The sequence below is a fragment of the Hemiscyllium ocellatum genome, unplaced genomic scaffold, assembly GCF_020745735.1.
Source record: "Hemiscyllium ocellatum isolate sHemOce1 unplaced genomic scaffold, sHemOce1.pat.X.cur. scaffold_789_pat_ctg1, whole genome shotgun sequence".
Lineage (NCBI taxonomy): Eukaryota > Metazoa > Chordata > Chondrichthyes > Orectolobiformes > Hemiscylliidae > Hemiscyllium > Hemiscyllium ocellatum.
This window is the reverse complement of record NW_026869235.1, coordinates 130709-202797: the sequence shown is the minus strand read 5'-3', so window position 1 is coordinate 202797 and position 72089 is coordinate 130709. Positions and strand designations below refer to the sequence as shown.

The 72089-nt window shown below is 44.6% G+C and overlaps 5 non-coding genes across 5 annotated transcripts; all 5 read right to left on the bottom strand.

Moving 5' to 3' along the window:
* Nucleotides 1-36927: 36927 nt before the first annotated feature.
* Nucleotides 36928-37001, bottom strand: trnai-aau (transfer RNA isoleucine (anticodon AAU)). Its single transcript has one exon. It is a non-coding gene; the product is annotated as a tRNA-Ile (tRNA).
* A 2217-nt stretch (nt 37002-39218) lies between these two features.
* trnai-aau (transfer RNA isoleucine (anticodon AAU)) lies at nt 39219-39292 on the bottom strand. The gene has a single exon. It is a non-coding gene; the product is annotated as a tRNA-Ile (tRNA).
* Nucleotides 39293-41509: 2217 nt separating this feature from the next.
* On the bottom strand, nt 41510-41583 carry trnai-aau (transfer RNA isoleucine (anticodon AAU)). Its single transcript has one exon. It is a non-coding gene; the product is annotated as a tRNA-Ile (tRNA).
* A 2217-nt stretch (nt 41584-43800) lies between these two features.
* Nucleotides 43801-43874, bottom strand: trnai-aau (transfer RNA isoleucine (anticodon AAU)). Its single transcript has one exon. It is a non-coding gene; the product is annotated as a tRNA-Ile (tRNA).
* A 2217-nt stretch (nt 43875-46091) lies between these two features.
* On the bottom strand, nt 46092-46165 carry trnai-aau (transfer RNA isoleucine (anticodon AAU)). Its single transcript has one exon. It is a non-coding gene; the product is annotated as a tRNA-Ile (tRNA).
* Nucleotides 46166-72089: the final 25924 nt, after the last annotated feature.

The following is a 72089-nucleotide window of genomic DNA, read 5'->3' as shown; positions in this document are numbered from 1 at the left end:
AACAGAATATTCCAATGTGGTCCTCACCAGAATGCTATAAAGATGCAGTAAAACCTCACTGTTCTTCAAATAAATCCCCTTGCTAAGGAAAGCCAACACAACGTATGCATTTTTAACAACCCTATCACCGTGCGTGGCAACTTTGAGGAATCGATGAACAGGACCCCTTAATCTCTCTGATCCTCCATACGGCCAAGCATTCTGCCTTTCACCCTGCTTCTGTAACTCAAATTCCACCTTCCAGAATGAAACTCCACCAAATTGGAAAGCTTACTAACCCACGCTCCTTCCAACATCCACATCCAAGTCCTTTCATAAAAATCACAGAGAGCAGAACAGAGTCCCAAAGCCGACTGTTACAGAACACCACTGTCTCTGACTCCAGGCTCAATACTGCCTCTGCTGCCACCCTCTGTCTTCTCTGGCCATCCAATCATGTATCCAGACAGACAGACCTCCCTGTATCCCATGCCTCCTTATTTCTGTATGAGCTCACATATTCTGTCATATCTTTCAAGAATTCAATAAGGTTTGTGAGGCATGACCTGCCACTCTCACAAACCCGTGCTGACTGTCTAAAATTTAACTATGGTTTTCCAAATAGTCATAAATCCTGTCTGTCAGAGTCCTCTCCAATAATCTGCACACCACAGACATTAACCAAATCTGTAATCCTAGGATTCTCCCCTCCGTAACATGGCCCGGACTCTACAAATCTTCCCTCCTCTGCACGTTCCCCAAAATGCACTGGATGGTGGGGGTTATAGAGACAGGAAGGGATATCAGGACAGAGGATTTTGCAGACATTCGAGGCTTGCAGTGCCAAAAGGAGATTCCAGTAATTAGGAGGGTACATGATAATGAACGCATTTGAGGAGGGAGGGAGGGAGGATTGTTGCGAATGAAAGGTTTCACACGTTTAGGTGTTTTGCAACAGGTTTCTGAGTTGAGGAAGGTTTAAACACTGTTTGATTTTACACAAACATGATTTTGAATGCAATGGCAGAAGAGGATTCAGGAAGCTGGAAGTATGGGTCGACCGTGTTTACACAAATGGGAAGATTTGTCAGGAGTGGAGGTGTTCACAAGAACAGCAATATCTGATCTGGAGCAAGAGCCAGATTGGAGGGATATGGGGACTGCAGGTGGTTTGACAGGGAGGGAGGACCATAGCCCACAGGAGGTTACAGAAATGTGGAGAGCTGTAGGACCTGCAGGAGTTCATGGAGATGGGGAGGTTGGACGGATGGAGCAGTTTACAGGATAAGATAGTGGTAGGACAGTGCTGGTTTTATACTGACAGGGACTATTTAGGGAATGGATCAGATTACAGAGATGAATAGTTGTAAAGACCTCATGTCATGTGTACTGATGTGCACAATTTACCACTGGTTAATTGCCCTCCCTCTGGGGAAAAGGGCAAAATCCGACCTCCCCTTGGAAACAAGGTAGGAAAGGGACTGAAGTGTTAGTTGGGGAGCACTTTGACAAAGTGACCACAACTATATTAGTTTGAAAACAGTTATGGAAAAGGACAGGCCTGGTCCATAAGTGAAACATCAACATGGCCTGCCCAAATCCAGAAGGTATTGGTCAAGAGCTTTTAACAGTTGATTGTGGAGATTATTTGCAGGTAAATGGACCTCAGGCAGGTGGGAAGCTTTCAAAAGAAAGATAAAATGAGAGTTCAGGTGAGGATATTTCTGTTAGTATGAAGGACAAGGCTGATTACAAGTAGAAAATTCTGGATGACTGGGATTATTAAGGTTCTGGTCAAGAAAAAAGGCGGTCATGTCATATATGCCAGCTGGATTCCTCAAAGAACATTGTGGGTACAGTAATACACTGAAGTGGGAGAGCAGGAGGGCAAAAAGGAGACCTGAGAAAACTTTGGCTGGTAATGCTGAGGAAAATTCAAAGGATTCTACATGAATATTAACGACAGAAGATAAACTAGGCACAGAATTGTGTCCCCTTGAAGATCAATGGGATAATCCATTTGTGGAACCCAAGAAATGAGTGAGATCCTTGACGAAAATTTCACATCAGAACTTAAAAACTGGGGAAGTCAGGGAAATAAAGTCTTCAAAAGACTCTGTATATCAGAACAAGAGTTGTTGGAGATTTTAAAATGCGTAAAAAATAGACAAATCCCTGGAGCTAATCATGTATATCTGAGGACATTGGGGATAAATCAGGAAGAAGTGCCCCTTAAAAGAGTATTCTTATCAGTGACAGCCACGGGAATGAGCTGGAAGCCTGCACAAGTAGTGTCTCACAAATTTGGCTGAGTTTGTTGAAGAGCTGAAAATGTGTTGCTGGAAAAGCGCATCCGTCAGGCAGCATCCAAGGAACAGGAGATTCGAGCTTCTGCCGAAACGTCGAATCTTCTGTTCCTTGGATGCTGCCTACCTGCTGCGCTTTTCCAACAACACATTTTCAGTTCTGATCTCCAGCATCTGCAGACCTCACTTTCTCCTCGATGAGTTTGTTGAAGAGGTGACTAAGAATATACATGGTGACAGAACAGGAGTCGTTTCTATACTGACCACACAGCAAAGCCTGGACAGGGTTTAGCGTGGAACACTGGTTAGTAAGGTTAGATCACAGGAGAGCTATCCAACTGGATACAAAATTGGCTTGACAGTAGGAGACAGAGGGTGTTGGGAGAGGCTTGTTGTGCAGACAACGGACCTATCGCTAGCGGTGTGCAATAAAGAACATTACTAGATTCACTGTTATGCATCATTTACAGAAATTATTTCGGTAAGAGCATAGGTGTTATTGTTAAAAAGTTTGTTGATGAAAGTCCGGATAGAACACGGTTATAGTGCGCAGGAATACAGTTATCGAGGGGGATCGAGGCCACATTTGTTCAGGTCATCCAGGATCGATGTGCAAGCTTTGGAAATGATTTAGAGGACATTTACTAGGAAGTTAGCTGGTATGAAGGGAAGGTCTTATGAGGAAAGGCTGAGAGACTTTAAGCTGTTTTGTTCAAGAGAATGTGTTTGAGGCCAATTAATTGAGATATATAAGATAATCAGCAGGAGAGATGGGTTGGACAGTGAGAGTTTTTCCTCTTGGATGGCGATGCCTAGCACGAGGAGAGATAGCTTTAAATTGAGGTAGATATTAATATGAATAAATAGATATGGGAGAGATGCCAGAGGTAGGTTCTTTACTCAGAATAGTCGGGCTCAACTCTAAAGGCATTTAAACGGTCTTTGAGTAGGCATATGGACAAGAATTGGAATGGTGTTGGTTTGATTGGCTTCAGATTGGGTCTACAGGTTGGCACAAAATCGAAGAGAGAAGGGGCTGTATTGCGCTGTCATGTTCTGTGTTCTAATGGGCATAAATATGAGATGGAAGAGGAAATACTTAAAAGAGATTTTAGGAGAAAACTTTCTACACAGAGGATGGTGCAGTTATGGAATGAGCTTCCAGGGGAAATGATAGAAAACAGTACAATTATATCATGTAAAAGTTGGGCAGGTACATGGGGGGGAGAAGATTTGAAGGGATACGGGTCAAATACAGGGAAACGCAACTCGTTCATGGACTCCGGTCAGCATGGACTAGTTGGGCTGAAGGAACAGTTTCCGTGCTGCATGCCACTGTCTCCATTTATTGGAGGAGGAGACTACCGAGATAAGGAATGTTGTAAACACTGAAGCACGTTTACAGCGATAGGGATGGTAGTCCGAAATGCAGTACATTTCAAATATGTGGAGGAACTATTGGGCTAGGAGGAGGTTACAGAGAAAGGAACTGTTATAGAAGTTACAAATTATTGAAGACATAGAGATGTGGAAAATCTGGAGACCAAGAAGAGAGACAGAGAGACAGAAAGAAAGCGAGAGCAAGAGCAAGAGTGAGATACAAAGTGATATCACCAGAGTCCTGGAAGATATCAGGAACACATCATTGTGTTGGAAGAACAGGTTTTTCTTCATGATGCACTGGTATAACCGGTCAGGAATGAGCAACCTGTGAGCAGGTGAAGTGATGGCCTTGTGGTATTATTGCTAGAGCATGCATCCCAAACTTCAGCTAATGTTCAAGGGATGCAGGCTGGAATCCCACCATCAGAAATGGTGGAATTTGAAATCAATAATTTTAAAAATAGTAATTAACAATCCACAAATAAATGTTAGACCAAAAAACCCAAACACTTGTCCTTTCGTGACGGACATCTGCCCATCCTCACGTGGTCTGCATGACATACTCACAGCAAAGTGTTTGCCTCTCAATGACCCTCTGAAATGACCGAGCAAGTTACTCAGTTTAAGGGCAGCTCGGGCTGGGCAAGAAAGGCTGATCAACCAGAGATACCTACATCCCATACCTGATTTTTAAAAAATAATCTGTTTGGATGGTCCCACTGGAACCGTGCTGGGATCAGTGTCCTGGCCAATCATGTTGGTAGGTTTATGGACAGAGCTTTCAACTGACAGAGAGGATGCAGGGAAAGGGTTCAGGTGAAAGGAGCTTCCCAAATCCAAAGAGAAAAGGTGTAGCATCGGAACAGCATGGAATGTGTCTGAAGACAAGCAGTAAAGAACAGGATGGGACAGAGTTTAACTAAAATTGTACATCAGTGATAGATTCATGACGGAAAATTGTGGGAAAGAGTAAGTTATGTTTTTATTTTGAATAGACAACGTTGCTGCAATAAGATCGATGTAGTTAAGACTCAGATAAAAGAGATGTAGACAGCAGGGAGACATGGATACAGGGTGAACAAAAATATTCAATTGTTTCACAATCTTGTGCAAACTCAGGCAAAATGGGTAACACTAACAATAATGGATAACAAAGGCGAAAGCATTTCACCACAGATCATGAAGTAGAGTCAATCTGAATGTAAATACTGGCTACTACGTGCCAAGGACACAAGCAACAGAGCAGTTTTAGCCAACGAACAGTATTCCATTGCTCATCACTGCATTAAACAGGAATTCATTGAAATTGTTAACAAAGGCTTGGGGATAATTCAGTGAATCTTCAATTTTCGTATAATCTTGTCAATCACACTGACAACAGTGGTATTGGAAGTGGGGTTGGGAGATTTTTTTCAATGTTTCTTTGATAACAGATTGTGCAACTGGCTAGGGATGTAACTATGTCAGACCGACCATTGTGTGATGGAACTTAGTGACTGTGTAATGTCACCTGGTGAGATCCTCTGGGAAATTGTGATAAAGTTCTGTTTAAAGGAATTTAAACTTTTAAAGTGAATCACAGAAAGGACAAATTAAAACTAAAAACAAAAATAGCCAGTTACATGAGGTTGAGAGGAGAACTGACCAAGACAAACAAGCTAAACAAACTGAATAATGGAAAACATTTGACGGACAGTGAAACATACTCAACAGAAGGACATTCCATTGAAACAGATAAAACCTCAGCAAGAAATTCCCACCCATCCCTCATTCAGGACAAAATGGATCATATTAGACTATGAGGCTAAGACGATCACCAAAAACGACTTAACATCCTGAAGTAAGAGAATATTTGCGGAGTAAGTGTTAAAGGGATTGTAAAGGGTCTGCTAGCAGGAGGAGGGCAGTTTGAATGGGAATCATGATCAGGGTTTAATGATACGACAGGAAGAGGGAGAAGTGATGGTGCTGGAGGTGGTGAGAGTGTTACAGAGAGTGGTTCGGGTCTGAACGGTGTTACAAAGCCATTACAGATTGCTGAAGATGGAGGGGTTTGCAGAGATAGGGAGGGACACGTGTATTTTAATTTATTCATTAATGGGATGTGGGTGTCACTGATTGGACCAGCACCCTTTGTCCCAATGCGAATTGCCCAGAGATAGCACAGGATCAACCAGATTGCTGTGGGTCTGGAGTCACATGTTAGCCAGACCAGGTTAGAATGTCAGATATTCTTCATTAAAGGAGGTAAGTGAACCTGATGAGTTCTTCCTACATATCAGCAATGCTTTTACGGTGACCTCACCAGTGTCTTGTACAGATGTAACATGGTAAAAACAAGGGCAGCAGATGCTGGAAACCAGAGTCTAGATAATCGTGGTACTGGAAAAGCACAGCAGGTCAGGCAGCATCTTGACATCCCAGCCCTTACTCTCAATGCTCTGCCATGGGTCTCTGACTGACAACACTATCCAAGACCCGAACATTAACTTTACAAGTCCCACTCTGGGTTATTTTACCAAAATGGAACATTTTGCATTTATCTAATTAAACTCCATCTGCTGTTCTTCAGCCCACTATCCCAGCAGTACTGTTCATCTTGTTGAACCACAGACAGCCTTCTTCACTGTCCATTTTACCACCAATTGCAGTATCACCCAAAACACTTACTTACCAGGAAACCAATATTCCCATCCAAACTATGTATCCAAATGACAAACAATATTGGACCCACTACACCGCTGGTCACATGCCTCCAGTCAGAAAAACGACACGTCTCCCATCACCCTCTGTCGCCTACCATCAAGCCAATTTGTATCCAGTTGACTAGCTCCTCCTGAATGCCATATCCTTTTACACTGATCTGAGCTTATTAGGAGAAAGTGAGGACTGCAGATGCTGGAGATCAAAGCTTAAAATGTGTTGCTGGAAAAGCGCAGCATCCAAGGAGCAGGAGAGTCGATGTTTCGGGCATGAGCCGTTCTTCAGGAATTTAGTACCCAGCTTATTACCCAGTTTGCCATACGGAACATAGAACACAGAACAGTACAGCACAAGACCCTTCGGCCATGATGCCATGCCAACCTTTTACTCGACTGTAAGATCAAACTAACCTACATACCCTTCATTTTACTATCATCCATGTGCCTAACCAAGATTCTATCAAATGCACCATTGCACCCATCGACCACTCTCTGTGTAAAGAACCTCGATCTGAAATCTCCCCATACACATCCTCCAATCACCTTAAAATTATGCCCTCTTGTACCATGCATGCCATGGGATAAAGTGGTTTCTCACTATTCACTCTACCTTTGCCTCACACTCTCTTATTCACCTATACCAATTCGCCCCTCAACCCTTCTTTACTCCAATGAGAACAGCCTAAGCTCACTCAACCTTTCTTCATAAAGCATGCTCTCCAGTCCAGGCAACATCCTGGTAAATCTCCTCTTCACCTTCTCTGAAGCTTCCACATCCTTCCTGTAATGAGGAGATCATACTGAACATAATATTCTCAGTAGCGTCTAAAGAGGGCTCTCTAGAACCGCAGCATAACCTCATGGCTTTAAAACTCAGTCCCCCAGCTAATGAAAGCCAATAAAACATATTCCTTCTTAACAACGTTATCAGCTTAGGTGGCAAATTTGACAGATCTGGTCATGAAATCCAAGATCGATCTGTTCCTCCACACTGTCCAATATTCTGTATTTTTCCCCGTATTCTGCAAAATGAATCACTTTACAATTTTCCAGATTTGACTTCATCTGCCACTTCTCAGCCCAGCTCTACATCCTGTCAATGTCCCATTGCAACCTCCAACAGACTTCCACACTATTCACCACTCCACCAACCTTCGTCTCATTGGCAACGTTTCTATCCCACTCTTCCACTCAGACATCCAAGTCATTCGTAAAGTCACAAGAGCAGAGGTGCTGTAACCTCTCCCTGCAGAAAGCCACTGGTCACCGAGCTCCAGGATGAATGCTTTACATCTGTCATCACCGTCTGTCTTCTATGGGCCAGGAATTCTGTATTCAGACAGACAGGTTTCCCTGCATCCCACGCTGTACTTTTTCAATGAGCCATAAATGCATTTTGTCACATTCTCAAAGGGTTCAATAAGATTTGTGAGGCATGATCTGTCCCTTACAAAGCCATGCTGACTCTCTGTAATCAAACTATGGTTTGCCAAGAAATCATGAATCCCGTCTCTTAGCGTCCTCTCCAATAATCTGCACATCACAGACTGAAGACTGGCAGTTCTGCAGTTCCCAGGATTATCTCTATTCCCTTTCTTGAAAAACGTACGGCTGATTCACCTAACCTGCTCATCTTCAATTGCTGCGTGGAAACCGAAGCACCTGTCGGGAACCCATGCAGACATGGAGAGAATGTGCAACCTCCACACAGTCAGTCGCCTGGGGCTGGAATGGAATTCGCGTCCCTGGTGCTGTGAGGTGGCAGAGCAACCCACTGAGCGGCCGTACTGGCCCATGTAACTCGCTAAAGCCCTGTTTCTGCTCCTCTTCATCTTGACGAGATGTTCGACATCCCTTGGAACCTTGTCAAATGCTTTGCTGAAGTCCATATAGACAACTTTGACTGCTCTGACTTCATCTATCGCTTGGTCAACTCCTCAAAGAGTCAATCCAGTTTGTGAAACATGGTTTCCCACTCATAAATCTGACTATCTCTAATCAGCCTTGCCTTTCCAAATACATGCAGCTCCTTTCCCTCAGAATCTCCACCAACAACTTACCCAGCACTGGGCTCACGGGGTTGTAATTTCCTGCTGTTTCCCTGCAACCCTGAAGTGATGGAACAGCATTAGCTGCCCTGCAGTCTTCTGGTAACTCATTGTGTCTGTTGATAATATAAATATCTCCGTTAGGGACACTGCAATCTCTTCCCTAGCTTCCCAAAATATTCTAGGATCGACCTAATGAGATACTGAGGATTGATCTACCTTTAATTATTTTAAGATTCTTGCACTTTGTCTTCTCTGTTGAGGATTAGTGAGTGGCATGGTGGCACAATGGTTAGCAGTACTGCCTCACAACCCCAAAGACCCGGGTTCAATTCACTGCCTCAGGCGACTGACTGAGTGGAGTTTGTGTGGTGTCTGCGTGGGTTTCCTCCCACCATCCAAAGATGTGCGGGTCAGGTGAACTGGCCATGCTATATTGCCCGTAGTGTTAGGTAAGGGGTATGGGTGGGTTGTGCGCTGGCGGGTTGGTGTGCACTTGTTGGGCCGAAGGACCTGTTTCCACACTGTAAGTAATCTAATCTAATCTCCTTACAATTCTTTCCAAGACATCGCTATTTATTTCCCGAGCTTCCATGTCTTTCTACACAGTAAATTCTGACAACACTACTTTGTCTAATTTCTCAACCACCTTCTGATAGTTAAGGTGTCCTTTTCTCTACCAAGTTACTCGATAGCCCTTATTGAAACTTGTGTAAATGTTTCTGAAAATTCAAATAAACCGTTTCCCTGGTACAGCCACTCCTACACCCGTATCTATTCTTCCATTTATACTGACAACAATAAAAATACAATCCAACAGGCTCAAATCCAGGTTCACTTTTTATTAAATACGTTTCTATTGACATATCCTTTCTAACACATTCCAGATCCCGACTGACTGTCAGGCTAACACGGTTTGGTTTCAGACTGATAGCGGAAAGGGTTATGGAGGTTCTTGTTTCTCAATCTGAAAAAGGTGGCTTACAGGGTCAACAGTTCATAGAGGCTTTGGAATCGGGAGGTTCGTGGTCACTGAAGGACATTACGCAGTTAGGGAGTAATGTGCAGACTGTATGAGATTATGGACATAGAGAGTGCAGTGGTGACTGAAGGACATGATGGAGATAAGGAGTGCTGTGGGGCCTGAAAGAGGCCAAAGAGATCTGGAAGGATGTTGGGCCTGAAGTAGGTTTCACAGATCAGGAGGATCATGGGGACTGAAGGAGGTTACTCTGAATGGGAGGGTCGTCGAATCTGGATGAGATCATGGAGATAGGGAGGGCCGTGGTGTGTATTGGAGGTTATGGAGTTAGGGAGGTTTGCCGTGAATGATTCAGGGCACATAGATAGGAAGAGTCGTGGGGACTGAAGGAATTTATGGACATAGGGAGAGCTGTGGGGACTGAAGGACGTTATATAGATCGAACGTTTATAAAGAAGAGCAGGTATCAACCATTTGACTACAGAGTCGGTCCCAACATTTAATATGATCAGGACTGATCATCTAACCCAGTACAGTATTCCTGCCTTCACACTTACTCTGATATTATAGTGACTACTGGCATTTAGTGATACAGCGGGCTGTAGTAACTTGGACGGGTGGTTGGGGGGGATGTCTTACAGAGATAGGGAGGGTTGTGGAAGCTGGAACAGGTGACATATACAGGGAGGGTTTTAGGAATGGGAGGACTTTACAGGGATTTGGAGGAATGCACGGATGGGACGTGGTAACAATCACAGGGAGGATTTTGGGAGCTCGATCTGTAACGGGTGCAGCTGAGAACAGAAGTGAGCCAAACAGTCAGGACAAGCAGGGACAAGGTAGGATTAATAAATTAAACTGCATTTATTTTAATGCAAGGGGCCTAACAGGGAAGGCAGATGAACTCAGGGCATGGTTAGGAACATGGGATTTGGATCTCATAGCAATTGCCGAAACATGGCTCAGGGGTGGGCAGGACTGGCAGCGTAATGTTCCAGGATACAAATGCTACAGGAAGGATAGAAAGGGAGGCAAGAGAGGAGTGGGAGTGACATTTTTGATAGGGGATAGCATTACAGCTGTGCAGAGGGAGGATATTCCCAGAAATGCATCCAGGAAAGTTATTTGGGTGGAACTGAGAAATAAGAAATGGATGATCACCTTATTAGGATTGTATTACAGACGCCCCAATAGTCAAAGGGAATTTGCCAAACAAACTTGTAAGGAGAACTCAGCTATCTGTAAGAATAATACGGTAGGTATGGTAGGGGATTTTAACTTTCCAAACATTGACTGGGGCTGCCATAGTGTTAAAGGTTTAGATGGAGAGAAATTTCTTAAGTGTGTACAATACAATTTTCTGATTCAGTATGTGGATATACCTACTAGAGAAGGTGCAAAACTTGACCGACTCTTAGGAAATAAGGCAGAGCAGGTGAGTGAGGTGTTAGTGGGGGAGCACTTTGGGGCCAGCGACCATAATTCTATTTGTTTTAAAACAGTGATGGAAAAGGATAGACCAGATCTACAAGTCGATGTTCTAAGTTGGATAAAGGCCAATTTTGACGATATTAGGCAAGAACTTTTGAAAATTGATTGGAGGCAGATGTTCACGGGTAAAGGGACGGCTGGAAAATGCGAAGCCTTCAGAAATGAGATAAAAGAGTCCATAGAAGAATGTTCCTGTCAGAGTGAAAGGGAAGGCTGGTAAGTATAGGGAAATCTGGATGACTAAAGAAATTGAGTGTTTGGTTCGGAAAAAAGAAGGAAGCATATGTCAGGTATAGACAGGATAGATCGAGTGAATCCTGAGAAGAGTATAAAGGAAGCGTGAGTACACTTAAGGGGAATTCAGGAGGGCAAAAGGCGGACATGAGATAGGTCTGACAAGTAGAATTAAGGAGAATGCAAAGGGTTTTTACAAATATATTAAGGAAAAAAGAGTAACTAGGGAGAGAATAGGGCCCCAAAAGATCAGCAAGGCGGCATTTGTGTGGAGCCGCAGAAAACGGGGGAGACACTAAATGAATATTTTGCATCAGTATTTACTGTCGAAAAGCATAGGGAAGATATAGACTGCAGGGAAATAAATGGTGACATCTTGCAAAACGTCCAGATTACAAGGGAGGAAGTGCTGGATGTCTTGAAACGGTTAAAGGCGAATAAATCCCCAATAAATGATCAGTTGTACCAGAGAACTCTGTGGGAAGCTATAGAGGTGATTGCTGGGCCTCTTGCTGAGATATTTGTATCATCAATAGTCACAGATGAGGTGCTAGAAAACTGGAGGTTGGCAAAAGTGGCGCCACTGTTTAAGAAGAGTGGTAAAGACAAGCCAGGGAACTATAGACCGGTGAGCCTAAACTCAGTGGTGGGCACGTTGTTGGAGGGAATCCTGAAGGACAAAATGCACGTGTATTTGGAAAGGCAAGGACTGATTAGGAATAGTCGACTTGGCTTTGTGCGTGGGAAATCATGTCTCATAAACTTGATTGAGTTTTTTGAAGAAGTAACAAAGAAGATTGAGGAGGGCAGAGTGATAGATGTGATCTACATGGACTTTAGTGAGGCATTCGACAAGGTTCCCCATGGGAGCCTGATAAGCAAGATGGAATAAAGGGAGAACTAGCCATTTGGATACAGAGCTGGCTCAAAGGTAAAAGACAGAGAGTGGTGGTGGAGGGATGTTTATCAGACTAGAGCCTGTGGCCAGTGCAGAGCCACAAGCATCACTGCTGGGCTCTCTACTGTTTGTCATTTACATAAATGATTTGGAGGCGAGCTTAAGAGATATAGTTAGTAAGTTTACAGATGACACCAAAATTGGAGGTGTAGTGAATAGCGAAGAGGGGTACAAGAGGATCTGGACCAGATGGGCCATTGGACTAAGGGGAAGATGGAGTTTAATTCAAATAAATGCGAGGTGCTGCATTTTGTGAAAGCAAATCTTAGCAGGACTTATACTCGTAATGCTAAGGTCCTAGGGGGTGTTGCTGACCAAGAGACTTTGGAGTGCAAGTTCATAGCTCCTTGAAAGTGGAGTCGCAGGTAGATAGGATCATGAAGGTGGCATTTGGTATGCTTTCCTTTATTGGTCAGAGTATTGAGTACAGGAGTTGGGAGGTCATGTTGCGGATGTACTGGGCATTGGTTAGGCCACTGTTGGAATATTTTGTGCCCTTCCGGTCTCCATCCTATCAGAAAGATTTTGTGAAACTTGAAAGGGTTCACAACAGATTTACAAGGATGTTGTCAGAGTTGGAGGATTTGAGCTATAGGGAGAAGCTGAACAGGCTGGAACAGTTTTCTCTGGTACTTCGGAGGCTGAGGGGTGACCTGACAGAGGTTTACCAAATTATGATGGGCATGGATAGGATAAATAGACAAATGTCTTTTCCGTGGGGTCAGAGAGTCCAGAACCAGAGGGCATAGATTTAATTTGAGAGGGGAAAGGTAGAAAACAGACCTAAGGGGCAACTTTTTCACGTAGAGGATGGTACGTGTACGGAAACAGCTGCCAGAGGTGGAGAATGGTACAATTGGAACATTTAAGAGGCATTTGGACGGGAATATGAATGGGAAGGGTTTGGACGAATATGGGCTGGCTGCTGGCAGGTGGGATTAGATTGGATTGGAATATTTGGTCGGCATGGACGGGTTGTATCTAAGGGTCTATTTCCGTGCTGTACATCTCTATGACTCTGTCACTCATGGCGGTTATAGATATAAACTGTGTGGTTGCGTCAGGAGAAAATTAAAGGCATAAAGGCTTGTAGTTACCGATGGAAATTACATCATTCGGGACCAACAGAGTTTACAGAGACTGAGTGCGTTTTAGAGACAGGAAGAGTTCATAGTCATCATTAGAAATGCAGAAACTAATTTATGAGAGAAGCAGGGTCACCCTGCTTTGTGCACAGAGACAAGGAGGAGTCTAACAGCTGGAGGAGGTTACTAAGGTAGAGAGCTTTTTTTGTTGTCATGACGGGAAGGTTACAGAGGTCATGAACGTAGTAGGAGTTCAAAAATTTCAGAAAGACAGTGAGGTCTTTTTCTGGTCTGGAAAGGACGACACTGACCGGGATGGCTTCAGGAACTGAAGAGTTGTTTTTCGTCCGTTAAGGAGAGATGTGACAGAACCCAGGATTAAAGGCAACGGCAGAAACCTGAAGGTTTGTACTGGTAGGAGGAGCTGACAGGGATAAACAGGGTTGCAGGGGCTGATAGAGATAGGGGAAGGTGGTATCTATGAAACAGACAGTGGAGAAACTGACCGACATAGGGAGGGTTCTGTGGAACAGATGAATTTACAGACAAGGTGGTGATTATGAAGCCTGAGACTTTTGTCATATTCCTTGCCCAGCATTGTTCCGACATCGTCCCCGCAGGTTCTGAATTAAAGCCCATGAACTCCTCCCTGTGCTGCTTACTGCGTGAGTGATCTTACCGGCTGTAGGATTTACTGAAGGCTCCAGATCTCACTCTCCAACTGTCTCTGGCTGACCAATCATCTTGAATGTGCTGATGGATGAGACAGGAATTGGGAATTCTGCTGAGTCAGTGGCATCAAAAATACCTGCAGGAGACAGAGAAATAGACAGAATGGGAAATTATTCCAATGCAATGAAGGCAACACATAGAGAATGGCACTGAGTCCAACAGAGATCTGGAAAATCCCAATCTCCATCAATGGCCTGTGCAGTTGCTTCCCTCTGGATTGGAGAATGTTGTTGGCCCAGGATCTGGAGTACCTGCAAGAGCGAGAGACACTGACAGAGGCAGTAATTAAACCCACACAGTGAGGGATATCACATGGAGAGAAACTGAATGATATCAGCAAAGTGCAGGAATGTATCAGGATCACACAATAGTATCATCAGAAGTGGTTCTGACCAGTGAGCATTGCTACCAGTACTCAGGGAAGACTGAGCTATTTTATTGGAATAGGCTCCTCTGGTACCAAGATTATGCAGTGTGCTAAAAGCGGATACAGATGAGGAGGGGGACTGGTCTGTGGTAAATGGAAATTCGGAAGTCCAAAGAGAAAGGTTGAAATATTGGAATACCATGGAGATTTAGATGAAGACCAAAACAGAGAAACAGTAAGGGAGTGAATTTAATTAAAATACGACATTGTCAAACAGATTTGTGACAGGAAATTATTGGTAATCATAAAGTAAGTGCCATTTCCGCCCCTCACAATTTCACATACGCCACAAGTGACAACACTTCCGCCCCTCACATCATCGCTGATGTCACACACTCAGTGACTTCAGCGGCCCCCACTGCCGTGTTTGCCACCACGTCCACCCCCATCATCGACAACCACCTGCATTATGCTGACACCCCCCAGGTCCCACTGTCAGCATCCCCGTCCCTAGAAACCTGAGGGGAACACCACCCTGCTCAAGACTCCACGCCCATTCCCCCTAACACCACACCCACTCCAGTTACAGGCTCGGTCTCTTCCCCAAGCTCCACACCACGCCAGATCCCAGGTCCAAGTCCTGGCGAGATTTCACTATTCTCTTTGACCTCACCCAGAGGGAGGATGAATGACCAGTCCTCAGGAAAGGCCTCAAATGCATCCCCCTCTGTCTACGCATTAATGAATATAATACACGCCGTGACGTCGAACACTTCTTCTGACGCCTACGAGCTTACTTTCACAATGTAGACACTCGCCAACCTCCGAGAATCCCATTGCCCACCTCCAATGCACTCCATCCACCAGAACACCCCGTGCTGTCCTATTACCTGCCTTCGATCTCTTCATTTCCAACTACTGCTGAGACATGAACCACCGCAAATAGGATATACATGGATTCTTTCTGCTCCCAACCGAGGCAGTTGCTTTGGTGTCAGCAACAGCGCAGAACACACTTGCACGTTTTGTTCAATATCACATAATTCTAAATCAATCTTCATTTAGTGGTCCAGTGCAGAACGAGAGGGTACAAATCTGGTGTGGGAGGGTGAGAATTCGAAAGGCAGTGAGGAGCAACGGCTTCACGCAGAGGGAGGTGCGAGTCTGCAATAATTTGCCACACGAGCTGGTGATGGCTGGTATAATTCCAATACTTTTAATGAATTTGGACGTGTATTTGAATAGGAAAGCTTTAGAGAGACATGGGTCAAGTGCATGCAATCGCGGCTTGATCAGTTGAGGATATCTGTTCGGAATGGACGAGTTCGATCAAAAACTGTGTTTCCAGTGCTGTCCATATCTATTGGTTCTATGATATTGCAGATGAAATGATAAAAGAGATGAATAAAATAATGAAGTAAAATTATCGAAGTTGTTAAATTCAAACAACTTCAGATAATTTTATTTTCAATTATTTTAATTACATTTATAATTTGTGTTTTTTTCATTGTTCTGTACTTCTTATTTCTTGATTGTCTCTCTTTCTGGCGCTTCCCACTCTGTCAATACATTTTTCCTCTCCTCTTCCCGCTTTGCTACGCTTCTCCCTTGTTTTCCATTTAGCCTGCTTCACACATCCCCCACATATTTTGTCACATAGCACTGGCTTCAGCCTTGGTTATTCGCGGCTCCTAATCTCCCTTTAATTTCTCCGTGCTCTGTCATTATCACCTTTGCATCTGGAGCCCTGACTCACCTTCTCTCATCATGGTGTAAATAGCTCCCTAATTCTCCCCTTTTTTAAATCTTTAACAAAGGGTCAGTTATACTCGAAACGTCAGCTCTTTTCTCTACTTGCAGATGGTGCCAGATCTGCGTAGATTTTCTAGCATTTTCTCTTTTGGTTTCAGATTCCAGCATCTGCAGTAATTCGCTTATATTAATGGCTCTATGATATTGCTCGGAAGATGATAACTTCAGTGTCGATGCATAAGAGGTGAATAAGCGAATGAATTCCCTCTGGAAGTCACGTGAAAAGTAGTAACAGAGATCCAGGAAAATAAGATGAACGAATCTTTGATTTGAATTGAAGCCTGAACTCTGGTTCTCCTCCGAGACTGTGCCAGGCCGACTTAATACTGCATATATTTAATGTTTTGCATTTCTTTGTGAAAACAATTGAGACTTATTGATTTGCTGCAGACAACATCCAAGAGTCATCATGGGTACCGCGATCGAGTTGTGCGTCTGTCCCTGTCAAATGCTTTATTGCGCTGGCGAGGCTTTCTGCTTGGGGATATTGTGGTTCACTTTGTTTGGAAATACAGCAACGCAGCTGAGATCCGGCATGGGACCAACGAGTTGCTGTTCCAAGGCAGCGACGGTCGGCTTTCGAATGAATACACATCTGAATCGATCATGTGACAAGTACTTGCAGGCGATGAAAGTAAAAGCCGCGACGAACCTTGGCATAGGGTAGCTAACATGGCCAGTGTGGGGATTGAAGCAACGACCTTGGTGTTATGAGCACCACACTCTAACCGGCTGAGCTAAACGACCAACGAGGCTGCCCCGCCCCAAAGCAAATGCCTAAATGGCCCGTGCTCACAATCACGGCGGCTATTCATTTTCTGATTTGCAATCGATCGCACGCTCGTCTGAGGTATTTCCTTTCGTTGCAAAACTTTTCAACAAAAAAAGGCATTGACTTTTCCGAACGCGCACACTGGAGCTAACCATTTGCTCTGATATCCAAAATTAAGCACAATGTTCGGACGCATGCAATTTCAATCGCAATGCCACCAGCTAAGCTGCAGTTTGTCATGATGACAAATATCGTCTGAAGAAACGAACCTTCAACGATCGCTCACTCTGCTTCTGGTAACTCACAGACCTTTGGAGTCAGGGTTATGTGCAGCTGATAAACTGCTGCGAACTTTATGCCAAAGACATTTGAATTGTAACCCAACTGTGGGATTCTTTCTGCTCCCGAAGGACGCAGTTGCTTTAGAGTCAGCAACAGCGCAGAACTCAATTGCACGTTTTCCTCAATGATTCATGTTGCTTATGCAATCTTCGTTTGACAGCATATTTCGCAAGTTATCACGACTTCCTGCAGCGTTTGTCAGCGACAGATCAGCTGCTAAGATGACTGCTTCAGACAGCATGCTACATCCTACATTTGAAAATGGAAAAGGTGCAAACGTTTACAGGCTGAACGCTCTCTCACTATTTTGCCTGGAGCGTCAGAGGCTGGGAGCTGATCTTATGGAGGTTTTTCAATCATGAGGAGCATGAATCGGGTAAGTAGATAAGTTCCTTTCGCTCAGGTGGGGCAGTGCAGAACGAGAGGGTAAACATCTGTTGTGGGCGGGTGAGAATTCGAAAGGCAATGAGGAGCAACGTCTTCACGCAGAGGATGGTGCGTGTCTGCAATAAGTTGCCAGACGAGCTGGTGATGACTGGCACAATTCCAATACTTTTAACGAATTTAGACGTGTATTTGTATAGGAAGACTTTAGATAGACATGGGTCAAGTGCATGCAATGGCATCTGGATCAGTTGAGGATATCTGTTCGGAATGGACGAGTTCGATCAAAAACTGTGTTTTCAGTGCTGTCCATATCTATTGGCTCTATGATATTGCAGGTAAAATGATAAAAAAGATAAACAAAATAATGAAGTAAAATTGTCGAAGTTGTTAAATTCAAACAACTTCAGATAATTTTATTTTCAATTATTTTAATTACCTTTTTCATTCGTATTTTTTCACGGATCTGTGCCTGTTATTTCTTGATTGTCTCTCTTTCTGTCGCTTCCCACTGTTTCAATACATTTTTCCTCTCCTCTTCCCGCTTTGCTACGCTTCTTGCATGCAATTTCAATCGCAATGCCACCAGCTCAGCTGCAGTTTGTCATGTTGACAAATATCGTCTGAAGAAACGTACCTTCAACGATCGCTCACTCTGCTTCTGGAAACTCACAGACCTTTGGAGTCAGGCTTATGTACTGCTGATAAACTGCTGCGAACCTTATGCCAAATGCATTGGAATTGTAATCAACAGTGGGAGTTGCTTTAGAGTCAGCAACAGCGCAGAACTCAATTGCACGTTTTCCTCAATGACTCATATTGCTTATGCAATCTTCGTTTGACAGCATATTTAGCAAGTTATCACGCCTTCCTGCAGCGTTTGTCAGCGACAGATCAGCTGCTAAGATGACTGCTTCAGACAGCATGCTACATCCTACATTTGAAAATGGAAAAGGTGCAAACGTTTCCAGGCTGAACGCTCTCTCACTACTTTGCCTGGCGCGTCAGAGGCTGGGAGTTGATCTTATGGAGGTTTTTCAATCATGAGGGGCATGAATCGTGTCAGTAGATAAGTTCCTTTCGCTCAGGTGGGGCAGTGCAGTACGAGAGGGTATACATCTGTTGTGGGTGACTGAGAATTCGAAAGGCAATGAGGAGCAAGGGCGTCACGCAAAGGGTGGTGAGTGTCTGCAATAAATTGCCAGACGAGCTGGTGCTGACTGGTACAATTCCAATACTTTTGAGGAATTTGGACGTGAATTTGAATAGGAAGGCTTCAGAGAGACATTGGTCAAGTGCATGCAATCGCGGCTGGATAATTTGAGGACATCTGTTCGGAATGGACGAGTTCGATCAAAAACTGTGTTTTCAGTGCTGTCCATATCTATTGCCTCTATGATATTGCAGGCAAAATGATAAAAAAGATGAATAAAATAATGAAGTAAAATTGTCGAAGTTGTTAAATTCAAACAACTTCGGATAATTTTATTTTCAATTATTTTAATTACCTTTCTCATTTGTCTTTTTTCACTGTTCTGTACATCTTATTTCTTGATTGTCTCTCTTTCTGGCGCTTCCCACTTTTTCAATACATCTTTCCTCTCCTCTTCCCGCTTTGCTACGCTTCTCCCCTGTTTTCCATTTAGTCTGCTTCACACATCCCCCACATATTTTGTCACATAGCAGTGGCTTCAGCCTTGGTCATTCGCGGCTCCTAATCTCCCTTTAATCTCTCCGTGCACTGTCATTATCACCTTTGCATCTGGAGCCCTGACTCACCTTCTCTCAGCATGGTGTAAATAGCTTCCTAATTCTCCCCATTTTTTTGATATCTTTAACAAAGTGTCAGTTAAACTCGAAACGTCAGCTCTTTTCTCTCCTTGCAGATGGTGCCAGACCTGCTTAGATTTTCCAGCATGTTCTCTTTTGGTTTCAGATTAAAGCATCTGCAGTTATTTGTTTCTATTAATGGCTCTATGATATTGTTGGGGACATGATAACTCCAGTGTCGATACATAAAAGGTGAACAAACGAATGAATTCCCTCTGGAAGTCGCGTGAAAAGTAGTATCAGTGATCCAGGAAAATAAGATGAACGAATCTTTGATTTGAATTGAAGCCTGAACTCTGATTCTCCTCCGAGACTGTGCCAGGTCGACTTAATACTGCATATATTTCATGTTTTGCATTTCTTTGTGAAGACAGTTGAGACTGATTGATTTGCTGCAGACAACATCCACCAGTCATCATAGGTACGGCGATCGTGTCATGCGTCTCTCCCTGTCAAATGTTTTAGTGCGCCGGTGAGGCTTTCTGCTTGGTGATTTTGTGGTTTCATGGGACACATTGTTTGGAAATACAGCAACGCAGCTGAGATCCGGCATGGGACCAACAGAGTTGATATTATATGACAGCGATACCAGTGCATCATGAAGCAAAACCTGTTCTTCCAACACAATTATGTGTTCCTGATATCTTCCAGGACTCTTGTAATATCACTTAGTCTCTCACACTTGCTCTTGCTCTCACTTTCTCTCTCTCTCTCTCTCTCCAGATTTTCCAGATCTCTATGTCTTCAATAATTTATAACTTCTATAACAGTTCCTATCTCTGTAACCTCCTCCCAGCCCAATAGTCCCTCCGCATATTTGAAATGTACTGCATTATGGACTACCATCCCTATCGCTGTAACTTGCTTCAGTGTTTACAACATGTCTTAACTCGGTAGTCTCCTCCTCCAATAACTGGAGACAGAGACTTGCAGCATGGAAACTTTTCCTTCAACCCAAATAGCCCATGCTGACCCGAGTCAATGAACGAGTTGCCTTTCCCTGTATTTGACCCGTATTCTTCAAACCTTCTCTTCCCCATGTACCTGCCCAACTTTTCCATGTTGTAATTGTACTTTTCTCTAACATTTCCGCTGGAAGCTCATTCCATAACTGCACCATCCACTGTGTAGTAAATTTTCTCCTAAAATCTCTTTTAAGTATTTCCTCTCCCATCTCATATTTATGCCCGCTGGAAAACAGAACATGACAGCGCAATACAGCCCCTTCTGATTCGATGTTGCGCCAACCTGTAGACCCAATCTGAAGCCAATCGAACCAACACCATTCCAATTCTTGTCCATACCCCTACCGAAAGACCGTTTAAGTGCCTTTAAAGTTGGCCGTGACTATACTGAGTAAAGAACCTACCACTGGCATCTATCCCAAGTATTAAAATTAATATCTGCCTCGTGCTAGACATTGCCATTCAATAGAAAAGGCTCTCACTATACAACCCATCTTACCTGCTGATTATCTTATATACCTCAATTAATTGACCTCAAACACATTCTCTTGAACAAAAGCAGCTTAAGTCCCTCAGCCTTTCCTCATAAGACCTTCGGTCCATACCAGGTAACTCCCTAGTAAATCTCCTCTGAATCATTTCCAAAGCTTACACATCCATCCTGTAATGCAGTGACATGAACAAATGTGGCCACACACAGAGTTTTGTACAGCTGCAGCATGATCTCATGGTTGCGAAACACAATCCCTCTACCAATACAAGCTCACACACTGAATGGCTTCTTAAACCTGGGTGGCAACTTTCAATGATCTATGTACATGGACATAGAGATCTCTCTGTTCGTCTGCACTAACTACCATCTTACCATCATCCCAATACTCTTGTGTTCCAGAGTGAGTCGCCTCACACCTTTCCACATTAAACTCCACTTGCGAACTTTCAGTCCAGCTGTGCAGCTTATTTATATCTTTCTGTAACCTACAACATCCTTCGTCATTATCCACATCTCTACCAACCTTAGTGTCTTCTGCAAATTTACTAACCCATCCTTCAATGCCTTCATTCAAGTCATTTATATAAATGACAGCAACAGTGGACCCAAAACACATCCTGGCAGTTCCCACTAGCAACTGTACTCCAGGATCAATCTTTATCATCAACCACTACCCTCTGTCTTCTTTCAGTGAGCCAATTTCTGATCCAAACTGCTTAATCACCCACAATCCCATGCCTCCGTATTATTGGCAATAGCCTACCATGGGGAACCTTAACAAACGCCTTACTGAAATAATTATGCACCACATCAACTGCTTTACCGTCATCCATCTCTGTCTTCGTTCTCCTTCTTAAAGACCTCAATAAGGTTTGTGAGGCACGACCTACCCTTCACAAAATCGTGTTGACTATCCCTAATCAACTTATTAATCTCAGATGAATATAAATCCTATCCCTTACAAGCCTTTCCAACACTTTACCCAGAATCAAATTAATGCTCACACATCTATAACTACCAGGATTGTCTACACTCACCTGCTTGGGGTGGCACGTTGGTGCAATGGTTAGCACTGCTGTTTCACATCGCCGGTGACCTGGTTTTAATTCCTGCTTCAGCCAACTGTCTGTGTGGGTTTCCTCCCACAGTCCAAAATGTGCAGGTTAGCTAAATTGCCCATAGTGTTAGGTGAAGGGATAAATGTAAGGAGGTGGGTTGCTCATCAGAGGGTCGGTGTGGACTTGTTGGGCCGAATGGCCTGTTTCTACACTGTAATTAATCTATTCTAAGGGGACAACATTTGCTGTCCTCCAGCCTTCTGGCACTACTCTTGTAAACAATGACGACATAAACCTAAAAGCCAAAGGCATGGCAATCTCCTTCCTGGATTCCCAGAGAATCCGAGGATAAATCACATCCAGCCCTGCGGACTTATCTATTTTTAGACTTTGCAGAATTGCTCACACCTCCTCCTTCTGCACTTCGATCCAATCTAGTTATGGACTCCACTACCCTGGGGTAAAGACGTTGGCTAATCACCATACCTGTCTCCCTCGTGATTTAAATCATCGTCCTACGATTTCTATCATCGAAGGACAATGATACAAATATTTCTGCTCAGGTCTCTGCCACTACTTCGCCACAATGTTCTGGGATACACTTGTTCAGGACCTAGTGCTTTCTCTACCTTTGTGTTCTAAGACCTCCAGCACCACCTCTTCTGTAAATAGAACTCTTTTCAAGCCATCAGTGTTTCTTCAACTGACTTGTCCGCACTTTCTGACATGAAATGTTCATTTCGGGTCTCACCCATCTTCTGTTATTCCACTCATGGATGGCCTTATTGATCTTTGTGGGGCCCTAGTCTCTCTCTCTAGTTGCTTTTTGTACTTGTGTGCTGTAGAATTTCCTTGAATTCTTCTTAACCTAAAATGCCAAATCTGTCTTATCCCCCTATGTTGCTATCCAACTTATCCAGCCTCTCAGTTTCTGTCAAACACTCCAGTATCAGTAACATCTTCGTCAATCTTTGCTCCATTTACAGTTTCAGGAAATGCTTCCTAAAGCAGGAGGACCAGAATTCTATGCAGTACTCCAACTGGGCACCCAGCAATATCTTATACAGCCTTATCATAATGTACCAACTCATGTCGTAATGCTGTGACCCATGAGAGTAAGTCTGCTAAATGCCCTTTCCCCACCCTGTCCATGTGTGATGCCACATCCAAGGAACAATATAACTGTACTTCTTGGTCTCTCTCTCTGTTCGACAATACTGCCCAGGCCCGACCATTAATTGTGTTCGTCCTCCCTAGTTTGTTTTAACAAAATCCATCACCTGAATTCAACTCCATCGTTCATTCCTTGGCCCACTGGCTCAGTTGTTCGAGATCCCCCTCGATAAATGTATTTCCTGCTATAACCCGTGTTATATCCGGACTTTTATCGACAAACTTACAAGCAGTGACTCCTATGCTCTTACAGAAATGATTTCTGTAAATGATGCATAACAGTGGATCTAGTACTGTTCCTTATGGCACATTGCTCGTGATAGGCCCATAGTCTGCAGAACAACCCTCTTCCACCACTCTCTGTCTCCCAGTGTCAAACCAATTTTATATCCAGTTGGATAGCTCTCCCTGCTCCCATGTGATCTAACCTTACTAACCAGTGTTCCACGCTAAACCCTGTCCAAGGCCTTGCTGTGGTCAGTATAGTCAAAGTCTCCTGTTCTGTCATCATCTATCTTCTTAGTCAACTCTTCAACCAACTCAGTCAAGTTTGTGAGACACTACTTGTGCAGGCTTCCAGCTCATCACCCGTAGCTGTCACTGACATGAGTATCTCTTTAAGGGGCACTTCTTCCTGACTTTACCCCAATGTCCTCGGATATACATGATTAGTTCCAGGGATTTGTCTATTTTTTATGCATTTTAAAATCTCCAGCAACTCTTGTTCTGATATGCGGAGTCTTTTGATGACTTTATTTCCCTGACTTCCCCAGTCTTTAAGTTCTGATATGAAATTTTCGTTAAGGATCTCACACATCTCCTGTGGTTCCAAACATGGATTATTCCATTGATCTTTCAGGGGACACATTCTGTGCCTAGTTAATCTTCTGTCGTTAGTATTCATATGGAATACCTTTGGATTTTCCTCAGCATTTCGTCAGTTTTCTCAGGTCTCCTGTTTGCCTTCCTGCTCTCCCTCTTCAGTGTATTACTGCACCCACAATGTTCTTTGAGGAATCCAATTGGGCATATTGACATGGACCGCCTTTTTCTTGACCAGAATCTCAATATCCCAGTTATCCAGAATTTTCTACTTGTAATCAGCATTGTCCTTCACACTAACAGAAATATCCTCACCCTGAACTCTCATTTTATCTTTCTTTTGAAAGATTCCCACCTGCCTGAAGTCCATTTACCTGCAAATAATCTCCACAATCAACTGTTAAAAGCTCTTGACCAATACCGTCTGGATTGGGGCAGGGTAATTTTGATGTTTCACTTCTGGACCAGGCCTGTCCTTTTCCATAACTGTTTTCAAACTAATATAGTTGTGCACACTTTGTCAAAGTGCTTCCCAACTAACACCTCAGTCCCTTTTCCTACCTTATTCCCCAAGGGGAGGTCAGATTCTGCCCTTTTCTCCAGGGGGAGGGCAAACATCCAGTGGTAATTGTGCACATCAGTACACATGACATAGATACAGTTAGGTGGGTTCTGGTCAAGTGAGTATTGGGAGTTAGGTAAGAAGTTAAAAAGCAGGACGACAAGGGCAGTGAGCCCCAGATTACTCACAGATCCGCTCGCAGTGAAAATGGAAATAAAAAGACTAGCCGGATGGATGAGTGCCTGAGGAGCTGGCGGAGGGGTAAGGGTTTTTACGTCTTGGATCATTGGGATCTCTTCTGCAGTAGAGGTGACCTGGACAAGGGGGGCTGGTTACACTTGAACCAGAGGGGTACTAGCAACCTGGGAGGGGGATTTGCTAGTGTTAGCTGGGAGGGCTTAATCTGGTTTGCCAGGCGATTGGGATTCTGAAAAAGAGAGAGACCATCGGCCAGTCAGAGGAAACTTCACAGCCACCGAGAGCAAGTTTCCTATTCAGAATATCCAGGGGCACAGTCAAGGGAGGGAAAAGACATCTGGTTTAAAGGGCATTTATTTCGTGAGGCCTGACAGATAAGGTAGGTGAGCTCAGAGCATGGATTGGCTCTGGGGACTGAGGTGTTATAGCCATAACAGAAACATGGCTGAGAGAAGGGCAGAACTGGCAGCTCAGTGTTGTGACAGAAAGACAAGTAAATGAGGAGGGGAGTGCGCTTTTGATAAGGGAGAGCATAACAACAGTGGTCAGAGAGGATATTCCTAAAGAGTCATCAAATGAGGCCATATGGTTAGGAGTTAGAAAGAAGAAGGGGGCGGTCACTTTGATGGGACTGTATTACAGACTCGCAAATAGCCAGCGGGTATGAGAAGAGTGGATGTGTAGAGAGATTGTATAGCTGTAAGAATAAGAGAGTAGTATTGATTGGAGATTTTAATTTCCCCTGGGTTGACTTGTGAATTTAGAGAATAAAAGGCTCATAGAGGTTACAATTTGTCAAATGGGTCCAAGAAAGTTTCCTTGACCAATATGTAGTCGGTCCTATTCTACTCAGGTGGGCACAACATTGAATCTCCCCTGAGAAAACGAGATGAGGAAGTGACTGATGTGTCAGTCAGAGAGCACTTTAGGTCCAGTGACCGCAACTGTCTTAGTTTTAACATAACTATAAAAATGATAGGAGAGGTCCACAGGTTTAGGGAGCTATGCTGGAACACAGCCAGTTTTGGGACCATGAAGCAGGACCTAGCAGAGGTTGGGTGGGTGAGTCTGTTTGAAGGAAAAGAAACGACTGGAAAATGGGAAGCTTTTAAAAGTGTGATACGGAAAATCCAGGGTTAGTATGTACTTGTTAGGGTGAAGTGAAAATAGCAGGTTTAGGGATCCCTGGCTGATGAAGGATATTTAGGCTCTGGGCTGGCAAATGAAGATGGTATACATTGGGTTTAAGGGTTCCGTATCTACCGAACCTCTTCCAGCACTAAAGACAAAATGAATCTATGGAGACCCTATAATCTTCTCAGGCCTCGGCCACACTCCGATCTGTCGAACCCACTCCAGTCCCTGTGACTGTTCCAATCCAGTTCCTCAACGACCTGCGATCTGTGTAACATGCTCTCATCATTGTCACCCAACCTGTCAATGTAAGCTCTTCCAATATTTCCACCCATCTACTCATCTGCATAAACTTCTCCAGCTCTTACACCCCTATCTGTGTTAATGACAACCTCCCCTACAACACTTGCCCACTTAGGCCAAACTGGAGGAGATTGCTAGTGCTCCTTTATCTGTGTAACTTTCTCCAATCAAAATTGCTGTTCTCATCTCCTGGAAAACCTGTCCGATTCCACATCCTCCATGTCTAAATAACACCAGAACCTAAGAATTTCGATATCTCTAAACCATTTCAGTCCCAACTACCCTCCATATGTATTTTTTCTTCCAGTCTATACAACCTACATTATCTCTGTAATCTGCTCCATTCCCTAAATAGTCCCTGTCAGTATAAACCAGCACTGTTATCCCTGTAAACTGCTCCATCACTCCCAACCTGCCCATCTTCATGAACTCCTGCAGACCCTACAGCTCTTTGCATTTCTGTAACCTCTTGAGTCTGTATGGTCCCCTCTCCTTTTCAAACTACCTGCAGTCCCCAAATCCCTCCCAATATGTGTCCTCTGCTCCAGATCAGGCTATTGTTGTCTCTGTTAACGCCTCCATCTCTGCCAACTCTTCCGATTTGTATAACTTCATTCAGACCCCATACTCTCCAGCTTCCTGAATCCTCTTCCTGCCATTGCAATCAAAATCATGTTTCCGTAAAATCCACCAGTGCTTAAACCCTACCTAACTCAGTAACCTCTTGCAGTCCTAACAAAACACCTAAACTGTGAAACATTTCATTTTGCAACAATCCTCCCTCCTTCCCTCCTCAAATGCGTTCATAATCATGTAACCTCCCAATTACTGAATCCTCCTTTTGGCACTGCAACCCTCCGAATGTCTGCAAATCCTCCTGTCCTGATATCCCTCCCTATCTCTGTAATCCCCACCACCCGCCAGTGCCCATTTGGGGAAGCTAGCAGAGGAGAGAAGAATTGTAGAGTCCGGGCCACGTAACGGAGGTAGAATCTTGGGAATTACAGATTTGGTCTAATGTCTGTGGTGTGCAGATTATTGGAGAGGACTCTAACAGACAGAATTTATGACTACTTGGAAAAGCATAGTTAAATTTTAGACAGTCAGCACGGGTTTGACAGGGGCAGGTCATGCCTCACAAACCTTATTGAATTCTTTGAAGATATGACAGAATATGTTGAAGCTCATACAGAAAATAAGGAGGCATGGGATACAGGGAAATCTGTCTGTCTGGATACAGGATTGGATGGCCGAGAGAAGACAGAGTATGGCAGCAGATAGACAGTATTGAGCCTGGAGCTCAGTGACCAGTGGTGTTCTGTAACAGTCGGCTTTGGGACTCTGCTCTGCTCTCTCTGATTTTTATAAATGACTTGGATGTGGATGTTGGACAGTGGGTTAGTAAGTTTGCCAATCTGGTGGAATTTCATTCTGGAAGGTGGAATTTGAGTACAGAATGCAGGGTGAAAGGCAGAATGCTTGGCCGTATGGAAGATCAGAGAGATTAAGGGGTCCGTGTTCATAGATTCCTCAAAGTTGCTACGCACGTTTATAGGGTTGTTGTGTTTGTTTTCCTTAGCAAGGGGATTTATTTGAAGAACAGTAAGGTTTTACTGCATCTTTATAGCATCCTGGTGAGACCACACTTGGAATATTGTGTTCAGTTCTGGTCCCCTCTATTCAGGAAGGATGTGCAAGTTTTAGAGAGCTTACACAGGAGATTTACCAGGATGCTGCCTGGAATGGAGAGCATTTCTTATGAAGAAAGGCCGAGGAAGCTAAGGCTTTTCTCATTGGCGTGAAGAAAGGGGGGGCCAAGGTGGTAGAGGTGAACAAGATGATGAGAGGCACAGAGTGAGTGAATAGTCAGAGACTTTTTCTCCTTTGGCATAAATGGATATTACAAGGGGGTGTAATTTTAAGGTGAATGGAGGATGGATAAAAGAATAGAGAATGGTAGGTGGTTGGAATGCACTGACTATGGTGGTAGTAAAGTTAGATACTTTCGGGACATTTAATAGACTCTTGGATAAGCACATGGAAGATAGTAAAATTAAGCTTATGGAAGTTAGTTTGGTCTTATAGTCGGATAAAATGTTGGCATGGCATCATGGCCAAAGGGTCTTGTGCTGTACTGTTCTGTGTTCTACGTTCCGTATGGTAAACGGGTAATAAGCTCAGATCAGTGTAAAAGGATATGGCATTCAGGAGAAGCTAGTCAACTGGGTACAAAATTGGCTTGATGGTTGGAGACAGAGGGTGATGGATGAGATGTTGTTTTTTCTGACTGGAGGCATGTGACCAGCGGTGTAGTGGGTCCCCTGCTGTTTGTCATTTGGGTAAATGGTTTCCTGGTAAGTAAGGTTTTTGGGTGATACTGAAATTGGTGGTAAACTGGACAGTGATGAAGGTTATCTGTGATACAACAGGATGAACAGTACTGCTGGGAGAGTGGGCTGAAGAACAGCAAATGAAGTGGAATTAGATAAATGTGCCATGTTCCATTTTGGTGAAACAAACCAGGGTGGGACTTGTACAGCTGATGTTCGGGCCCTGGGTAGTGTTGTCAGTCAGAGACACGGGGATGCAGGTACACAGTTCTTTGAAAGTTGCATCACAGGCAGGCAGGCTGGTGAAGCAGGCGTTTGGGATGGTTCCCTTCATTGGGCAGAGCATGGAGAGTAGGAGTTGGGATGTCATGTTGTATCTGTACAAGACATTGGCGAGTCTACCATAAATACATTGCTGATCAGTAGGAAGAACTCATCAGGTTCACTTCCCAGCTTTAGGGAAGGACAACAAATATTCTCACATGGTCTGGCCAACATGTGACTCCAGACCCACAACAAGAGGGCTGACTGAGCTATCCTCTGGGTAGTTAAGAGTGGGGTCAAGGAATGTAAGTCCAGGCAGTGACACCCACATCCCATAAATGATTAAATAAAAATTCATATGTCCCTCCCTACCTCTGCAAACCCCTCCAGCTGCAACACTCGTACTTAGTTTGAAACACACTTCAGGCCCTGACCACTCTCTGTAACACTCTCACTACCACCAGCACCTTCACCTCTCCCTGTTCCTATTGTGACACTATACCCTCACAGGGATTCCTCTTCCAATTGCCCTCCTCCTGCTAACAGACCCTTTGCAACCCCTTTAACACTTACTCCTAAAGCACACTCGCACTTCAGGATTTTAAGTACTTTTTGGTGATCTTCTCAGCCTCATAATCTAATGTGATCCATTTTGTCCTGAGTCAGGGACAGGTGTGAGTTTCTTGTTAAGATTTTGTCTGTTTCAATGGAATATCCTTTTGTTCAGTGATTTTCACTGTTCCTTCAAAAGTTTACCACTGTTCATTTACGCACACACATGTTTCAGTCTGTTAGGCTGTTTACCTTGGTCAGTTCTTCTCTCAAACTCATGCAATTGGCAATTTTTGTTTTTAGTTGTAGCTTGTCCTTTCTGTGATTCACTTTAAAACTTTATATTTCTTTAAACTGCATTTTATCACAATTTCCCAGACGATCTCTCCAGGTGACATCACTCATTCACTAAGTTTCATCACGCAACGGTCGATCTGACTTAGTTACATTCCGAGCCAGTTGCACAATGTGTTATTTAAAGAAACACTGAAAAAAATTCTCCGAACTTCCCTTCCAATATCACTGTTGTCAGTGTGATTGTCAAGATTATGCGAATTTTGAATTTTCACTGAATTTTTCGTAATGCCTTTATTAAAAATTCCAGTGAGTTCCTGTGTAATGCAGTGATGATCAATGAAATGCTGTTCAGTGGCCTAAAACTGTTCTGCTGCTGGTGTCCTTGGCAAGTAGTAGCCAGAATTTACATTCAGACTGACTCTACTTCATTATCTGCGGCCAAATACTTTCTCTGTAATGCCTTTGTTATCAATTATTGTTAGCGTTGTCCACTTTGCATGAGTTTCCACAAAGTTGTGAACCATTTGAATTTTTATGTCCACCTTTTTTCACCCTGTAACCACGTCACCCTGGTGTCTAACTCTCTTTTATCTCTGTCACAAATTCATCTACCTTATGGCAGAGACTTTGTCCATTCCAAAAAAAAACATAATTTAACTGTTTCCTACAATTTCCTGTCACAAATTGATTCGCTGACGTACAGTTTTAGTTAAACTTGGTCCCATCCTGTTCCTTTCTGCTTGTTTTCAGCGACATCCCCATGCTGTTGCAAAGCTTCACCTTTTCTATTTGGATTTGGAAAGCTCCTTTCACCTGAACCCTGTCCCTGCATCCTCTCTGTCAGTTTAAAGCCCTGTCCCTAAACCTACCGACGTGATTGGCCAGGACACTGGTCCCAGCATACTTCCAGTGGGACAATCCGAATGGTTTATTTTTAAACTCAGGTATGGGATGTTGGTGTCTCTGTCTGACCAGCCTTTACTGCACAGCCCTCGCTGCCCTTGAGCTGAGTAATTTGCTCGGCCATTTCAGAGGCAAACACTTTGCTGTGGGAATGTCGGACAAACCATGTGAGCATGGCAGTTGCTCCCTAGTGTATTTTTGATGAACAAACATTGTTTTGGACATCAGCAATGATTTCAGACTTATTCATAGATTGTTAATTGCAATTTTTAAAAAAATGATTATTGCAAATTCCACCATTTCTGATGGTGGGATTTAAACCTGCCTCCACAGAACATTGGGTGAGCATTTGGATACATGCTCTTGCAACAATACCACGAGGCCATCACTTCACCTACTCAAAGGTTGCTCATTCCTGAGCACTGACACCAGGGCATCAGGAACCTAAACCTGTTCTTCCTACATGATTGTTTCGTTATGAAATTTTCCTGCCCTCTGGTGCTATCACTCAGACTCTCTTCATGTGGTATCCCTCACTGTGAGGGTCGAATTGCTGCCTCTGTCAGCGTCTCTCACTCTTGCAGCTTCTCCGGATCCTGAACCAATTTAAGTCTTTACTCCAGAGAGACGCAGCAGCATATGCAAGAGATGGAGACAGGGTTTTTCAGATCTCTGTTGGACTTAGTGCCATTCTCCATGTGTATCCCTCACGGGATCTGTCTAATTTCCCAAATTGTTGATTCCTCTGACTTCTGTAGGTATTAGGAACGGCCTGACTCAATAGACTTCCCAGCTGCTGGATGTCTCGTCCATCGCCACATTGAAGATGGTTGATCAGCCAGGGAGACAAAGAGAAGGGAGATTTGGAGTGTTCAATAAATCCTGCAGTGAGGTAAGATCACTACAGTGAACAGAGCAGACAGCAAAGACAGAGCTCCCAACATCAGATAACAAAACATGACATAGATACAGTGCTGGAGGGGGTGCACAGTACAGACACACCCCAGGCTCAATCAAAACCTTATAGTAAGTTCTGCTGTGCTAAGACTCACTACTCTGCAACAATCTATCTATGGAATGTCATGGTGACTTAGTGTCTTCAATAATTTGTAACTCCTATAACAGTTCCTGTCCCGGTAACATCCTCCCTTCCCTATACTCCCTCCACATATTGGAATCCTCCCTTCCCTATACTCTCTCCACATATTTGGATTGTACTGCATTCCTGACTACCAGCCCTATCGCTGTAACTTGCTTCAGTGTCTATAACGTGCCTTATCTCAGTAGTCTCCTACAATAACAGGAGACAGGGTCATCCAGCACGGAACAGGTTCCTTCGATCGAACTAGTCCATGCTGAACAGAGTCTATGAACGAGTCGCGTTTCCCTGCACTTGACCCATATCCCTTCAAACCTTCTCCTCTCCATGTACCTGCACAAATGTCTTTTCCATGTTGTTATTGTACTTTTCTCTATCACTTCCCCTCGAATCCCATTTCCTACCTGCACTGTACTCTGTGTGGAAAATCTTCTCCTCCAAATTCTTTGAAGTTTTTTTTCTCTCCCATCTCCTACTTATATCCTCCAGACACAGAACATAAGAACATGACAGTACAGTACAGGCCCTTCGGCCCTCAATGTGTGCTAACCTGTGGACCCAATCTGAAGCCCATCTAACCTTCCCTATTCCATTCTCCCATGGCTATCAGTGATAGAAATATCTCTTTATGGGACCCCACAATTTCTTCCTGAGCTTCCTGCAATATCCTGGGATATACATGATTAGTTCCCAAGGATTTGTCCATCTTATACGCATTATAGAACCTTCACTACCGCCTGTTATGTTAAGTGGAGTCTTTTGAAGACGTTATTGTTCCTTATTCCCTGACTTGCCCAGTATTTCACCAAGTTAAGTTCAAACATGAAATTTTTGTTCAGGATCTCACCCATCTTCTGTGTTTCCACACTTGGATGGCCCCATTCGTCGTCAAGGAGCCACATTCTTCTCCTAGTTAATCTCCTGAAGAATATACTTGAAGAATCACTTTGGATTTTCCTCAGCCTGATCTGCCAATGCTTTCTGTAGTCCCCTTTGTGCCCTCCTGATTTCCCTCTTAAGTGAATACTCCATCTGCAATGTTCTTCAATAGATTCCCTGAATCCAGCTGGCTATGTGACACGTGCCCCCTTTTTGTTGACCAGAGTCTCAATACCCCCAGTCATCAGTGTATCCCACTTGTGTCAGCATTGTCTTTCACACTAACAGAAATATGATATCCCTCAAATATCATTTTATCGCTCTTTTGAAAGCTTCCCACCTGCCTGACGTCCCTTTACCTGCAAATAACCTCCACAATCAATTGCCAAAAGCTCTTCACTAATACCTTCTGGATTGCGGCAAGACAAATTTTGATCTTTAACTTGTGGACTAGGCTTGTGCATTTCCATCACTATATTCAAACTAATACAATTGTGCTCACTTTGCCAAAGTGTTGTCCCACTAGTGCCTCAGTCCCTTTCCCTACCTTGTTCCCCAAGGCGTAGTCAGGTTTTACCCCTTCCTGCAGTCCAACCATTTACATTCTGTCTGAGACATTTTTCTTGTACATGCCTAACAAATCCCATCCATTCAAGCTCTGAGCACACTGGCAGTCCCAGACTAGGTTTGGAAAGTTAAAATCCCTGACCATTCCAACCCTATCAATCTTACAGATATCTGAGATCTCCCGACATATTTGCTGCTCAAACTCTCGCTGACTGTTGGCAGCCTGGAGTACAGTCATATCAAACTGATCACCCAATCCCATATCTCAATTGCACCATTATAGCTTCAATGGGTGTTCCCCAGGAATATCCTCTCCAAGTGCTGCAGTGATATTTCACTGATCAAAAACTCCACCCCCTCCTCTCTCACCTTCTGTTCTATCCACCCTGTGGAATCTGTATCCTGGAACATTGAGCTCCCAGTCCTGTCCCACTCTCAGGTGGGTTTCTGCCATATCTATGGTATTCCAGTCTCATGTTCTCATCCATGCGCCGACTTCATTTGCCTTAATTATTAAGCCTTTTATTTTGAAATAAATGCACTTTAATCAATCAGTTTTCCCTCAATGTCTGCTGTGCTCTTTCCTGATGTTTCTACTTAAGTTCCTGTCTTGAAATTCAGTCCCAGCCTCTACATTCAGACTGCAGCCTGGCACCATCCACCTCACTATGGACAACACCCTCAGCTTTCATGTCATCTGCAAACCTAGTAATGATACCTTCTGCTTTCACATCAGAGTTATTAATGTATATAATAAACAGCAACGGCTCCCGTACAGATCCCTATGGTACACCCGTTAGTGAAAGAATTTCAATTGTAAAAACAGCCCTCCACCAGTTGTGGATCCTGTTTGCCAAATTGCCTTGGATCCTATTGGTCTGTTGCACCAGCCTTCTATATGGGATCTTGTGAAGCGATGTAATGAACTTCATGTAACCCACATCATCTGCACAGCCATCAGCAAAATTCTCAATCATAATTTCAAATATAAATCTCAGCTGAATTTGGGAAAGGATCTTACTCTACCAAATGTATGATGAGTATCCCAAATCGATCTCAGCCTTTCCAATTTTTGATTCATTCTGTTCCTCAGAATTGTTCCCAACAATTTCTCTCCCCCTGCTGTCAGACTGTCTGCTCTGTAATTAGCTGGCCTATCCCTGCTGCCCTTCTTGAACAAAGGAACCACATTAGCTATCCTCCAGTCATTCCACACTTTATCAGTGGCCAGCAAAGTATTAAATATATCCACCAGGGCCCGAGCAATCTCCTCCCTTACCTCCCATAGCAGCGTGGGATACATTCAATTGGGCACTGGGGATTTCTCCACATTTAAGCCTGTGAAAACATAAAATCCCTCTTCCTTATTGATCGTAATATGTTTGAGAAAATCACCATCCCAACTGAAATCCCGAGCTACGATGCCTTGCTCCTGTGTGAATACAGATGGGAAGTATTCATTGAAGACCTCACCTACTTCTTCTGGCTTCATGTCCCGATTGTCCCTTTGCATTTCTTTGTGAACACAATTGAGACTGATTGATTTGCTGCAGACAACATCCACCAGTCATCATGGGTACGGTGATCGAGTTGTGCGTCTATCCCTGTCAAATGTTTATTGCGCTGGTGAGGCTTACTGCTTGGTGATTTTGCGGGACAATTTGTTGGAAATACAGCAACGCAGCTGAGATCCGGCATGGGACCGACGAGTTGATGTTCCATGAACGCGATGGCCGGCTTTCGAATGAATACACATCTGAATCGATCATGTGACAAGTTCTTGCAGACGGTGAAAGCAAAAGCCACGACAAACCTTGACACAGCACAGCTGAAAACACAAGCGCTGCACATAGTCAGATTGCGGAACGAACCCGCGACCTCGGCGTAACTAGCACCACGCTCTAACCAGCTGAGCAAACCAACCAACGAACGCTCCGGTTCAAAGCATATGCCTATATTGCCGACGCTCATAACCACGGCGGCTATTGTAACGTACCTTCAACGATCGCTCACTGTGCTTCTGGAAACTCACAGACCTTTGGAGTCAGGGTTATGTGCTGCTGATAAACTGCTGCGAACCTTATGCCAAATGCATTGGAATTGGAACTCAACTGTGGGATTCTTTCTGCTCCCGAAGGACGCAGTTGCTTTAGAGTCAGCAACAGCGCAGAACTCAATTGCACGTTTTGCTCAATGACTCATGTTGCTTTTGCAATCTTCGTTTGACAGCATATTTAGCAGGTTAGCACGCCTTCCTGCAGCGTTTGTCAGCGACAGATCAGCTGCTAAGATGACTGCTTCAGACAGCATGCTACATCCTATATTTGAAAATGGAAAAGGTGCAAACGCTTACAGGCTGAACACTCTCTCACTAATTTGCCTGGCGAGTCAGAGGCTGGGAGCTGACCTTATGAAGGTTTTTCAATCATGAGGGGCATTTCTCGGGTAAATAGATAAGTTCGTTTCGCTCAGGTGGGGCAGTGCAGCACGAGAGGGTATAAATCTGGTGTGGGAGGGTGAGAATTCGACAGGCAGTGAGGAGCAACTGCGTCACGCAAAGGGTGGTGAGTGTCTGCAATAAGTTGCCAGACGAGCTGGTGATGGCTGGTACAATTCCAATACTTTTAAGGAATTTGGATGTGCATTTGAATAGGAAGGGTTTAGAGAGACATGGGTCAAGTGCATGCAATCGTGGCTGGATCAGTTGAGGATATCTGTTCGGAATGGATGAGCAAGACCGAAGATTGTGTTTTCAGTGCTGTCCATATCTAATGGCTCTATGATATTGCAGGTGAAATGATAAAAGAGATGAATAAAATAATGAAGTAAAATTGTCTGAAGTTGTTAAATTCAAACAACTTCAGATAATATTATTTCAATTATTTTACTTACCTTTTTTATTTGCGTTTTTCTCACTGTTGTGTACCTCTTATTTCTTGATTGTCTCTCTTTCTGTCGCTTCCCACTCTGTCAATACATTTTTCCTCTCTTCTGCCCGCTTTGCTACGCTTCTCCCCTGTTTTCCATTTTGTCTCTGTTTTCCACATCCCCCACATATTTTGTCACGTAACACTGGCTTTAGCCTTGGTCATTCGCGGCTCCTAATCTCCCTTTAATCTCTCCGTGCACTGTCATTATCACCTTTGCATCTGGAGGCTTGACTCACCTTCTCTCACCCTGGTGTTAATAGCTCTGTAAATCTCCCCTTTTTTGAAAATCTTTAACACAGGGTCAGTTAGACTCGAAACGTCAGCTCTTTTCTCTCCTTGCAGATGGTGCCAGACCTGCTGAGATTTTCCAGCATTTTCTCTTTTGGTTTCGAATTCCAGCATCTGCAGTAATTTGCTTTTAGTAATGACACTGTGATATTGCTGGGGATATGATGACTCCAGTGTCGATGCATGAGAGGTGAGCAAGCGAATGAATTCCCTCTGGAAGTCGCGGGAAATGTAGTATCAGAGATCCAGGAAAATGAGTTGAACAAATCTTTGAAGTGAATTGAAGCCTGAATTCTGGGTCTCCTCCGAGACTGTGCCAGGTCGACTTTTTACTTTATATATTTCATGTTTGGCATTTCTTTGTGTTAACAATTGAGACTGATTGATTTGCTGCAGACAACATCCACCAGTCATCATGGGTACGGTGATCGAGTTGTGCGTCTATCCCTGTCAAATGTTTTATTGCGCCGCTGAGGCTTTCTGCTTGGTGGTTTTGTGGTTTCGTGGGACACATTGTTTGGAAATACAGCAACGCAGCTGAGATCCGGCATAGGACCAACGAGTTGATGTTCCATGACAGCGATGGTCGGCTTTCAAATGAATACACTTCTGAATCGATCATGTGACAAGTTCTTGCAGACGGTGAAAGCAAAAACCACGACCAACCTTGACACAGCACAGCGGACGAGACGAGCGCTGCGCATGGTCAGTGCGGGGATTGAACCCACGACCTTGGCGTTATTAGCACCACGCTCTAACCAGCTGAGCTAACCGACCGACGTAGCCTTTTGGTCAAAACAAAGGCTTATATTGCCTGCGCTCACAACCACGGCGGCTATTCGTTTTCTGATTTGCAATCGATCGCACGATCGTATGAAGTATTTCCTTCCATTGCAAAGTTTTTTAACAAAAAAACATTGACTTTACCGAACGCGCACACTCGAGCTAACCATTTGCTCTGATATCCAAAATTAAGCACAATGTTCGGACGCATGCAATTTCAATCGCAATGCCACCAGCTCAGCTGCAGCTTGTCATGTTGACAAATATCATCTGCTTGAAACGTACCTTCAACGATCGCTCACTGTGCTTCTGGAAACTCACAGACCTTTGGAGTCAGGGTTATGTGCTGCTGATAAACTGCTGCGAACCTTATGCCAAATGCTTTGGAATTGTAACCCAACTGTGGGATTCTTTCTGCTCCCGAAGGACGCAGTTGCTTTAGAGTCAGCAACAGCGCAGAACTCAATTGCACGTTTTGCTCAATGACTCATGTTGCTTTTGCAATCTTCGTTTGACAGCATATTTAGCGGGTTATCACGCCTTCCTGCAGCGTTTGTCAGCGACAGATCAGCTGCTAAGATGACTGCTTCAGACAGCATGCTACATCTTACATTTGAAAATGGAAAAGGTGCAAACGCTTACAGGCTGAACACTCTCTCACTATTTTGCCTGGCGCGTCAGAGGCTGGGAGCTGACCTTATGAAGGTTTTTCAATCATGAGGGGCATTTTTCGGGTAAATAGATAAGTTCGTTTCGCTCAGGTGGGGCAGTGCAGCACGGCAGGGTATAAATCTGGTGTGGGAGGGTGAGAATTCGACAGGCAGTGAGGAGCAACGGCGTCACGCAAAGGGTGGTGAGTGTCTGCAATAAGTTGCCGGACGAGCTGGTGATGGCTGGTACAATTCCAATACTTTTAAGGAATTTGGATGTGTATTTGAATAGGAAGGGTTTAGAGAGACACGGGTCAAGTGCATGCAATCGTGGCTGGATCAGTTGAGGATATCTGCTCGGAATGGACGAGCCAGACCGAAGATTGTGTTTTCAGTGCTGTCCATATCTAATGGCTCTATGATATTGCAGGTGAAATGATAAAAGAGATGAATAAAATAATGAAGTAAAATTGTTTGAAGTTGTTAAATTCAAACAACTTCAGATAATTTTATTTCAATTATTTTACTTACCTTTTTTATTTGCGTTTTTCTCACTGTTGTGTACCTCTTATTTCTTGCTTGTCTCTCTTTCTGTCGCTTGCCACTCTGTCAATACATTTTTCCTCTCCTCTTGCCGCTTTGCTACGCTTCTCCCCTGTTTTCCATTTTTGTCTCTGTTTCACACATCCCCCACATATTTTGTCACGTAACACTGGCTTCAGCCTTGGTCATTCGCGGCTCCTAATCTCCCTTTAATCTCTCCGTGCACTGTCATTATCACCTTTGCATCTGGAGCCTTGACTCACCTTCTCTCACCCTGGTGTCAATTGCTCTGTAAATCTCCCCTTTTTTGAAAATCTTTACCAAAGGGTCAGTTAGACTCGAAACGTCAACTCTTTTCTCTCCTTGCAGATGGTGCCAGACCTGCTGAGATTTTCCAGCATTTTCTCTTTTGGTTTCGAATTCCAGCATCTGCAGTAATTTGCTTTTAGTAATGACACTGTGATATTGCTGGGGATATGATGACTCCAGTGTCGATGCATGAGAGGTGAGCAAGCGAATGAATTCCCTCTGGAAGTCGCGGGAAATGTAGTATCAGAGATCCAGGAAAATGAGTTGAACAAATCTTTGAAGTGAATTGAAGCCTGAATTCTGGGTCTCCTCCGAGACTGTGCCAGGTCGACTTTTTACTTTATATATTTCATGTTTGGCATTTCTTTGTGTTAACAATTGAGACTGATTGATTTGCTGCAGACAACATCCACCAGTCATCATGGGTACGGTGATCGAGTTGTGCGTCTATCCCTGTCAAATGTTTTATTGCGCCGCTGAGGCTTTCTGCTTGGTGATTTTGTGGTTTCGTGGGACACATTGTTTGGAAATACAGCAACGCAGCTGAGATCCGGCATAGGACCAACGAGTTGATGTTCCATGACAGCGATGGTCGGCTTTCAAATGAATACACTTCTGAATCGATCATGTGACAAGTTCTTGCAGACGGTGAAAGCAAAAACCACGACCAACCTTGACACAGCACAGCGGACGAGAGGAGCGCTGCGCATGGTCAGTGCGGGGATTGAACCCACGACCTTGGCGTTATTAGCACCACGCTCTAACCAGCTGAGCTAACCGACCGACGTAGCCTCTTCGTCAAAACAAAGGCTTATATTGCCTGCGCTCACAACCACGGCGGCTATTCGTTTTCTGATTTGCAATCGATCGCACGATCGTATGAAGTATTTCCTTCCATTGCAAAGTTTTTTAACAAAAAAACATTGACTTTACCGAACGCGCACACTCGAGCTAACCATTTGCTCTGATATCCAAAATTAAGCACAATGTTCGGACGCATGCAATTTCAATCGCAATGCCACCAGCTCAGCTGCAGCTTGTCATGTTGACAAATATCATCTGCTTGAAACGTACCTTCAACGATCGCTCACTGTGCTTCTGGAAACTCACAGACCTTTGGAGTCAGGGTTATGTGCTGCTGATAAACTGCTGCGAACCTTATGCCAAATGCTTTGGAATTGTAACCCAACTGTGGGATTCTTTCTGCTCCCGAAGGACGCAGTTGCTTTAGAGTCAGCAACAGCGCAGAACTCAATTGCACGTTTTGCTCAATGACTCATGTTGCTTTTGCAATCTTCGTTTGACAGCATATTTAGCGGGTTATCACGCCTTCTTGCAGCGTTTGTCAGCGACAGATCAGCTGCTAAGATGACTGCTTCAGACAGCATGCTACATCTTACATTTGAAAATGGAAAAGGTGCAAACGCTTACAGGCTGAACACTCTCTCACTATTTTGCCTGGCGCGTCAGAGGCTGGGAGCTGACCTTATGAAGGTTTTTCAATCATGAGGGGCATTTTTCGGGTAAATAGATAAGTTCGTTTCGCTCAGGTGGGGCAGTGCAGCACGGCAGGGTATAAATCTGGTGTGGGAGGGTGAGAATTCGACAGGCAGTGAGGAGCAACGGCGTCACGCAAAGGGTGGTGAGTGTCTGCAATAAGTTGCCGGACGAGCTGGTGATGGCTGGTACAATTCCAATACTTTTAAGGAATTTGGATGTGTATTTGAATAGGAAGGGTTTAGAGAGACACGGGTCAAGTGCATGCAATCGTGGCTGGATCAGTTGAGGATATCTGCTCGGAATGGACGAGCCAGACCGAAGATTGTGTTTTCAGTGCTGTCCATATCTAATGGCTCTATGATATTGCAGGTGAAATGATAAAAGAGATGAATAAAATAATGAAGTAAAATTGTCTGAAGTTGTTAAATTCAAACAACTTCAGATAATTTTATTTCAATTATTTTACTTACCTTTTTTATTTGCGTTTTTCTCACTGTTGTGTACCTCTTATTTCTTGCTTGTCTCTCTTTCTGTCGCTTGCCACTCTGTCAATACATTTTTCCTCTCCTCTTGCCGCTTTGCTACGCTTCTCCCCTGTTTTCCATTTTTGTCTCTGTTTCACACATCCCCCACATATTTTGTCACGTAACACTGGCTTCAGCCTTGGTCATTCGCGGCTCCTAATCTCCCTTTAATCTCTCCGTGCACTGTCATTATCACCTTTGCATCTGGAGCCTTGACTCACCTTCTCTCAGCCTGGTGTCAATTGCTCTGTAAATCTCCCCTTTTTTGAAAATCTTTACCAAAGGGTCAGTTAGACTCGAAACGTCAACTCTTTTCTCTCCTTGCAGATGGTGCCAGACCTGCTGAGATTTTCCAGCATTTTCTCTTTTGGTTTCGAATTCCAGCATCTGCAGTAATTTGCTTTTAGTAATGACACTGTGATATTGCTGGGGATATGATGACTCCAGTGTCGATGCATGAGAGGTGAGCAAGCGAATGAATTCCCTCTGGAAGTCGCGGGAAATGTAGTATCAGAGATCCAGGAAAATGAGTTGAACAAATCTTTGAAGTGAATTGAAGCCTGAATTCTGGGTCTCCTCCGAGACTGTGCCAGGTCGACTTTTTACTTTATATATTTCATGTTTGGCATTTCTTTGTGTTAACAATTGAGACTGATTGATTTGCTGCAGACAACATCCACCAGTCATCATGGGTACGGTGATCGAGTTGTGCGTCTATCCCTGTCAAATGTTTTATTGCGCCGCTGAGGCTTTCTGCTTGGTGGTTTTGTGGTTTCGTGGGACACATTGTTTGGAAATACAGCAACGCAGCTGAGATCCGGCATAGGACCAACGAGTTGATGTTCCATGACAGCGATGGTCGGCTTTCAAATGAATACACTTCTGAATCGATCATGTGACAAGTTCTTGCAGACGGTGAAAGCAAAAACCACGACCAACCTTGACACAGCACAGCGGACGAGACGAGCGCTGCGCATGGTCAGTGCGGGGATTGAACCCACGACCTTGGCGTTATTAGCACCACGCTCTAACCAGCTGAGCTAACCGACCGACGTAGCCTTTTGGTCAAAACAAAGGCTTATATTGCCTGCGCTCACAACCACGGCGGCTATTCGTTTTCTGATTTGCAATCGATCGCACGATCGTATGAAGTATTTCCTTCCATTGCAAAGTTTTTTAACAAAAAAACATTGACTTTACCGAACGCGCACACTCGAGCTAACCATTTGCTCTGATATCCAAAATTAAGCACAATGTTCGGACGCATGCAATTTCAATCGCAATGCCACCAGCTCAGCTGCAGCTTGTCATGTTGACAAATATCATCTGCTTGAAACGTACCTTCAACGATCGCTCACTGTGCTTCTGGAAACTCACAGACCTTTGGAGTCAGGGTTATGTGCTGCTGATAAACTGCTGCGAACCTTATGCCAAATGCTTTGGAATTGTAACCCAACTGTGGGATTCTTTCTGCTCCCGAAGGACGCAGTTGCTTTAGAGTCAGCAACAGCGCAGAACTCGATTGCACGTTTTGCTCAATGACTCATGTTGCTTTTGCAATCTTCGTTTGACAGCATATTTAGCGGGTTATCACGCCTTCCTGCAGCGTTTGTCAGCGACAGATCAGCTGCTAAGATGACTGCTTCAGACAGCATGCTACATCTTACATTTGAAAATGGAAAAGGTGCAAACGCTTACAGGCTGAACACTCTCTCACTATTTTGCCTGGCGCGTCAGAGGCTGGGAGCTGACCTTATGAAGGTTTTTCAATCATGAGGGGCATTTTTCGGGTAAATAGATAAGTTCGTTTCGCTCAGGTGGGGCAGTGCAGCACGGCAGGGTATAAATCTGGTGTGGGAGGGTGAGAATTCGACAGGCAGTGAGGAGCAACGGCGTCACGCAAAGGGTGGTGAGTGTCTGCAATAAGTTGCCGGACGAGCTGGTGATGGCTGGTACAATTCCAATACTTTTAAGGAATTTGGATGTGTATTTGAATAGGAAGGGTTTAGAGAGTCACGGGTCAAGTGCATGCAATCGTGGCTGGATCAGTTGAGGATATCTGCTCGGAATGGACGAGCCAGACCGAAGATTGTGTTTTCAGTGCTGTCCATATCTAATGGCTCTATGATATTGCAGGTGAAATGATAAAAGAGATGAATAAAATAATGAAGTAAAATTGTTTGAAGTTGTTAAATTCAAACAACTTCAGATAATTTTATTTCAATTATTTTACTTACCTTTTTTATTTGCGTTTTTCTCACTGTTGTGTACCTCTTATTTCTTGCTTGTCTCTCTTTCTGTCGCTTGCCACTCTGTCAATACATTTTTCCTCTCCTCTTGCCGCTTTGCTACGCTTCTCCCCTGTTTTCCATTTTTGTCTCTGTTTCACACATCCCCCACATATTTTGTCACGTAACACTGGCTTCAGCCTTGGTCATTCGCGGCTCCTAATCTCCCTTTAATCTCTCCGTGCACTGTCATTATCACCTTTGCATCTGGAGCCTTGACTCACCTTCTCTCAGCCTGGTGTCAATTGCTCTGTAAATCTCCCCTTTTTTGAAAATCTTTACCAAAGGGTCAGTTAGACTCGAAACGTCAACTCTTTTCTCTCCTTGCAGATGGTGCCAGACCTGCTGAGATTTTCCAGCATTTTCTCTTTTGGTTTCGAATTCCAGCATCTGCAGTAATTTGCTTTTAGTAATGACACTGTGATATTGCTGGGGATATGATGACTCCAGTGTCGATGCATGAGAGGTGAGCAAGCGAATGAATTCCCTCTGGAAGTCGCGGGAAATGTAGTATCAGAGATCCAGGAAAATGAGTTGAACAAATCTTTGAAGTGAATTGAAGCCTGAATTCTGGGTCTCCTCCGAGACTGTGCCAGGTCGACTTTTTACTTTATATATTTCATGTTTGGCATTTCTTTGTGTTAACAATTGAGACTGATTGATTTGCTGCAGACAACATCCACCAGTCATCATGGGTACGGTGATCGAGTTGTGCGTCTATCCCTGTCAAATGTTTTATTGCGCCGCTGAGGCTTTCTGCTTGGTGGTTTTGTGGTTTCGTGGGACACATTGTTTGGAAATACAGCAACGCAGCTGAGATCCGGCATAGGACCAACGAGTTGATGTTCCATGACAGCGATGGTCGGCTTTCAAATGAATACACTTCTGAATCGATCATGTGACAAGTTCTTGCAGACGGTGAAAGCAAAAACCACGACCAACCTTGACACAGCACAGCGGACGAGACGAGCGCTGCGCATGGTCAGTGCGGGGATTGAACCCACGACCTTGGCGTTATTAGCACCACGCTCTAACCAGCTGAGCTAACCGACCGACGTAGCCTTTTGGTCAAAACAAAGGCTTATATTGCCTGCGCTCACAACCACGGCGGCTATTCGTTTTCTGATTTGCAATCGATCGCACGATCGTATGAAGTATTTCCTTCCATTGCAAAGTTTTTTAACAAAAAAACATTGACTTTACCGAACGCGCACACTCGAGCTAACCATTTGCTCTGATATCCAAAATTAAGCACAATGTTCGGACGCATGCAATTTCAATCGCAATGCCACCAGCTCAGCTGCAGCTTGTCATGTTGACAAATATCATCTGCTTGAAACGTACCTTCAACGATCGCTCACTGTGCTTCTGGAAACTCACAGACCTTTGGAGTCAGGGTTATGTGCTGCTGATAAACTGCTGCGAACCTTATGCCAAATGCTTTGGAATTGTAACCCAACTGTGGGATTCTTTCTGCTCCCGAAGGACGCAGTTGCTTTAGAGTCAGCAACAGCGCAGAACTCAATTGCACGTTTTGCTCAATGACTCATGTTGCTTTTGCAATCTTCGTTTGACAGCATATTTAGCGGGTTATCACGCCTTCCTGCAGCGTTTGTCAGCGACAGATCAGCTGCTAAGATGACTGCTTCATTCAGAATGCTACATCCTACATTTGAAAATGGAAAAGGTGCAAACGCTTACAGGCGGAACACTCTCTCACTATTTTGCCTGGCGCGTCAGAGGCTGGGAGCTGACCTTATGAAGGTTTTTCAATCATGAGGGGCATTTTTCGGGTAAATAGATAAGTTCGTTTCGCTCAGGTGGGGCAGTGCAGCACGGCAGGGTATAAATCTGGTGTGGGAGGGTGAGAATTCGACAGGCAGTGAGGAGCAACGGCGTCACGCAAAGGGTGGTGAGTGTCTGCAATAAGTTGCCGGACGAGCTGGTGATGGCTGGTACAATTCCAATACTTTTAAGGAATTTGGATGTGTATTTGAATAGGAAGGGTTTAGAGAGTCACGGGTCAAGTGCATGCAATCGTGGCTGGATCAGTTGAGGATATCTGCTCGGAATGGACGAGCCAGACCGAAGATTGTGTTTTCAGTGCTGTCCATATCTAATGGCTCTATGATATTGCAGGTGAAATGATAAAAGAGATGAATAAAATAATGAAGTAAAATTGTCTGAAGTTGTTAAATTCAAACAACTTCAGATAATTTTATTTCAATTATTTTACTTACCTTTTTTATTTGCGTTTTTCTCACTGTTGTGTACCTCTTATTTCTTGCTTGTCTCTCTTTCTGTCGCTTGCCACTCTGTCAATACATTTTTCCTCTCCTCTTGCCGCTTTGCTACGCTTCTCCCCTGTTTTCCATTTTTGTCTCTGTTTCACACATCCCCCACATATTTTGTCACGTAACACTGGCTTCAGCCTTGGTCATTCGCGGCTCCTAATCTCCCTTTAATCTCTCCGTGCACTGTCATTATCACCTTTGCATCTGGAGCCTTGACTCACCTTCTCTCAGCCTGGTGTCAATTGCTCTGTAAATCTCCCCTTTTTTGAAAATCTTTACCAAAGGGTCAGTTAGACTCGAAACGTCAACTCTTTTCTCTCCTTGCAGATGGTGCCAGACCTGCTGAGATTTTCCAGCATTTTCTCTTTTGGTTTCGAATTCCAGCATCTGCAGTAATTTGCTTTTAGTAATGACACTGTGATATTGCTGGGGATATGATGACTCCAGTGTCGATGCATGAGAGGTGAGCAAGCGAATGAATTCCCTCTGGAAGTCGCGGGAAATGTAGTATCAGAGATCCAGGAAAATGAGTTGAACAAATCTTTGAAGTGAATTGAAGCCTGAATTCTGGGTCTCCTCCGAGACTGTGCCAGGTCGACTTTTTACTTTATATATTTCATGTTTGGCATTTCTTTGTGTTAACAATTGAGACTGATTGATTTGCTGCAGACAACATCCACCAGTCATCATGGGTACGGTGATCGAGTTGTGCGTCTATCCCTGTCAAATGTTTTATTGCGCCGCTGAGGCTTTCTGCTTGGTGGTTTTGTGGTTTCGTGGGACACATTGTTTGGAAATACAGCAACGCAGCTGAGATCCGGCATAGGACCAACGAGTTGATGTTCCATGACAGCGATGGTCGGCTTTCAAATGAATACACTTCTGAATCGATCATGTGACAAGTTCTTGCAGACGGTGAAAGCAAAAACCACGACCAACCTTGACACAGCACAGCGGACGAGACGAGCGCTGCGCATGGTCAGTGCGGGGATTGAACCCACGACCTTGGCGTTATTAGCACCACGCTCTAACCAGCTGAGCTAACCGACCGACGTAGCCTTTTGGTCAAAACAAAGGCTTATATTGCCTGCGCTCACAACCACGGCGGCTATTCGTTTTCTGATTTGCAATCGATCGCACGATCGTATGAAGTATTTCCTTCCATTGCAAAGTTTTTTAACAAAAAAACATTGACTTTACCGAACGCGCACACTCGAGCTAACCATTTGCTCTGATATCCAAAATTAAGCACAATGTTCGGACGCATGCAATTTCAATCGCAATGCCACCAGCTCAGCTGCAGCTTGTCATGTTGACAAATATCATCTGCTTGAAACGTACCTTCAACGATCGCTCACTGTGCTTCTGGAAACTCACAGACCTTTGGAGTCAGGGTTATGTGCTGCTGATAAACTGCTGCGAACCTTATGCCAAATGCTTTGGAATTGTAACCCAACTGTGGGATTCTTTCTGCTCCCGAAGGACGCAGTTGCTTTAGAGTCAGCAACAGCGCAGAACTCAATTGCACGTTTTGCTCAATGACTCATGTTGCTTTTGCAATCTTCGTTTGACAGCATATTTAGCGGGTTATCACGCCTTCCTGCAGCGTTTGTCAGCGACAGATCAGCTGCTAAGATGACTGCTTCATTCAGAATGCTACATCCTACATTTGAAAATGGAAAAGGTGCAAACGCTTACAGGCGGAACACTCTCTCACTATTTTGCCTGGCGCGTCAGAGGCTGGGAGCTGACCTTATGAAGGTTTTTCAATCATGAGGGGCATTTTTCGGGTAAATAGATAAGTTCGTTTCGCTCAGGTGGGGCAGTGCAGCACGGCAGGGTATAAATCTGGTGTGGGAGGGTGAGAATTCGACAGGCAGTGAGGAGCAACGGCGTCACGCAAAGGGTGGTGAGTGTCTGCAATAAGTTGCCGGACGAGCTGGTGATGGCTGGTACAATTCCAATACTTTTAAGGAATTTGGATGTGTATTTGAATAGGAAGGGTTTAGAGAGTCACGGGTCAAGTGCATGCAATCGTGGCTGGATCAGTTGAGGATATCTGCTCGGAATGGACGAGCCAGACCGAAGATTGTGTTTTCAGTGCTGTCCATATCTAATGGCTCTATGATATTGCAGGTGAAATGATAAAAGAGATGAATAAAATAATGAAGTAAAATTGTCTGAAGTTGTTAAATTCAAACAACTTCAGATAATTTTATTTCAATTATTTTACTTACCTTTTTTATTTGCGTTAACTGTCTCCAATCAAAATTGCTGTTCTCATCTCAAGGGAAATCTGTCCGATTCCACATCCTCCATGTCTAAATAACACCAGAACCTAAGAATTTCGATATCTCTAAAGCTGTCCAGTCCCGAATACTCTCTGTATGTGTCTTTTTCCTTCCAGTCTATACAACCCTCTTTATCTCTGTAATCTGCTCCATTCCCTATATAGTCCCTGTCAGTATAAACCAGCATTGTCTTACCACTATCCGTATCCCTATAAACTGCTCCATCCCTCCCAACCTCCCCATCTCCATGAACTCCTGCAGGCCCTACAGGTCTCCACATTTCTGTAACCTCCTGTGGCTCGATGGTCGTCCCTCCTTTTCAAACCACCTGCAGTCCCTACATCCCTCCCAATCTGGGTCCCCTGCTCCAGATCAGACCATTGCTGTCTCTGTAAACACCTCCACTCCTGACAACTCTTCCCATTTGTGTAGCCTCGTTCAGACCCCATGCTCTCCAGCTCCCTGCATCCTCTTCCTGCATTGCAATAAAAATCATGGTTATGTAAAATCCACCAGTGCTTAAACCTTCCCCAACTCAGTAACCTCTTGCAGTTTTAACAAAACACCTAAACTGTGAAACCTTTCATTTTGCTACACTCCTCTCTCCCTCCCTCCTCAAATGCGTTCTTCACCATGTAACCTCCCAATTACTGAATCCTCCTTTTGGCACCGCAACATTCCGAATGTCTGCAAAATCCTTCTGTCCTGATATCCCTCCCTATCTCTGTAACCACCCCCCCCCCCCCCACCCACCAGTGCCCTTTTGGGGAACATGGCAGAGGGGAGAAGATTTGTAGAGTCCGGGTCATGTTTCGGAGGAAGAATCCTGGGCATTACAGATTTAGTCTTATGTTTGTGATGTGCAGATTATTTGAAAGGACTCTGACAGACAGGATTTATGACTACTTGGAAAACCATAGTTAAATTTGAGACAGTCAGCACGGGTTTGTGAGGGGCAGGTCATGCCTCACAAACCTTATTGAATTCTTTGAAAATATGGCAGAATATGTTGAAGATCATTCAGAAAATAAGGAGGCATGGGATACAGGGAAATCTGTCTGTCTGGATACAGGATTGGATGGCCCAGAGAAGACAGGGTATGGCAGCAGATGGACAGCATTGAGCCTGGAGATCAGTGACCAGAGGTGTTCTGTAACATTCGGCTTTGGGAACCTGCTCTCTGTGATTTTTATGAAAGATTTGGATGTGGATGTTGGAGAGTGGGTTAATAAGGTTGCCAGTCACACGAAGGTTGGTGGAGAGGTGGGTAATGTGGAGGGCTGTTGTAGGTTGCAATGTGACATTGACAGGAGGCAGAGCTGGGCTGAAAATGGCAAATGGAGTTCAAGCTGGAAAAGTGTGAAGTGATTCATTCTGGAAGGTAGAATTTGAATACAGAATACAGGGTGAAAGGCAGAATGATTGGCAGTGTGAAGGAACAGAGAGACCATGGGGTCTGTGTCCATAGATCCCTCAAAGTTGCCTCGCAGGTTGATAGGGTTGTAAAAAAGGCATATGTTGTGTTGGCTTTTCTGAGCAAGGGGATTGATTTTAAGAGCCGTGAGGTTTTACTGCGTCTTTATAGCGTCCTGGTGAGACCACACTTGGAATATTGTGTTCAGTTCTGGTCCCCTCATTACAGGACGGATGTGCAAGTTTTAGAGACCGCACACAGGAGATTTACTAGGATGCTGCCTGGAACGGAGTGCATTTCTTCTGAAGAAAGGTTGAGGGAACCTTTTCTCATTGGAGTGAAGAAAGGGGTGGGCCAAGGTGGTAGAGGAGAAGAAGATGATGAGACACAGAGAGGGTGAGTAGTCAGAGATTATTGCATAAATGGCTATTACAAGGGTTTCAATTTTAAGGTAAATGGAGGATGGATAAAAGGATAGAGAATGGTAGGTGGTTAGAATGCACTGACTATAATGGTAGTAAAATTAGATACTTTCGGGCCATTTAATGGACTCTTGGATAGGCACATGGATGATAGTAAAATGAAGAGTATGGAAGTTAATTTGGTCTTACATTCGGATAAAAGGTTGGCATGGCATCATGGCCGAAGGGTCTTGTGCTGTACTGTTCTGTGTTCTACATTCCATATGGTAAATGGGGAATAAGCTCAAATCAGTGTAAAAGGATATGGCATTCAGGAGAAGCTATTCAACTGGATACGAAATTGGCTTGATGATTGGAGACAGAGGGTGATGGGAGACATGTTGTTTTTCTGACTGGAGGCATGTGATCAGTGGTGTAGTGGGTTCACTGTTGTTTGTCATTTGGATAAACAATTTGGATGGGAATATTGGTTTCCTGGTAAGTAAGCTTCTTGGGTGACACTGACATTGGTGGGAAATTGGACTGTGGAGAAGGTTATCTGTGATACAACAGGATGAACAGTACTGCTGGGATAGTGGGCTGAAGAATAGCAGATGGAGTTTAATTAGATAAACGTGAAGTGTTCCTTTTTGGTGAAACAAACCAGCGTGGGAAATGTACAGTTATTGTTCGGGCCCTGGGTGGTGTTGTTAGTCAGAGACACGGGGATGCAGGTACACAGTTCTTTGAAATTTGCATCACAGGCAGGCAGGCTGGTGAAGCGGGCGCTTGGGAAAGTTACCTTCATTGGGCAGGGTATTGAGAGTAGGAGTTGGGATGTCATGTTGTATCTGTACAGGACATTGGTGAGGCCACCATAAGTGCATTGCTGATCAGTAGGAAAAACTCATCAGGTTGACTTCCCTGCTTTAGGGAAGGACAACAGATATTCTCACCTGATCTGGCCGACATTTGACTTCAGACACACCGCAAGAGGGCTGACTCTGAGCTGCCCTCTGGGTAACTAAGAGTAGTGTCAAAGAATGCTAGTCCAGGCAGTGACACCCACATCCCATAAATGAATAAATAAAAATACATATGTCCCTTTCTACCTCTGCAAACAACTCCAGCTGCAACAATCTGTCCTTAGTTTGAAACACACTTCAGGCCCCGACCACTCTCTGTAACACTCTCACCACCTCCAGCACCTTTGTCTCTCCCTGTTCCTATTGTGACATTATATCCTCACAGGGATTCCTCTTCCAACTGCCCTCCTCCTGCGAGCAAACCCTTTGCAACCCCTTCAACACTTACTCCTAATGTACTCCCGCACTTCAGGATTTTAAGTACTTTGTGGTGATCTTCTCAGCCTCATAATCTAATGTGATCCATTTTGTTCTGAGTGAGGGGCAGGTGTGAGTTTCTTGTTGAGCTTTTGTCTGTTTCAATGGAATATCCTTTTGTTGAGTGATTTACACTGTTCTTTCAAATGTTTACCACTGTTCATTTACGCACACACATGTTTCAGTCTGTTTAGATTGTTTAGCTTGGTCAGTTCTCCTCTCAAACTCATGAAATTGGCAATTTTTGTTTTTAGATGTAGCTTGTCCTTTCTGTGATTCACTTTAAAATTTTATATTTCTTTAAAATGTACTTTATCACAATTTCCAAGAGGATCTCTCAAGGTGACATTACTCATTCACTAAGTTTCATCACACAACGGTCGATCTGGCATTTTTACATCCTTAGCCAGATGCACAATGTGTTACTTAAAGAAACGCTGAAAACAATCTCCGAACTTCCCTTCCAATATCACTTTTGTCAGTGTGATTGTCAAGATTATATGAATTTTGAATTTTCACTGAATTGTCATTCTTAAAAATTCCAGTGAGTTCCTGTTTAATGCAGTGGTGAGCAATGAAATGTTCTTCAGTGGCCTAAAACTGTTCTGCTGCATATGTCCTTGGCAAGTAGTAGCCAGAATTGACATTCAAACTGTCTCTACTTCATGATCTGAGACCAAATGCTTTCTCTATAATGCCTTTGTTACCCATTATTGTCAGCGTTGTCCACTTTGCCTGAGTTTCCACAAGGTTGTGATCCATTGAATATTCATGTCCACTTGTTTTCACCCTGTAACCACGTCACCCTGGTGTTTAATTCTCTTCTATCTCGGTGTCACAAATCCATCTACCTTATGGCAGAGACTTTGTCCATTCCAAAAAACAAACATAATTTACTGTTTCCTCCAATTTCCTGCCACAAATTGATTCACTGACGTAGTTTTAGTTCAACTTGGTCCCATCCTGTTCCTTTCTGCTTGTCTTCAGCCACATCCCCATGCTGTTCCAAAGCTTCACCTTTTGGATTTGGAAATCGCCTTTCACCTGAGCCCTGTCCCTGCATCCTCTCTGTCAGTTTGAAGCCCTGTCCCTATACCTACCCACATGATTGGCCAGGACACTGGTCTCAGCACACTTCCAGTGGGACCATCCGAATGGTTTATTTTTAAACTCAGCTATGGGATGTGGGTGTCTCTGACTGACCAGCCTTTCTTGCCCAGCCCTCGCTGCCCTTGAGCTGAGTTACTTGCTCAGCCATCTCAGAGGCAAACACTTTGCTGTGGGGATATCGTACAGACCACGTGAGGATGGCAGATGTCCCCGAGTGTACTTTTGATGAACAAACATTGTTTTGGACATCAGCAATGATTTCGTACTTATTCATGGATTGTTAATTGCAATTGATGATGTTGAGATTGAAACTTGCCTCTACTGAACATTGGGTGAGCTTTTGGATACATGCTCTCGCAATAGTACGAGGCCATCTCTTCACCTGCTCAAAGGTTGCTCATTCCTGAGCACTGATACCAGGGCATCAGGTACCTAAACCTGTTCTTCCTACATGATTGTTTCGTTATGAAATCTTCCTGCCCTCTGGTGAGATCACTCAGCCTTACTCCATGTGGTATCCCTCACTGTGAGGGTCTAATTGCTGCCTCCGTCAGTGTCTCTCACTCTTGCAGTTACTTCAGAACCTGAGCAAATTGAAGTCTTCACTCCAGAGAGACGCAGCAGCATAGGCCAGGGATGGAGACAGGGTTTTTCAGATCTCTGATGGACTTAGTGACATTCTCCATGTGTAGCCCTCACGGGATCAGTCTAATTTCCCATACTGTCTATTCCTCTGACTCCTGTGGGTATTAGGAAGGGCCTGACTCAAATAGACTTCCCAGCTGCTGGGTGTCTCGTCCATCGCCACATTGAGGATGGTTGATCAGCCAGGGAGACAAAAGGAATGGAGATTTGGAGTCTTCAATAAATCCTGCAGTGAGGTAAGATCACTCGCAGTGAACAGAGCAGAGAGCAAAGAGAGAGCTCCAAACATCTGTTAACAAAACATGACATAGATACAGTGCTGGAAGGGGAGCACATTACAGACACACTCCAGGCTCAATCAACACCCCTATTGTAAGTTCTGTTGTGCTAATACTCGCTACTCTGCAACACTCTATCTATGACATGTCTTGGTGATTCGTGTCTTCAATAATTTGTGACTCCTATAACAATTCCTGTCCAGGTAACCTCCTCCTTTCCCGATACTCCCTCCACATATTTGGATTGTACTGCATTCCAGACTACCAACCCTATCGCTGTAACTTGCTTCAGTGTCTATAACGTGCCTTATCTCAGTGGTCTCCTCGTCCAATAACAGGAGACAGGGTCATGCAGCACGGAAACGGTTCCTTCGATCCAACTAGTCCATGCTGACCAGAGTCCCTGAACGAGTTGTGTTTCCCTGCACTGGACCCATATCCGTTCAAACCTTCTCCTCTCCATGTACCTGCCCAAATGTCTTTTGCATATTGTTATTGTACTTTTCTCTACCACTTGCCCTCGGAACCCATTCCATACCTACACCATCCTCTTTGTGGAAAACATCTCCTCCAAACCCTTTTAAGTATTTTCCTCTCCCATCTCCTTCTTATGCCCTCCAGAACACACAACATAAGAACATGACAGTGCAGTACAGGCCCATCGGCCCTCAATGTGTGTCAACCTATGGAGTCAATCTGAAGCCCATCTAACCTTCCCTAATCCACTATCTTCCATATTTCTATCCAATGACCGTTTAAATGCCCTTAACGTTGGCGAGTCTACCACAGTTTCAGGCCATGTATTCCATGCCCTGACTATTCTGAGTAAAGAACCTACCTCTGGCATCTGTCTGATATCTATTAATTAATATTAATCTTATTTCCTACCTCAGCATAAAGCTATTTGCCCTCATGCTAGGCATCTCCATCTGAGGGAAAAGGCTCTCACTGTCCAAACCATGTCATCCTCTGATTATCTTATCTATCTCAATTAATTGGCCTTAAACTCTTCTCTCAAACAAAAAAAAACAGATTCAAGTCCCTCAGCCTTCCTCACAACACCTTCCCTCGGAACCCTTTCCAAATATTTTAACATCTTTCTTCTAATGCGGTGACCTGGACAATAGGCAACACTCCAAATGCGGCCACACCAGAGTTTTGTACAGCTGCTGTATTTTCACATGGTTCCGAAACTCAATCCCTGTACCAATAAAACCTCACATGCTGAATGCCTTCTCAACAACAGTATTAAACTGGGTGGCAGCTTTCAGAGATCCATGTATATGGACACAGTGATTGATCTCTCTGCTCATCTGCACTACCAAGTTCTGCTTTACCCACAGCCACCTGTTTGGTCACCTCAAAAAAGTCAACAAGGTTTGTGAGGGATGATCTACCCTTCACAAATCCGTGATGACTATGTCTTATCAACGTATTCATCTCCAGATGATTAAAAATGCTAGCTTTTACAAGCCTTCCCAACACGTTACCCAGAATCGAAGTCAGGCTCACAGCTCTAGAATTACCAGGTTTGTCTCTATTCCCCTTCTTGGTCAAGGGGACAACATTTGCTGTCCTCCAGCCTTCTGAAACTATTCCTGAAGACAAGGACAGCATAAAGGTCAAAGCCAAAGGATCAGCAATCTCCTTACTGGCCTCCCAGAGAAGCCAAGAATAAATCCCATCTGGCCGAGGGGGCCTTTCTTTCTCTTTCCAGAATTGCTAACACCTTATCCTTCTGCAGTTCAATCCCATCTAGTTATGGACTCCACTACCCTGGGGTAAAGACGTTGGTTACCTGTACCCCTCATGGTTTATAAACCTTTATAAGGTCACCCCTCAGCCACCTACGCCCAGTGGAAAATGTGAAGGGCAATGATATAAATATTTCTGCTCGCGTCCCTGCTAAAACTTTGCCACAATATTCTGGGATACACTTGTTCAGGACCGAGGGATTTCTCCACCTTTGTGTTCTAAGACCTCCAGCACTACCCCGTCTGTAATGGGAACTCTTTACAAGACATCACTTTTTTTTTCCTCATGTTTGTCCACAGTACGTTCTGACATGAAGCACTCATTTAGGCTCTCTCCCATCTCCTGTGGTCGGTAATTGGATGGCTTCACTGATCTTTGAGGAGCCCTAGTTTCTCTCCAATTGCTTTTTTGTACTTGCGTGCTGTAGAAATTTCTTCACATTCCCCTTAACTTTATCTGCCAAATCTATCTCACTCCCGCATGTTGCTTTCCAGCTTATCCAGCCTCTCCGTTTCTGTCAAACCCTCCAGTATCAGTAACATCTTCGTCAACCTTTGCTCCATTTGCAGTTTCAGGAAATGCTTCCCAGATCAGGATGATCAGAATTCTATGCAGCGTTCCAAAGCTGTGCTGATTATCCCTAATCAATCCTTGTCGTTGCAAATGCTTGTAACACCTGTCCCGCAGAATCGCTTCCAGCAATGTCTGCATCGCTGACATCAAACTAATTGGTGTTGATGTCCCTGACTTTCCCTTGCAGCCTTTCCTAAGTACTGGCACAACCTTAGCCACCCTCCAGGCTTCCAGCTCATCACCCATGGCAACCAGTGATAGAAATATCTCTTTATGGGACCTCACAATTTTTTCTTGAGCTTTCCGCAATATCCTGAGATATACTTGATTAGTTCCCAAGGATTTGTCCATCTTATATGCATTTTAGAACGTTCAGTACCGCCTGTTCTTTATGTGGTGTCTTTTGAAGAGTTCCTTATTCCCTGAATTCCCCAGTATTTCTCCAAGTTAAGTTCAATGTGAAATTTTTGTTCAGGATTTCACCCATCTTAGTTTCCACACTTGAATGGCCCCATTCGTCGTCAAGGGGCTATATTCTGCCCCTAGTTAAAATCCTGAAGAATATACTTGAAGAATCTCTTTGGATTTTCCACAGCCTGATCTGCCAATGCTTTTTGTGATCACCTTTGAGCCCTCTGATTTCCCTCTTAAGTGAATTACTCCACCCGCTATGTTCTTCAATGGATTCCCTTAATCCAGCTGGCTATATGTGACAAGTGCCCCCTTTTTGTTGACCAGAGCGTCAGTGCCCCCAATCATCAGTGTATCCCACTTGTGTCAGCATTGTCCTTCACACTAACAGAAATATGGTGTCCCTGAACTCTCATTTTATCGGTCGTTTGAAAGCTCCCCTCCTGCCTGATATCCCTTTACCTGCAAATAGCCTCCACAATCAATTGCCAAAAGCTCTTCACTAATACTTTCTGGATTGCGGCAAGACGAATTTTGATCTTTAACTTCTGCACCAGGCTTGTGCTTTTCCATCGCTATTTTCAAACTAATACAATTGTGCTCACTTTGCCAAAGTGTTGCCCCACTAATGCCTCAGTCACTTTCCCTACCTTGTTCCCCAAGGGGAGGTCAGGTTTTACCCCTTCCTGCAGTCCAACCATTTACAGTCTGACTGAGACATTTTTTCTTGTACATGCCTAACAAAATTCACCCATTCAAGCTCTGAGCACTCTGGCAGTCCCAGACTAGGTTGGGAAATTTAAAATCCCTGACCATTCCAACCCTATCATTCTTATAGATACCTGAGATCTCCAGACATATTTGCTGCTCAAAATCTCGCTGACTGTTGGGGCCTGTAGTACAGTCAGATCAAACTGATGGCCCATTCCCATTTCTCAATTGCACCATTATAGCGTCAATGGGCGTGCCACAGGAATATCCTTTCTAAGTGCTGCAGTGATGTTTCACTGATCAAAAACTCCACCCCCTCCTCTCTCACCTCCTGTTCTATCCTCCGTATGGAATCTGTACCCTGGAACATTGAGCTCCCAGTCCTGTCCCACTCTCAGCTGTGTTTCTGCCATATCTATGGTATTCCAGTCCCATGTTCTCATCCATGCGCCGACTTCATTTGCCTTAATTGTTAAGTCTTTTATTTTGAAATAAATGTACTTTAATCAATCAGTGTTCCCTCAATGTCTGCACAGATCCCTGTTGTACACCCGTTGGTGAACGAATTTCAATCGTAAAACAGCCCTCAACTAGTTATAGACCCTGTTTGCCAAATTGCCTTGGATCCCATTGGTCTTTTGGACCAGACTTCGATGTGGGATCTCGTCAAACGATGGAATGAACTTCATGTGACCCATATCATCTGCACAGCCCTCATCAAAATCCACAAACGTAATTTCAAATAAAAATCTCAGCTGAATTTGGGAAAGGATCTTACTCTTGCAAATCAATTACGAGTATCCCTAATCGATCTCTGCCTTTCCAAATTTTGATTCATTCTGTTCCTCAGACTTGTTCCAAAAAATTTCCCTCCCACAGCTGTCAGACTATCTGCTCTGTAATTACCTGGCCTATCCCTGCTGCCCTTCTTGAACAAAGGAACCATATTAGCGATCTTCCAGTCATTCAGTACTTCACCTGTGGCCAGCAAAGTATTAAATGTATCCACCGGGCCACAGAAATCTCCTCCCTTACCTCCCATAGCAGCGTAGGATACATTTCGTTGGGCACTGGGGATTTCTCCAACTTTAAGCCTGTGACCGCATTAAATGCCTCCTCCTTATTGATCTTAATATGTTTGAGAAATTCCCCATCCCAACTGAAATCTCCGGCTACAATGCCCTGCTCCTGTGTGAATACAGATGGAAAGTATTCATTGAAGACCTCACCAACTTCCTCTGGCTCAATGTACCGATTGTCCTTTTGGTTTCTAACAGGCCCCACACTTTCCCCAGTAACTCTCTTATTCTAACTATCCTGCTAAAATACCTTGTGGCTTTTCCTTAACACTATCTACCAAGGATGTTTAATGGCCATTGTTTGTCCTTCATTTTTAAGGAGGCACCTTGCACACTCTATACTTTTGAATGGCTTCACCTGAGTTTATTGCACTGTATTTTCTTTATCAAACTCACGATATCGCTTGACCAGTATTCGCTGGACTTGCTGCCTTTACTATTTCCTTTTCAGGACCACACTGGCCATGAATTCTCACTGTATCACTTTAACATACTCTCATTTTCCAAATATATTACCAACTGCAGATTGTCCTCCCAGTCTCGCTTTGCAAGATCCTCTCTAATGATAGTGATACTGATTGGAGACTCAGTTGTGAGGAGGACAGACAGGTGGCTGTGTGGCTGCAGAAGAGACCCCAGCATGGTGTGCTGCCTCCCGGGTATCAGGGTCAAGGGTTTCTCTGAGCAGTGACTGAACATTCTGAAGTGACAGTGTAAATACCCAGAGGTCATCGTGCACATCGGTCCACATGACACAGTTAGTCAAGAGGATGGGATCCTGTGAAATATATACAGGGAGTGAAGAAAGGAGTTAAAAAGCAGGACCTCAAAGATTGTGATCACCGGATTACTCCCAGTGCCACGTGCCAGTGACTATCGAAATAGAAGCATAGGCCAGGTGGAGGTGTTGCTGAGGAGCTTGTGGAGGGGTAGAGTTTTCAGTTCTTGGATCATTGGGATCTCTTCTGGGGTCGGGGTACCCTGAACAAGGGTGGACGGGTTTGACTTGATCCAGAAGGGCACCAGTCTCCCTGGGTGGAGATTTGCTTTTCTTACTCTGGATGGTTTAAATTAGTTTGACAGGGGTTTGGACTCTGAGTAAGAGAGGTACCATTAACCAGTCAGGGGAAAATACAGCAGCCAGCGAGAGCAAGTTTCCTTTCCCGGATATCCGGGGCAGTGTATAGGGAGGGAAAAGACTTCTGGTTTAAAGGACATTTATTTTAACACACGAGACCTGACTGGTAAGGCAGACGAGCTCAGAACATGGACTGGCTCTGGGGAGTGGGATATTATAGCCATAACAGAAACATGGCTGAGAGAATGGCAGGACTGGCAGCTCAGTGTTCCAGGACACACAAGCTACAGGCGTTACAGAAGGACAAGTAAGTGATGAGGGGCAGCTGCCTTATTGATAAGGGCGGACATAACAACCGTACTTAGAGAGGATACTCTTTTGGGGTGATCAAATGAAGTCATATGGTTAAAAGTTATAAACAAAAAGGGGATGGTCAGTCTGCTGGGATGGTGTTCTGGATCCCCAAATAGCCAGCGGGTACGAGAGGAGCCGATGTGAAGAGAGATTGCAGGTACCTATAGAAATAATAGAATTGTATTGGTTGTAGATTTTAACTTCCCCTGTATTGACTGGACCACCCGGAGTGTAAAAAGCCCGTATGGGGTGACATGTGTCAAATGTGTCCAAGAATGTTTCCTAGATCAATAGAGAGGTCCCCACTCTACTCAGGCAGCTGAAAACGAGACCTCCACTCAGAAAACGAGTTCAGACAAGTGACTGAAGTGTCAATCGGAGAGCACTTTGGGTCAATGACCACAACTGTCCTCGTTTTAACATATTTGTGGAAAAAGATCAGGCAGGTCCACAGATTACGCTCATAAACTGGAGCAGGGCTAATTTTGGGGCTATTTTGCAGGATCGAGCAGAGGTCGACTAGGTAAATTAAAAATCACACAACACCAGGTTATATTCCAAGAGATTTAATTCAAAGCACCAGCTGTCGAAGTCCAGGTGATCATTTTGAAAGACGAAAACTGAAGCTAAATTGGTTTGTTATTACATTCCATGACACTGCAATCCTGTTGCTATAAATTCTGTGCCTGTTTATTGTGCTCCACAACCACCTGATGAAGGAGCAGCGCTATGAAACCCAGTGCCTCTAAATAAACCTGCTGGACTGTAAGCTGGTGTTGTGTGATTTTTAACGTTGTCCATCCCAGTCCAACACCAGCTCCTCCACATCATGCTTCCATCCGCTGGGTGAGTGTGTTTGAAGGAAAGGGAATGACTGGCAAATGGGAGGCTTTTAAAAGTGTGATCTCAAGGATTTAATATGTCCCTGTTAGAGTGAAGGAAAAAGCTGGCAGGTTTAGGGATCCCTGGCTGATGGGGGATATTGAGGCTCTGTTCAAGAAAAAGAAGGCGGCACATATTGTCTTCAATGTTTCCGTATTTACGAAACCTCTTCCAGTCTTAAAGACACTATCACTCGATGGAGACACAACAATCATCTCAGGTCCCTGCAGCACTCCCGATCTGTATAACCCACTGAAAGCCTGTGATTCTCCCGATCCAGTTCTGATGAGACTCACTCTCTGTGTAACATCATCCCCTCGCTAACACCCACCCTTTCAATGTAAGCCCCTCCTGTATCTCCATCCATTTACTTATCTCCATAACCTTCTCCAGCTCTTACGCCCCTACCTGTGTAAACTCACCCTCCCCTACAACCCTTTCCCCTTTGACCAAACTGGAGATGGTTACTAATGCTCCCTTATCTGTGAAACTGTATCCAACCAAAATTACTGCCCTACTGGAAAATCTGTCAGACTCTACACCCTTCATAACTAAATAATCTGCAAAAGTAAAACTTCCTATATCTATAAACATCTTCAGTCACAACTACCCTCCATATCTCTGTTTGGTCCTCCATTTTATACAATCCACTTTATCTCTGTCATCTGCTCCATTCACCGAAAATCCTCCCTGTCTGTGTAAACCGCTCCATCCTACTAATACCCTTCTCCCTGTAAACTGCTCCATCCCTCCAAAACTCTCCATCTTCATGAACACATGTAGATCGTACAGCTCTCCATATTTCTGTGACATCCTGTGGCTCTATGTACTCCCTGTGAAACCACCTCCGGTCCCCACAACCCTCCCAGCCTGGGTCGTCTTCTCCAGATCAGACCATTGCTGTCTCTGTTACCTCCGACAATCCTAGTAAACCCTTCCTAATGTACCTATTCATTCAGATACTATCCTATCCAGCCTCCTGAAACCTCTTCCTGCCATTGTAACCCTCTCTATTTAAAACACAGAACAATACAGCACAGTACAGGCTTTTCAGCCCTCAGTGTTTTGTCAAGCTTTTATCCTACTATTAGATCAATCTAACTTGCAGGCCATTGAAAGAACAAGAGAATCACAGCACAGGAACAGGCTTTTCAGCCCGCTCTAAGCCTCCGCTGATCCAGACTCTCTGTCTAAACCCGTCCTCTATTTTGTGAGGATCTGCTCCCTGCCCATTCATGCATCTGTCTGCATTCATCTTAACTGACGTTATCATTCCTGCCTGTACCTCTTCCGCTGGCAAAGTGTTCCAGGACCCATCACTCTCTGCGTAAAGATATTTCCAGGCAGATCTGCCCTAAACATTTCCTCTGTCACTGTGAACTCGTGACCCCGAGTAATTGAGTTTCGCACTCTGGGAAAAAAAAAGCTTCTTGCTATCCACCTTGTCTATACATCCCATGATTTTGCAGACATTAATCAGATCTCCAATCAACCTTCAGCTTTCTAATGAAAATACTCCAAAACTTTTCAATCTCTCCTTATTGCTAGCGCCCTCTATACCAGGCAACATCCTGATGAACATCCTCTGCACACTCTCCAAAGCATGCACATCCTTTTGGTAATGTGGAGACCAGAACTGTACGTAATATTCTAAACCAAAGTCCTATACAACTGTAACATTACCTCCCAACTGTTGTACTCAACACCCCGTCCAATGAAGGAAAGCATGCCGTATGCTGCGTGACCACTTTACTGACCTGTGTTACCACTTTCAAGGAACAATGGACCTGAATACCCAGATCTCAATTTTCCCCAAGAACTTCCCATTTACTGTATAGTTCACTTTTGAATTGGATCTTCCGAAATGCATCACCTCGCATTTGCCTGGATTGAACTCCATCTGCCATTTCTCTGCCCGCCTCTCCAATCTATCTATATGCTTCTGTATTATCTGACATTCCCCCTCACTGTCTGCTACTCCACCAATCTTAGTGTCATCTGCAAACTTGCTAATCAAGGAACTGTTACCTTCCTCCAAATCATTGATATGTATCAGAAGCAACAGTGGGCCCTACACGGATCCCTGTGTAACACCATTGGTGACAGGTCTCTATTTTGAGAAATAAATTTTACTATCATTCATGTGCCTATCGAAAATTTACTGAAATGTCCCGAGTGTATCCAACTCTACCAACCACACTAGCACTACACTACACTCATCCAGCACACTCTGTGTAAAGCAGCTACCTCTGACATCTCCCCTCAACCTTCCTACAATTCCCTTACGATTTTGCCTTCGAGTTATAGCCATTTTGGCAATGGGAAAAATCTCGGGCCACCCAACCTATGTATGACTCTCATCTTCTCGTACACCACTACCAAGTCACTTCTCATTGTTTTTTTATTCCAAACAGAAAAGCCCTGGCTCCCTCAATCTTTCTTCGTTAGACCTGCCCTCCAATCCAGGCAGAATCCCAATAAATCTCCTCTGCACCCTCTCTAAAACTTCCACATTTAACCCTGTAAAATCTTTCTGCAGAATCCTTCAATCTTAACCTCTCCCTAATTTGGTATTTTCCTGCAGTCCCCACAGCACTCTTAAACTGTGAAACCTCTTACAGTCCCTACAATCCTCCTTAGCTCTGGAACCTCTGTAAGCATGTAAGTGGTCGTGTGGTTTAGGCGAGGAGTGTGAAATCCATTGGGGTTTTGCCCACACAGGTTCCAATCCTGCGCAACAGGGCAGTGGTGTTGATTGATGCAGGTGTCCGGAGATGTGTTCAGGGTGTGGAGGTGAAAGATTCGAAAGGGACATAAGGAGCAACATTTTTCACACCAAGGGTGCTGTATGTACGGAATCAACAGCCAGAGGAAGTGGTCGAGGCTAGTAAAATTACAGCATTTAAAAGGCATCTGGATGGGTATATGAATAGGAAGGGTTTAGTGGGATAAGTGCCGGTAAATGGAACTAGAATGGTTATGATGGCTGGTTGGCGTGGACGAATTGGATCGAGGGGTCTGTTTCTCTGCTGGACAACTCTATCTTTCACCCGTTGGACGGCACAGTGGTTAGCGCTGCTGCCTCACAGCGCCAGAGACCCGGGTTCAATTCCCGCCTCCGGTGGCTCACTGTAGCAGTCTCCGCTCCTCCAAAGAATTGTCCGTAGTGTTGGCTAAATGTAGGGAATGGGTCTGGGTGGGTGGCAGGTCGGTGTGGACTTGTTGGGTCGAAGGGCCTGTTTCCACTACTTACTTACTGTAAGTAATTTTTAATGGGCGGCACAGTGGTTAGCACTGCTGCCTCACAGCGCCAGTAGACCCGGGTTCAATTCCCGACTCAGGCGACTGACTGTGTGGAGTTTGCACGTTCTCCCCGTGTCTGCGTGGGTTTCCTCCGGGTGCTCCGGTTTCCTCCCACAGTCACAAAGATGTGCGGGTCAGGTGAATTGGCCAAGCTAAATTGCCCGTAGTGTTAGGTAAGGGGTAAATGTAGGGGTATGGGTGGGTTGCGCTTCGGCGGGTCGGTGTGGACTTGTTGGGCCGAAGGGCCTGTTTCCACACTGTAAGTCTAATCTAATCTAATCTCACTCTGTGACTCTAATTGTTTTCCACTGTTCATTTACAGCCTGACATTTCAGTCTGTTTCCCCTGTTTATCTTGGTCAGTTCTCCTCTCAGACTCATGTAATTAGCTTTGGTTCTGATGCTCAGGTGTGCATTATGGCGTAAAAAAAAGTTGTTCTGCTTGTGTTTGTGACACATAGGACCCAGAATTTACATTCAGGCTGATTCAGCCACATCATCTGAAGCCACGTGTTTTCTCTGTAATGCCTTTGTTATTGATTACTGTCAGGGTTATCCATCCTGCACTCCCATTCTGCCTGAGTTTCCACAAGGTTATGAACCATTGAATATTTATGTTCCACCTTTTGTACACCCTGTAACCACACCTCTCTGGTGACTAAATCCCATTTATCTCTGTGTCACAAGTCTATTACCTTATTGCATATACTTTGGCAATTCCAAAAAAATATATAATTTATTCTTTCCCAAAATGCCCTGTCACAAATCGATTTGCCGACGTACAGTTTTAGTTAAACTGTGTCCTTTCTTGTTCCTTTCTGCTTGTCTTCAGCCACATCTCCATGCTGTTCCGATGTGTCACACTTTCTCTTTGGATTTGGAAACTCCTTTCACCTGAACCCTGTCCCTGCATCCTTCATGTCAGCTTAAAGCTCTGTCTATAAACCTCCTGACATGATTGGCCAGGACACTGCTCCCAGCAGGGTTGTTTTTAATTCACTCGTGGGATATTGCTGTCTCTGGCTGGCCAGCATTTCATATCCACCCCCGAGCTGCCCTTGAGCTGAGTGCCTTGCTAGAACATTAGAGAGGGTAGTTTAGAGTCAACTCCATTGCTCTGGGTCTGGAGTCATGTGTACGTCAGACCAGCTGCCTACCACTGGTTTCCTTCCTGAACGGATATTGAGCAGTCAGATGCTTTTTCTGCCACTGGCATAAAATTCTGGATGAAGAGGCTAGTGAGAGTAACATTAGGCCATCGCCTGGCCCACTGATATCTCCCTCATCACTGAGTACTGATCCCAGTGCACCATGAATCAAACCCCTTCTTCTGAACCGTGGTTTGATCCTGACACCTTCCTGCACTCTGGTGATTGTCACTCAGTATCTCTCCATGAGATATCTGTCACTGTGAGGGTCTAATTGCTGCCGGTGACTGCAGCTTTTGTAGTTACTCCAGATCCTGAGCCAATAGAATTCTCCACTCCAGGGAGACGAGGCAGCGCAGGCCAGGGATGGAGAGTGGGATTTCCCAGATGTCTGTGGGACACAGTGCCATTCAGTCTATATCAGTCTAATTTCCCATTCAGTCTATTTCTCCGTCTCCTGCATATATTCAGGACGTTCCTGACTCAATAAACTTCCCAACTGCTGGGTGTTTCACCAATCATCTTATTGAACACAGTGGGTCAGCCAAAGGGCAGGGAGATCTGGAGTCTTCAATAAATCCTTCAGCGACGTAAGATCACTCACAGTGAACAGTGCAGAGCGAATTTAAGTGATCGAAGTTTGGTCTGGAAGACCTGACACAAATACAGTGCTGAAGGGTGAACACAGAGCATGACGGTCCCAGGCTCAATATCGACTCCTGATGAAGGGCTCTGGCTCGAAACGTCGAATCTCCAGTTCCTTGGATGCTGCCTGACCTGCTGTGCTTTAACCAGCAACACATTTTCAGCTCTGATCTCCAGCATCTGCAGACCTCACTTTTTACTCAATCTCCACTCTCTTGTTAACTTTCATCACTGCAGTTCTGAGCCTTCCTATGACAATATAAGAAGTTCACAGTTATCAATCCAGGTCTGTGCTGTCTTAGTGAGCATCAGGACAACATAGAGTAAAGGAGACCTGCCTTCAGAAGGTGGTATTGAAACCTGGGATCTTTCTGTTCCCTATACCCCTCTCACACGGTCTCTTGTAATGTGATCGGTTCATACAGCAAGGAAACACACCTTTTGGTCCATCTCATCTGCACCAGTGTCTTGATGGTTGTAATTGCCAGAAAAGTTCCTATTTCTGTAAGCTCCACCCCTCCCATTAGCCTGCTGTATATTTGAAACCTACTCCAATGCTGAAGACTCTCGCTATTTGTAAATTGCTCCAGTCTCGACAACATGCCCATCTCAATAATCCCATCCTGCACTTAGTACAATAATCTCTATTTCTGTAGTTTTCCACATTAATTGCAGTCCATCTGTCTCTGTAAAATCCTCCAGCCTGGATCAAAATACTCACCTATGTACCTTCCTCATGCCCCAAGAGAACATGATATCACTGTAACCTTCTGCTGGCCCGATCACATTCCTGCCTCCTGGCCTACGGCAGCACACGACCTCTGTAACCATCTACCATGCCTACCGACCTTCTTATCTGTGTAAACACCTCCAGACCTTTTTCCAGCAGCGACAACACTCCCCATTTCTGTGCGCTTCTCCCTGCACCTCAAACACCCTCTCTTTGTGTAGTTCTGCAGTTTAGAATGGCATGGCGGTTCAGTGGTGAGCACTGCTGCCTCACAGCACCAGAAAACCAAGTTCATTTCCAGTCTTGGGAGACGGTCTGCATCAAGTTAGCACATTCTCCCTGTGTCTGCATGGGTTTCCCCCAGGTGCCCCATTTTCCTCCCCAGTCCAAAGACGTGCAGGTCAGGTGAATTGGCCATTCGAAACTGCCCATAGCGTTAGGTGAATTAGTCAGAGGGAAATGGGTCTAGGTGGATTACTCTTTGGAGAGTTGGTGTGGACTTGTTGGGCCGAAGTGCCGTTCCATACTGTAGGGAATCTAATAAATTCTAAACTCTCCATCTGCGTTCCATATTACTGTCCCTAAAAAATATCCTCCTAACAATTAAACAGCTGCAAACCTCCCAGTCTCTGTAAACTACGACAGCTCCAACGTCCCTCCTTATCGGTGTAACCTCTTCCTGAAACCCTCTGAACATGTGGAGACCCCACAATCGTCCCTATCTGTGTAAACCTCTCAGGTCACTGCAATACTCCCGATCTGTAGAACCCAGTCCAATGCCTGTGACTCTCCCAATCCAGTTCCTACAAGAGTCACTATCCGTGTAACATTGTCCCGTCCCTATCACCTACCCTGTCAATGGAAGCTCCTCTTGTATCTCTATCCGTCTAATCATCTCTGTAATCTTCTCTAGCTCTTGGAGGAGAAAGTGAGGACTGCAGATGCTGGAGATCAGAGTTGGAAATGTGTTGCTGGAAAAGCGCAGCAGGTCAGGCAGCATCCAAAGAACAGGAGATTCGACATTTCGGGCATAAGCCCTTCTTCAGGAATGAGGAAAGTGTGTCCAGCAGGCTAAGATAAAAGGTAGGGAGGAGGGACTAGGGGGAGGGGTGTTGGAGATGCGATAGGTGGAAGGAGGTCAAGGTGAGAGTGATAGGCCGGAGTGGGGTGGGGTCGGAGAGGTCAGGAAGAAGATTGCAGGTTCGGAAGGCAGTGCTGAGTTTGAGGGGTTTGACTGAGACAAGTTGGGGGGAGGGGAAATGAGGAAACTGGAGAAATCTGAGTTCATCCCTTGTGGTTGGTGGGTTCCTAGGCGGAAGATGAGACGCTCTTCCTCCAACCGTCGTGTTGTTATCGTCTGGCGATGGAGGAGTCCAAGGACCTGCATGTCCCTGCTGGAGTGGGAGGGAGAGTTGAAGTGTTGAGCCACGGGGTGGTTGGGTTGGTTGGTCCGGGTGTTCCAGAGGTGTTCTCTGAAACATTCCGCAAGTAGGCGGCCTGTCTCCCCAATATAGAGGAGGCCACAACGGGTGCAGCGGATGCAATAGATGATGTGCGTGAGGTGCAGGTGAATTTGTGGCGGATATGGCTCTGAAGCTATGCCCTTGGCCCCTATTCTGTCCCCCCCCCCACCCCCCCGTCCACTTCATCCAGGTCCCTCAGTATTCTGTTAGTTTGAATGAGATCCTGCCACCGCCGCCTCTGAAACTTCGTCAAGTACAGACCCAAATACTTCTCTTGCTCCTCATATGGCAAGCATTTCATCCTGGGTTCTTTCTTGTAAAACTAGTTCTTGGACCCCCTCACATCCTTTGTTCAGACTGTTAATGTATAACATGTACAGCGTGATCCCATCACTGACCCCTGCTGAGTTCCCCTCGTCACCAGTTCCCATCGTGAAAACGACCCCTTTATACCTGCTCTGTCTTCTGCTAATCAGCCAATCCTCTATCCGCACTAAGCATGTCGTTCTGAAACCGAAATTTCATTTCACAAACACGGCTGGATTTGTTTTCCTGTCTGGCTGTGAACAAGCAGGGTAGATAAAAGGGAGGGATGGTTTTTCGGGATTTTCAGAAACCTTTCAACAAGGTCCCACTGAAGAGGTGGATAAGCAATACAAGCAAATGTGGGATTGAACGGAATGTACTGGCATGGATTGCGAATTCTTAAACAGAAAATTAAGTGGGAATAAATGGATTAGTGCTTGCCCCCAACTATTCACAAAGGGATTTGATGCATTTGATGGATGGACAAAATCTACTGCTTCCATGTTTGTTGCTGAGACAGAACGAGATGGGAATGTGGGTTGTGTGGAGGAAGCAAAGTGGGCATGGACAGTCCATGAGTTTGCCGTGTACAAATTAATTGATGGGATGTGGCCATCACTTGCTTGGCCATCAGTACCGTCCCATCTGTAATTCCCTGGAGAAGGTGGTGATTGGCTGCCTCCCTCACCAACTGCAATCCTTTAGGTGTATGGCCAGACAGAGTGCTGGGAGAATGGAGCGTGGCTTGGATGGCACCTCGGAATTGCTGATGTTCATGTGCAGCTGGAATTCCTGTCATTCCGGGGTATAGTGGTTCCGAGTTTGTGATTGGCTGTTGAAAGGGCCTTCCTAAGTGACCTCAGTGCTGCTTGCAGATATTTTATTTATTCACTCGTGGTCATGAGCATTGCTGGATGTGTTGTTGATTTGGAGTTGTCCCTGAGAAGATGGTGGTGAGCTGCCTTCCTGAGCCACTGCACCAGCCGTTGGAACTGTTGTTATCTGTGTACCCTCTAGCAGGCGCTACAACACTCCCCACGTCTGTAACTACATACAGACAATGCAGCTCTTCCTGTATATGTGGCATCCTTCTCTGCCAACAACTCTTATTGTTCATCAGAATGTCTCACCACCTCCATTCCCATCTGTGCCAGTGACCTCTCAAATTTCTGTATTCTTGTTTACAATTCTGATCACCTATAACCTCTTCCTTTCTAAATTTGTAACCCCTCAGTATCTGTAACTCTGCATATAACTGTATTCAATGACAGCACAGGTCCCCTTCCTTAAATCTCTGTGAATCACAGTGGCTGGTTGTGCTAAATTTATACTTTTCATCCTCCTTATCCTTCTTATATTTATTTATACTTTTCATCCTCCTTATCCAGCCCCGAAAATCCCCCTATTCTCTGTACCTCCTTATCTCCTGAGGGTCCTTGAATACCATGAGTGCTTCAAACATCTGTAACCCCCCCTGTTACTGCGAGTCTTCTAACTCTGTAATATCCAAAAGTCTCCAGTACCACACAACACTTCCTGGGTGTCAATTTGCACGTGTTGAAGTCTTCACATCAGAGTAAGCAGCTCACAAAAAGCCATTTAGACTCTACAAGGCTCCGTCACCAACAAGACACCGTCTCTCTATTTCCTTTGCCTCCCTCAGTGCCTGCAACTCTCCCTGTATCTTCCAATAACCTGCTTTAGACACTGCAGGTCTGCCTACCTCTCCAGATAACCTGTTCCATCCCCGACAGATCACTTAATCACTGTAACACCCTCTGCACACTCTCATCCTCCTCTTTTCTACTATCTTCCAGGCACAGCGATGATCCTATGAGGGAGCAGTGTGGAATGGCATGTTACATATCTCAGCTGAGACTTGAGGCCTACCATTACCTGGGAGTCACAAAGGGAGAGAACCTGACAGCGAGCAACACAAAGTGGGAGAATATAAATCAGCAGCGAGGACCAAGGCCTAGCAGGACTTGCGTTGGAGAAACAGCAGAGCAGGAGACTCAAAATCAGCACCGAGTCACAGAGGGGGTGACCATGTGAGGGAGCAACTTGAAGCAGGTACATGAGGCTCATTCACACCTGGGAGTTACAGAAGAACCAAAGTGGGAGGATATAAATCAGCACTGAGGATCGAGGCCTAGTCATACCTGTGAGTCACATAGACGGTGACTCTGTGAGGGAGCAGAGTGGAGGGAGATTTGAATAAGGGACTTAACCACTTTGTTATTTCCCCGATGTTAACTTCATTCGAAGTAATTAATTGAGTTACTCTAGACATGTTGTATTTTAAGACATAACAAGACATGTTTGTCAGATGGAAAATGTGTTCTGTTACATTGAAAGCCATAGCCCCCTGCTCGTGTCCTAGATGGACACGGGGTCTTGGAGCTCAGACAGTGACTAACGATTCTATGGGACATCTGTGATGCTGAGGGTTAGGGGGATAGCACACACACAGAGCCGATCACCCTGCAGACATGACGGCCTGGAAGAATGAAGGGAATGGGGGTACTACGCAATCGAAGATAAACGGTCAGGGACTCCAGGAATAGCCTGCTGTCTCCCTCCCAATTCAGTTTCCTGGTTTGGAGCTGATGAAGGTATTGGCTGCTCAGGGGAGGACAGTCAGAGCCATGTCTATGGCTCCACAAGCAGCCTGACTGTACAGGAGGGGAGGGAAAAGGAAGGAGGAGCAATAGTCACAGGGGAGTCAGGAAATTGAGGGAATCACAAGCATTTCTTTAACTGTCATTGTAATTCCAGGATTGTGGGCTCAAGATTGGCACTGTGTCTGCAGCATATTGGTCTGGGAGGTGGTTAGCAGCCAGAGGTCATGGTCTGCGTTGGTCTCAGTGACTTGGGTGGGAAATGTGCTCTGGGAATCAGAATTTAGCGAGCTAGATGGAAGGTTAGCAAACAGGGCCTCAAACGTAGCAATCCCTGGAATACTCGCAGTGCCGTGTGCACGTCAGTGCAGCACTAGGAATATTAAGTAGGCGAGAGTGTGACTGGAACGTTAGTGTAGCAGGAAGGGCTTCAGATTCCTGGTACATTGGGACTGGTTCTAGGGAAGCTAGCAACTGTACAAGCTGGATTGGGTAACTTGTGACAGAACTGGGACTGATTTCCTTGTCCAGTAATTGGATAATGCTATTGGAAGGGATTTAAACTGATTTGGCAGGGATATGGTAACCAAACAGAGCAGTGGAGGAAACTACCGTTCCTCAGCCACACATTCATCTGGTCTCTCTTTCTATTTCTATCCTCACTGGCACGTGGCACGGGGAATAATCTGTAGATCACTGCCCTTGAGGTCCTGCTTTTCCACTTCTTACCAAATTCCCTCTCTACTCAGGTCCCTGACAATATGTACAGCCTGATCAAATCTCCTCTCAGCATCCTCCGTTCCAGTCTTTCTCATAACTGCACTTCCACTGTACCAGGGTAACGGATGTCCTCTGCACTCTCTTCAGTCCAATTCCATCCTTCCATGTCTTGGGGTGACCAGAACTGCACACATTCACCAAGCTGCGACTGCGCTCATTATTTATACAGTTCCAGCGTACACTTACGGCTGCACCAATGTTTACATCTCCCTTAATACCTCTTGCTAATTTTCACATCCCAGAATGAACCATCCCACAATAGGAGAGAAAGTGCCAAGAGAGGCGTGGGTCTCCCCAACATTTATCCTCCTCATCTCGTCACAGGAGAAGGATCCTGACCCTAACAACCACGAGAGGCTGAATGACCGTGTCCAAGCTCCCAGACTGGGATCTGAGAGTCCCCTTGTCTCACTACTGGGCGCCATGACTGACTGTGGACAATGATATTCAGCTTCCCGTGCTAAACACCAAGACAATACAGCAGGAGGGTAAGCCTGGTAACTCTGACTGAGGAGAAATACTGCTGAGGGCAGGGTAAGGCAAGGCAATAATTCTGTGAACACTCAAGGCATATCAAAGTGAGTGTGTACAAACACGGAGTGAGCAGCCCAGAGGGACAGGCCATGAGCTGTGTGTGTGTCCCTGAGCATAGTATCCTTACAGCAGCATTGCAATGAAAGTTGTCAGTGCACCCTGAGCTGCAGCATTGAAGTACTGAAGTGTACTGTAGTGGGTTGGAGATGTGCTGGGATGGCATGGTGACGCTGGCGTGTGACAGATGCCAACATTGGTGGGTGTGGAGTACATGCAGTTTCTATCAGTGCAGTGTTCCCCAAGACGTTGCTGTCCAAAATAGAAGGCCGCAGGATCGAGGGGCGAGATGGAGTCACCAGTTACCAGCTCTGACTTTCATGTCAAATTCTCCATATTGAGTTTCCCAAGAGTGGGAGGGAGGGTATGAAGCTGAAAATTGATGAGGAGCGATCTCCGTGAATTTGTTTGTTAATCATATGGAATCATTCATTTAGCATTTCGCCACTGCTGCACTCAAATCTTGTCTTAAAGAATAGTCCAGTACAGGAACAGGTCCTTCAGCCCATCAAGCCCGCACTGACACATGATGCCGTTCTAAAGTTAAAATGAAAGTTCTTGCGTCTACACATTCTATGTCATTCTATTCGCTGCTGCCTCTTCTCTGCCAAGATCCCTCTTAAACCTTGCTATACCAGCATTTCCCCTCTATCAGTGCATTCCAGGCACTTGCACATTCTGTCTATAAAAGCAAAAAATAAAACTTACTTATCATATCCACTGAACTTTCTCCCTTTTACCAAAAACCTATGGTCCTGAGTAATTGATACTTCTACTCTGGGACAAAGCCTCTAACTGTCTTCTATCTATGCCTCTGACAGTTTTGTAAATATCTATCAGATCGCCCAATAGCCAATGATGCCCAGGTGCACACAAAACATGTGTGTTCCATTTCTCCTTCTGGCCAATACCCTCCAAACCAGACAACATGCTGATAAAACTTTTCCATTCCCTCTCCAACACTTCAATACCGTGTGACAACCAGTACTGTACACAATATTCCAAATGTGCCCGAACTAAGTTTCTCTACAGCTGCAATATGACCTGTTAATTTTCATACTGC